This window comes from Anarhichas minor, unplaced genomic scaffold (genome assembly GCF_050575085.1).
Source record: "Anarhichas minor isolate MPS153535 unplaced genomic scaffold, ASM5057508v1 ptg000031l, whole genome shotgun sequence".
NCBI classification, from domain to species: domain Eukaryota; kingdom Metazoa; phylum Chordata; class Actinopteri; order Perciformes; family Anarhichadidae; genus Anarhichas; species Anarhichas minor.
The window spans coordinates 1770637-1841577 of record NW_027466477.1 but is presented as its reverse complement, the minus strand read 5'-3'; the positions used below and the strand labels follow the sequence as shown (position 1 = coordinate 1841577).

General features: G+C 43.2%; 4 protein-coding genes across 4 annotated transcripts in view; 1 reads left to right on the top strand and 3 right to left on the bottom strand.

Moving 5' to 3' along the window:
- The window catches only part of arhgef37 (Rho guanine nucleotide exchange factor (GEF) 37), a 12880-nt gene extending 7065 nt beyond the window's left edge, over nucleotides 1-5815 (bottom strand). Inside the window, exons 1-8 of the mRNA XM_076105341.1 lie at nucleotides 5297-5815; nucleotides 3906-4035; nucleotides 2740-2887; nucleotides 2434-2633; nucleotides 2155-2285; nucleotides 1013-1117; nucleotides 266-379; nucleotides 1-52 (exon numbers count right to left, since the gene is read on the bottom strand). The exon at nucleotides 1-52 is cut by the window's left edge and continues 118 nt beyond it. Coding sequence (XP_075961456.1) covers nucleotides 1-52; nucleotides 266-379; nucleotides 1013-1117; nucleotides 2155-2285; nucleotides 2434-2633; nucleotides 2740-2887; nucleotides 3906-4035; nucleotides 5297-5809 — 1393 coding nt within the window. The 5' untranslated portion in view covers nucleotides 5810-5815. The remainder of the gene's footprint in view (nucleotides 53-265; nucleotides 380-1012; nucleotides 1118-2154; nucleotides 2286-2433; nucleotides 2634-2739; nucleotides 2888-3905; nucleotides 4036-5296) is intronic.
- Nucleotides 5816-13156: 7341 nt separating this feature from the next.
- elp1 (elongator acetyltransferase complex subunit 1) lies at nucleotides 13157-24624 on the top strand. The gene is made up of 36 exons (XM_076105239.1): nucleotides 13157-13276; nucleotides 14083-14285; nucleotides 14463-14615; nucleotides 14778-14859; nucleotides 15265-15345; nucleotides 15700-15785; nucleotides 15866-16056; nucleotides 16222-16345; nucleotides 16436-16529; nucleotides 16644-16874; nucleotides 16960-17130; nucleotides 17391-17469; nucleotides 17562-17717; nucleotides 17833-17939; nucleotides 18087-18190; nucleotides 18276-18329; nucleotides 18427-18532; nucleotides 18858-18973; nucleotides 19086-19159; nucleotides 19781-19859; nucleotides 20009-20088; nucleotides 20190-20327; nucleotides 20496-20581; nucleotides 20803-20951; nucleotides 21513-21636; nucleotides 21789-21886; nucleotides 22239-22440; nucleotides 22532-22593; nucleotides 22680-22742; nucleotides 22830-22890; nucleotides 22990-23103; nucleotides 23327-23426; nucleotides 23531-23658; nucleotides 23930-24081; nucleotides 24302-24380; nucleotides 24483-24624. The coding sequence occupies exons 2-36, from the start codon at nucleotides 14136-14138 to the stop codon at nucleotides 24548-24550; spliced, it is 3942 nt and encodes a 1313-aa protein (XP_075961354.1). The 5' UTR covers nucleotides 13157-13276; nucleotides 14083-14135; the 3' UTR covers nucleotides 24551-24624.
- An 879-nt stretch (nucleotides 24625-25503) lies between these two features.
- LOC142964749 (putative carboxypeptidase X1) lies at nucleotides 25504-37463 on the bottom strand. The gene is made up of 14 exons (XM_076105251.1): nucleotides 37172-37463; nucleotides 32878-32987; nucleotides 32494-32633; nucleotides 32113-32197; nucleotides 31011-31170; nucleotides 30810-30901; nucleotides 29803-29926; nucleotides 28655-28851; nucleotides 28366-28545; nucleotides 27414-27611; nucleotides 27234-27330; nucleotides 26828-26967; nucleotides 26593-26695; nucleotides 25504-26312 (listed from the first exon to the last, which is right to left on the bottom strand). Exons 1-14 carry the CDS (start codon nucleotides 37461-37463, stop codon nucleotides 26005-26007), a joined length of 2226 nt encoding a protein of 741 aa, XP_075961366.1. The 3' UTR covers nucleotides 25504-26004.
- A 1096-nt stretch (nucleotides 37464-38559) lies between these two features.
- smu1a (SMU1 DNA replication regulator and spliceosomal factor a) lies at nucleotides 38560-43889 on the bottom strand. Its single transcript, XM_076105234.1, has 12 exons — nucleotides 43769-43889; nucleotides 43221-43431; nucleotides 42778-42930; nucleotides 42464-42574; nucleotides 42142-42270; nucleotides 41920-42039; nucleotides 41679-41795; nucleotides 41183-41310; nucleotides 40956-41082; nucleotides 40602-40769; nucleotides 40305-40457; nucleotides 38560-39523 (listed from the first exon to the last, which is right to left on the bottom strand). Exons 1-12 carry the CDS (start codon nucleotides 43792-43794, stop codon nucleotides 39425-39427), a joined length of 1542 nt encoding a protein of 513 aa, XP_075961349.1. The 5' UTR covers nucleotides 43795-43889; the 3' UTR covers nucleotides 38560-39424.
- Between the last annotated feature and the right edge of the window lie 27052 nt (nucleotides 43890-70941).

Sequence of the window (70941 nt, the reverse complement as noted above, 5' to 3'; positions counted from 1 at the left end):
GGTCACGGAGTGCACACAGCGGCTTGTGGATCAACGTCCTCATCCTCTTCTCCTGCAATGGAAATGTTGATGATGGTTATCGTCAGACAAATGCTGTGCTGGTTAACGCAACTATCGACTCAGACTAGCAGGGTGTTTTATTTAGATACTTTTATATGTTTAACTTTAGTGCAAGTAAATATGCAGCAAATGTGCTTGTAGTATTTGTTTTACTGAGGTATTTAAGTAAAAAAACGTAAGGTATGAGAATGGCGGGTGGACTCACAAATGTAGGCAGAATCCACTGTCTGAGAGCGGTCGAGATCTCCTTGTAACAAATAGGGTACTTCTCTCCGTCCATGTCCAGGTCAAACTCCTCTGTTTTGCAGGACAGGAACCGCTGCACACCAACAAAGAAGAAGGAGGAGGAGCTGTCAAACCCTGCTCAGGTCTCTGATGTCTGATAGGCTCATTTCTTGATAATAAATAGCGAGTTAACAGAATTTATAGTTTGCTTTTTGTTCTCTGGTTTCCAGGTCCAGAATAGAGGTCGCTAAGAGAAGTTGCTTTGAGGATTTACAAGAAAATTGTCAATAATTACAGCAAGAGGACAACAGAAGAACAGGCCTTATACGAGTAGGAAAATAAAAGAGGAGGATACAGTGCTGATCCTTGTTGGTTGGGAATAGAAAGAGGAAAAAGCAGCTTCAACCTGGGATCATTTTAGAGGGATACTCTACAGGTACACAGAAACTCATGTGTTTTGACCTCAGGGGCCTCTGAGTTTGCACAGTGTGACTCAGGAACACATGGCGACATGTTTAAGAATACATATCCAGTTATGTTCCACTTCTCCTCTGGTCTTAAGTGACCAGGAAGTGTCCTGGTCAAGTCTCAGGACGGGCTGGAGCACCCTTCTAAATTTAGCGTACATTAGAACTGTGGACAGACTCTGGATTGTACCTCATTGTGTATCAGTCTCAGATGAAGTACTATCCACTAGTTAGCGTCACTTGAAAGAAATGCAGCCTACCTGGAGGTGGTACAGGTACGTCTCCACGTTCTCAAGGAGCTCCAGGATCCCGTGCTCCAGAACATAGAAGAAACCTTCCAGAACGTCAAACTCCTCGTCCACCAGCTGGAGAACAACACGCAGGGAGACAAACGTTTGTCATGCAATGAGATAAAAAGGGCTTTATCACCCTGTATAGCAGCACTTTAAAAAGTCACATCTTCTCAGTCTTTATTTATAACACATTGAGGTCAGAATGGCTACGGCATCCCAATGCATACTATTGGTTACTTGTGATTTTAATGTTCAAAGAACATTTTATATGAATCATTTAAGTGTCAGTTAAACGCTTACATACAGTAAATAATAAAGACAGAAAATATTCTCTATATGCTTTATATTTACTTTGGTTGCAAGATGTCAGATTTCTGGATCAGAACGTAGTTTAGGAAGCTACCATTAGATTTTTTTAAATATAATCACTTTTACCAAAGTGCAGTTATGCAACATTGGTACATTTTGTCATGATGATTTCTAGACACATCGCTCGTTAACGTTCTCCTTCTGAGTTTTACAATGTTCATCATTGAAATGGGAACGGTGCTACGAATCCATTCTGTCCTCCGAGGCCGAGCAGCTCTAGTTTTATATCACAGAGTTAAAGCAAATAGCTTTCAATGACTGAATGAATGCACAGATTATGCACAGAAATTGTTTTCCTGCAGTGTGATTCCTTTATATTCTACATACAACGCACCTGCAACCTACATACTGTATGAGAAATGTGAAAAATAGATCAAACGGCAACGTAGGAAAATGTAATCCTGTGAGCAGCTATTAAGAGAAGGCCACAGGAGACATGCGAGGATGCTTGATCAGAGCTGAAAGTGGACTGACGGGTGTAGCAGGCCAGAGCAAACAGCAGCTTCAATAACAGGTCATATAATACACCGTCCCTGCAGGTAAATCACAGATTAATCTTTAACCACTGCACTGCAGCTGGAGGGAGCGTGTCTACTGGAAGATGATCTATTCCTCAGAGGCCTGGGTGAGTTACCGTCAGGCACAAGCACCATGAAACGTAACGTGTTCCTTGTGCTGCTCAAGGACACTTCAGCAGGGCGGTTGATATTTAAACCAGTGCCATCAAGCTTGTATCCTACCTTAGGTACTATCCCAGTCTCGTGTTTGATGTGCTGGCTGAGCCTCGCTGTCTTCTTGGCGATGCTGTGGGTGTTGAGGCGGTTGATCTTGTCCTTTATGGTCAGGGTTTCTGTCTTCTTGTATTTGTCAGCTACAATCACAGAAAGAGGGAAAGTTAATGTGGAAGAAAGAAATGTGCTTTAAAGAAGCACTCTGCTCTCTCTCTGTTCTGCCACATGGGGGATTGAATGCTTGACTTCAGATGTATAATAATCTAGAATACATGACAGTATTCTCACCAACTTCTCTGAAGCGTTTGTACTCATTGATGCGACAGTTCAGGGCGATGGAGGTGTGAGCGGTCTGCTCCAGAAGTGCGTAGGCTGGGTGGGTTCTGTCCGTGTGTTTCTGGATGGTCTGCAGGAGGAGCGGGTAGCGGGCGATGCGCTGCACCGGCATCACCAGGAAGAAACTCAGAGAGGTGGCGTTTATTTCGGGCCTGGAGATCGAAATCAACGACACGTTAGGTCTATTGTTTATCCAGGTGTAATTTCATCTTTGCAGCCGTATCAAATATATACGTGTGAAGCAAACAGAAAACCTACGCAGAGGTCTTGATGACTCCGACGATGTCGTTCCAGAGCGCCTCCTTCTGTTTGTAGCTGTTCTCCAGCACCGTCACCTGGGTGTAGTTGGCCAGGTATTCCCTGTAGGCCACCTCGATGTCTGAGGAGAGGCTGAGGAACGAGTCACCTGTCAGGGAGGCAAAACATACGCCTACTTATTTACACATAGAAATCATGCTCACAACACAAGTGTATTCAGTTTGGTTTTTAAGAGCACCAAAAAGAAGTACAAACTTTAAAATGCTAACGGATGCTTAAAATAAATAGCGATTCTATCTTAAGCAAATTAGTTGTACTCTTCATTTAATAAACTGATTATTGCAAATAAGAAAGATCGCTCATCATGTCAAACACAATCCATGCTGTCAGTGACTGAAGATGAAGAACCACACTGTGTGACGAACAACTCTCTTATTGTCCACTTCAGTGTCGTTATTGTCATCATGCAGACAAATTTAATCAACAGCCGAGAAACTATCGAATGCTGTTAAAGGACATAAAAAAACATCTTTCACTTTCTCTTCCTTCCTTCCAGATCACCACTTTCTACTTGCACCTGTATTTAAAAAGTGTGAAAATATTTATTTTTCAAATTTTCATATTTTTGGCTTCTGCACCGTCACATTGACAATACCGCCTACTTATTATGAACATGTGTGTCAGGTTTGATTGTGTCCAGGTTACCTCTGACATATTAGATGTGAATAAAGACTCAAATCAAACTGTATGGAAAATGATTTGTCACAAACGTCGGACTCAAGGGTGAACTGATTATAATTTGGTGGTGAAAGGTCACTGGGACCTCGTTACTCATTCATTTATATGACAATTTCACACAACTGTCTAACAGGATCAAACAAAATTTGGACAGACTACAACTCTGACTGCACCCACCACCACATGCAGAGACCTTTGGTGTGGATTTATCAGCGTGAACTTGTTTCACATGAATGTGAAAACCACCTCCGATAACAAAGACGTGTGAAGGTTTTGTGTGTTTCCTGTCAACACGTGTGATCAGAGCAAATTATCTAAGAAGAGAAAACCTCTGTGAAACCAGCAGCTATCTTGCCACCACTTCCTGCTGGAAGGCTGAACATGCTCATGTTATCAGGAAATAAAGAGTGAAAGAGTGATCCCCTTACAGAGTGTCTCCAGGAAGTGAGGGTCTCCAGGCTGAACCTGCTTCTGGTCCAGCAGGCTGAGGAGTCGACTGGACACGTCCATCACTTCCTCGATGTAGAGAAACATGCTGTCCAGGCTGGCTGGAGGAGGCTGTGGTGGACGGGCAGGCAGAAAGGAGGAGATGTGATTAAATATGAAGGTTTTCGACGAGACACATTAATTTGCCTCTGCAATAGTAGTACAACAAATATCCACATTTATTCAAATGAAATGTCTATCTTGTGCAACGTGTGATTGTGTGTGACGCGGAGCTGATGAAGGGCCGTTTTGTTTGTCTCTGTTCTATTCTGATGAGATGCTGGTGGTGGGCACGGCCGGAACGCTGAACAATCTGCACAGAAAACAAACCAGCATCTCTCCCGTCTCACAATGGCACCATTCACTCACATGTCTATTCTATTCCTCCGTCTCTCTCCGTCTGTCCTTCCTCCATCCGTCATGTTGTGTAACTTACATTCCTAACACACATTGGACAATGGCACACAACAAGGACAAACCTCCATCTTTAATGTCTATCTCATCAGCTGTTCCTCCATTCACCAGTTCATCTCCCTGAACACGTCATCAGCCCATAGTTTAGCTCTTCCCCTCCTCCTTTTTATTTCTGTTTCAGTCTCTTTCCCTTCATCTCCCGTTCCCTCGCTTCCTTTTATCATTTTCATGCTCATCCACAGCTCAGTCCTTCCGGCCCGTTTTACGAGGCCTCATTTCATTACCGCCGCGAAAATAAATGATTATTTAGCAGTAATAAGCAATACCTCAGACAAGTAATGAAAAGCTAACGCGACAATAAACCTCGAGGCTGCAGGACCAACTCAACATGTGGTGATTACATGTTAATTAAAAGGCCCCATCAAAAGTGTTACAAATTCAAAACACAGAGCTAAAATTGACTGAAGGATATTTTAATACAACTTGCAGCAGTAGGAACCAAACACACCTTTGTGGTCATGTGGTGGTAGATGATAGGACAGACTTCATGCTGCTGTACGATTATATGCTCTGAATCCCGTAAATAGAGCCTTTAATACTGTAACGGAGCACCACGGTAACATTTACACACTGTGAAGAACAAAGGCTTTCAAGTTGCTGCCACTTTGAGACGTACAACTTATTATTTAATGAAAGAAAGGTTTTTAAAATGGCCTCTTGGCTAAATAAATAAACCAATAAAATAAAGGTCCTGCACACGATAGATCACTTGTCGACAACTGAGAGCCCAATCAATGTGAAGACTTCCACTTCAGGCTCTCAAGACATTTCACAGGCGAAACGATAGAATACAACAGTTTCAGTCGTATTAACTTTTCCATACCGGTGCTACTATTCTCCACTGAGACTTGGTTCGTACCTGTAGCTTCTTCAGGTTGCTCCTGATGGTCACAGTGCTGAGCTGCAGCAGTCGGAGGTAATTCCTCTCGGACTGGACCAGCTCCTCGAGGGCCAGCATCTGTCTCTGGGCGGCCCTCTCTTTAGCCGCCGCTTCCTCCTCTTCACACTTCTTTCTGGCCTCTTCGGCCTCCGCTGCCATCCGCTCCTCTGACATTGAGCTCTCCTCTGAGAAACTATCCTGTGAGGAAAGTCTTACATTTATTTCCTGGGCGGAGGTATTTGTATTCACAGGTTCGGAGGTCTCGGCCGACGCCTCGGCGAACACATGGAGCTCCTCCTCGGTGCTGGACGTCTCCTCTCCGAACTGATCTCTCTCTGCGGCTCCATCGTCGTTCTTCTCCTGGAGCTTCTCCTTCCTCGGGTCTGTGTTGGCGACCTTCTCTGCGGCTCCGAGGGGCGACAGAGCGGATGAGGCCGGTTTAGGGAGAGCCAGTGTGAAGGAGGAGGGCTGAGGCCTCCTGGGGACCTCCATGTTGGAGATCGCTGTCAAAGAGAGAAACACTCTTTAGACAATCTGGGTTTTCATGTTCAAACTCTGTATCTTATTTATAGTCACTATTATACATCTTTTAAATACTACGGAAGCAGTTTTTGATACTTAGCAGCAGAGAGTATATCGTGTTCAGTGCGGTAAATGGAAGAAGAGGAACCCATTGTTTGTTCTTTCCCACTGTGAAGCACACCATTCTTAAGTTTCCCCCATTATTGACTCTCTGACTGTCCTGTGAAGGACACGCGCTGCATGGTGTCAAATGTCCTCATTCCAGATGGACCAGACGTCCAATAACACTGCATGACACCGAAAGGCAACTCAAAGATTTACAACTGGATCGTACATTTTCCTGCATTCCAAGAAATTAAGTAAACGTTACAGCATCTCAGTCACCGAACTGTGGAGACTTATCAGAATCAGCTTCATTGGCCATGTCTGCGTACAACGTACATAGAATATACAAATAAACAAGAAAGATATAAAAATAAAACAAGGACAACAAAAAAAGTAGAACAGATGTAAGTATAAACATTTAACGACTGTGTACAATATACATATAAACATGTATCCCAAAGTATATATATATGAACATAAAGTGATCTTTCCAGCCCGTTTCCTGACTCTGGAGGTGAACAAGTCCAGGATGGAGGGCAGGCTGGAACCAATGATTCTCTCTGCCTGACAGTCCGTTGCAGTCTGTTCCTGTCCTGTTTGGTGGCCGATCCGAACCACACAGTGATGGAGGAGCAGAGAACAGACTGGATGATGGTGGAGTAGAACAGGATCAGCAGCTCCTGAGGCAGGTTGAACTTCCTGAGCTGGCGCAGGAAGTACAACCTCTGCTGGATGTGATTTTTCCCAGCCTCACCTGTTGCGTCCTGTCTGTCAGGAAGTTAGTGATCCACTGACAGGTGGAGGCTGCACAGTGAGCTGGGAGAGTTTTGGGTTGGAGTATTGCCGGGATGATGGTGGAGCGTTTGAAGCAGGAGGGGACTTCACACAGCTCCAGGGATCGGTTGAAGATCTGTGTGAAGATGGGGGCCAGCTGGTCAGCATAGACTTTCAGGCAGGAGGGGGACACACCGTCTGGACCCGGAGCCTTTCTGATCTTCTGTCTGTGGAAGAGCCGACTTACATCCTCTTCACAGATCCTCAGTGCCGGTGTGTGGGGGGGGGGGGGTCGTTTGGGAGAGCTGAGGAGGAGGCAGGGGGTGTAGGTGGTTGTTTGAGAACACATTCAGGTCGTCAGCCAGTTGGTGGTTCTCCTCAGTGGGGGGGTGGTCTCCTGTAGTTTGCGAGTACCTGCAGGCCTCTCCACACTGACGGGGGGTCGTTGGCTGGAAACCTGTTCTCCAGCTTTCCAGTGTAGCTCCTCTTTGCTACCTTGATCTCCCTCGTCAGTGTGTTCCTGGCCTGGTTGTACAGGATCCTGTCCCCACCTCTGTAGGCCTCCTCGTTAGCCCCATGAAGCTGCCTGAGTCTTGCAGTAAACCAGGTTTATTGTTGTTGTATGTGCAGAAGGTTTTAGTCGGCACACACAAACTGATGTAAATGAGCCGCTTTGGCATCGAACATATCAAGAAAAACATACTTTTAAAAAGTCCATACAGATTACTGGGACTTAAAGAGACACCTCAGGTCAGTTGCTTTGTTTATGCTGTCGACTTCACACAAAGACAGAGGGGGGGGTATTGTCACGGACCCTCTGAGCTGGAACGCCACATGTTGTTGGCCCACCAGGAGGCTGGCAGGCTGCTTACAGAGCGACTAATGCTGCCACCGCTGGGACAATTAGCCATTACGTGGTTCAGCTGAGCAGCCTTCAGTGTGTGTGTGTGTGTGTGTGTGTGTGTGTGTGTGTGTGTGTGTGTGTGTGGCGTTGAAGGACGGACTCTAACGACGCTTTCATTTCTGACTGATGATTAAATGATTAAATGATGAAGAGGTTCAAAGTCCAGCCCTAATAAAAAAATCTGATACTGTACAACTATCTATGACCACGCTGCACCGCTGCTACTTTATTGAAGGCTGTACTTTGTAGCTTTGTTCATTTGGTGCTTCTTATAGAAATGCTCCGCACCTTAACATGTATTCTGTTTTATTATCTGTATGGCTTGACTGACTGGACTGCATTGTATTTATTTAGGTGTCCACCACTTTAATGTTATTAAAGTCCTTCATTCTGATCTAATCCACAGATTTATCTTCTCCCTCCAACAAAGGCTTGAGGGCTTTAGCAGCATATGGTGCCCCAGAGTTGGGGATAACCACGAGAGCCTCCGTGTCAAACGTCAGTACTGCATTAGTACTGACGGAAATCAATCTGCAGCAATAATCAAAACTGTACTAAAAGCTGGCATCAAACACCTGCTTGCTCAGATTGTTCCTCAATTAAATCTGAATTGTGCTCTAAACTTTTAGGCAAAGTTCTGGACATAATCTAACAATTTAGATCTTTGTTTAAATATTAAGTATAGCTTGTAGAAAAACATGTTTTAGAACTCTTAAAAAGTAAAGTATTCATAAGAGTATATACCTTTCTAAACCATGACGGTGCTAAAATGATGGCTCAAAACGACTCTGGAGTCACAGCCTGAGGGCAGAAACTTTCTTTACATCCCAAAAACAAGAGCTCCAGGCTGAGACCACAACCGCAGCAAACTCTCCCCCGTCCTGACGACGGCGTTGTGCATCACGGTCACAGAGTATCGTTAAAACATTTACATCAGCTCAGGCTATCGTTACCTTGTGCAGAATCCTGGATTCAGCTGTGGTGAACCTCGATCTCTCTCTCTCTCTCTCTCTCTCTCTCTGTGTCCGTGTTGTTGTGCTCTGTCCCAACTCAAGTAGAAATCTGCTGCAGAGGAGACGCTGCTGCATTAACACACACACACACACTGGTGTAACTTTCTCCACTGACTCACACACAGCAGGCTGCTGCTGAGCCTCATGTGGCACGAGTGTGTGAGTGTATATTCAGGGGAGTGTGTGCGTGTGAGAGAGGAAAACACAGTGTATAAGTGTGTGAGGACAGGGGGGGGATGGGAGTGGAAAGGAGGGTGGGCCGGTTATTTTGTAGAGGAAAAAGAGGGGAGGGGGGGGAAAGGGTGACCACACACACACACACACACACACACACTCATGCTGCTGAATAAGCTGATTGACTGCAGCAGCTGGTGGGAAGAGGAAGTGGCACTCACCCAGGCGCGTGCTGATTGGCTGACAGGTCTTCACAGTGGAGTGAGGAACCAATAGGACGACACCTCGAGAGGTTTCATGAAACGCTGCACGGACCAATGAAGACGGAGCGTTGAGGTGATTGAAGTTTTCCTCTCACAGGAAACAAAAGCACCGCGGGACGTCCCATCCTAATCCAGATTGCAAAGGGAATGTCTGGATTGCCTGGTGGAAGGTAACAAAAGGAGGTTTACAGCTCACTCCTTTGGATTTCTTCAGCCGGAAGTAAAAGATGTATGGGTGTAGTTTATCTGAAACAATTAAACAAAACAATGAAAGAAGGTGTGTGAATGCTTGTTAAATAGTCATAATACTTTGGAGGAGACTTTCACTTGGGTCGCCAAAAGCATTTAAAAAATGCATCCGAAGAAGACTTCAGAGTCTGCAGCTACGCCTCAGGCTGCGTGAGGCCGTGCTTCAGACACAACGGTGCTTTGTGCTAAATGCTAGCATCAACATGCTGCTCATAAAGACAATGAAACATCCTGATTAACAACGTTTGCATGTTAGCATTTGCAAATTACTGCTTGACAAACAATGTGACTGGGCTGATGGGAACGTCTTAAGTTTTGCAGGTTGATGATGTCGGTAGAAAATTAAGAGATCACCAAAGTAGTTAAAATTCATCACAAGGGGGGTCATCAATGATGTTAACAACTGTCTCGGCAAACCATCCAATAGATGCTGAGATATCCATCGGCCCACCGACGTTCTACATCAGAGATACAGTAGTCCTCATAAAAGTGTCTGATATCATAAGAAACGTATTAAGATCTGTGGATTATCCAGACCAGCTGGGACACAGTTGAAAGACATGATGCTGACCCACTGAGGGGACTGCAGTGGATGTGACAAAAACGTTCTGAGGAACGGAGACAGAAACCTGACACTGTGGCAGCCGCCTGGTAAAATGCTGCTTTTATGATACGTAAGTGTATTTACGTTACCTGAGATCATTCACAGTGTAACTCGGAGCTGCTAGATTCTCAGAGACTGCTTCAGCAGCTTCACTGGTTTTGGTTCCACATCGTGAGATCAATCTGTCATCTCTCACAATAAACCTTCCTTCAACTCAGGTCATGTTGTTTGATAGTCGTGCAGACAGGCGATGATGCTGCGGATCCAAACAGTAACCGGGTGGAGATGTAATACTGACGGAGCAGAGCAGGGTGCAACCATAACTTCTATTAATTCTATTTCGGTCTAACTACCTGGGTAAAGGCAAATATAGAAGACAGAAAATGGCCTCATGCAGCGTTTAAAGCGGCAAAAGACAACAGAAGGAAAAGACAACGCAAACTGCTGTAATGCAATCCCACTGAAACGATCTGTACTAGTGCTTCACCTTTAGATGATTCCACAGAACATTTGTTATAAAACCACGATGAGCCAAACACACGGACTCAGACGGCCGTCTCAGTGTGCTCCTATGAGCCCTGAGAGTCATGAGAATAAGATGCCAGCATGAAGCCTGAGACAATGACGGGATTCTTTGCAGTCAGACTCCGTGAGTCTGGAATGAAGGAGGCAGAAATGCAGCGGCTAATCATCATCGTATCGGTATGTCGGGGAGGAATGCAGCGGGACGGGATTCTGTTATCAGCTGACTTGTGTTGGCCTGAAGACAACTTAAGGTGTGCTGCAGAACAATGAGGCTTCAAGCTGAACACTTTGGGCTTTACTCCAGCTCTGTTGTTGTTGACAGTAGAGCCAGACGGATAAACCGGCCGTGCTGAAAATACCATCAGATGAATATCAATGTGTGGAAATCTTGCGCAACACATGATCTCCAGAGCTCCTTGGACTGGAGGAGCAATAGAGGGTGACGGACGGTGATTCATGAGGAGCAGAGAGAGAGAGGAGTCAGAGCTGGGTGGAGTGATGTCTCAGTGAGAAGGCTAAATGTAGATCCACGTTAGCTGGGATTGCAGGGTTGGTCTAGTTCCTGGCTGCTGCACATACGTGTCACAACATAGTTTAGGGTTAGCAGTGTGCTAAAAGAGAAACTATTATTTGACTGTCTTTGATATCGGACGTGTGAGGCCGGCTATCAGGGGGAAAATCAGGGATGCAAAATGGTCACAATCACGATAGCTTTCATGCTCATAATCAATACGATCTGGCAGAGATTGACTCAGATTACTGCTGTGACGTGCTTCAGTACACACAGAGAGAAGACTTTAAACTGGAAGTTGCAAAGTCTGATAATAACCCTGGTTCAGGAGTTCAGGTCTTCCTGCTGCAGGCCAAGTGACACACGGCAAAGACGGCCCGGCTGTAAATTAAAAACAGTGACGATCGCATCCTGTCTGCTCAGTCAGCAGAAAACATCTGTCAGATGCTGAAGTGGCTGCAGCGTTCGCCACAATGAGTGAAGGATGAGGCACCAGATTATTAAGAGTGCAATCACAACTTTACTTCGCTGTCTGTGGTCTGAACTACAGTGGTTTACATTATGTGGCTTGTTGTGGTGGTGAGCTGGCATCACACTGGGGAAGAGAGTGAGGACTTTATTCTAATGGGCGCTCGAGGATCAGCAACCTCTGCTGGTTAACCTGGACTTTTAGGAAGGTGAGCCTATCCTGAAATAAATATGTTGCAGAAGAAAGAAAATGAAGACATATGTCACTATGCATAAGTAGATTATACAATAAGTTATGCAAGATATACAAAACAAGAAGAAGAAGTTTCTTCTCCCGGTGTAGTTCCACTCCGGACACAAGAAGCAGCTCAAGGAGAAGGACCCACCACGGCTCCCTAGGCTTCCTAATCACTGGAGGACTGACATTAAACAAACGCATTCAGACTAAACATCGTTGTTCATATCAGAACACTGTGTGTCTGCTGTGTAATAGCACCAGCTACCTCTGAGGCTTCCTGTCTGTCACCATTTGATTCAAATCTGACAAAAACAACAACTGTATATTCATTATATCTATATTAAATACCAATAATAAATGTATAATTGTATATAACATGTGTGCACCATGAGCATTTACATCTGTATTGGTATTTCATTGATACCAATGGAAGCCTGAGGCTCATAACATATCTATGTCATGATGTCATGAGCCTCAGGCTTCCATTGGTATCAATGAAATCAATTAACACCACACTTATAGATTTGTTTATGGTTTGGAGCGTTTCCTTCGCTCGTGTGTTCATCTCTATGTGCAGGATAGAAACATAAACAGGCAAACCCTCGTGTGGGAATGATGCGGTGTGTCTGCAGCCTTGTGTTTGGGATAAAGACCGCAGAGAATAACGGAGGAATGTAATAATAACGTAATAATAACGTAATAAAAACGTAATAAAAACGTCTACCTGTCTGTCAGCGGCCTCTCATCATCACCGTGGTTAACGTTGATCCCGCCGTGATGTCTCGAGCTCTCTCTTAACGTTTCTAGCGCTGGACTCCAGCTCACCTGTTGTCAGTCAGCAGCCAGTCAAGCTCGCGGCAAGAGCAAACGAACACAACATCCGGTCAATAAAATAAAAGCCTTTTGAAAGTGGCAACATGTGTTTATTTCAGAGTAAAAGCTTGACAACAAATTGTTCTGCTGATCAATTTAACCAAAGCATACTGTGAAAAATGATATAATGATAGCGTTCGTGTGTGTGTGTGTGTGTGTGTGTGTGTGTGTGTGTGTGTGTGTGCGTGCGTGCGTGCGTGCGTGCGTGCGTGTAATAGTTTCCATTCACTACACGTTTTTGCCTTTATTAAAAGCACATGAACACAAATATAGTAACAGATAAAAATATATGAGAAATAAAAGAAAACTCATGAATGAAATCAAAATACACAATGTAACACAAGCAGCTGTTGACTTACAATAGAAATAAAAAGTTCGTTTTTAGGTCAGTTATGCATAATTACATTCAAGAAGTTTTAATCCCTAATCCTATAAATCCTAAAGATACTTCGGGTCTTAACTTTTCTCTCATTTTGAAATTTATACAAAGATAATACAGTAATGTAATGACTGTAATACAGTCAAATAAAAGAGAAAAAGTGGGTAATGTTAGGTTTTCCTGGATGCACGGTTACTCCACAGCGCCAGGGGGCGCCACCGCCGCAGCCTCGCGTCACTGCGTCAGAGGTGAAAGGTCATGCGGCTGACAGCGCTGCATGCGTGTTGTTGTGTTGTTGACTTGATGGTTGTTGATGCTGGACATTTAAAAGGTTGTATTACACCCGTCTGTTTCTCGGTGAGTTTTGCAGTTTTCTTGCAATTGTATTAAGTTCCAAAGCTTTCTCTGTCGGTCTGTTCGGTCGGATTACTGAAGCTAGTTAGCATTTCGCTCCTTTTAGCTAGTTTAAAGGTAAGCTAGCACACCCAGTTCCATCTTCGGACACCCTGTAGTCTTTACTTCTAAAACCATCAGTTTGCCCTGTAAAACTGGAACAAACTCAGGAAACTGGCTAACAGGTAACTTGTAAGAAGAAAGTACTCAATTGAATATTGTAGAATTAATGCCAAATATGATAACAAACCTGTCTTTATGCCGTTTACTATTTAAATAGGGGTTTTGTTATCCAATTAGTTAATTACATATACTTAAGAGTTTGTCAGGGCTGTGTCCGATAATGGAAACGTTAAAGTAGTGGCTGTGTTAGCAACAAACAAGAGAGAGAATATACAGTATGGCTCTCATTGTATTGATTCATTTGATTTCTCCCCATAACAGCAGAAAAATACAGGCTGTTTTAGTCCCCAAATCTGAAACTACTAACTTTAAATCAACAGGGCTGTGCTCAAGACCGGTGTCTGAATATCTCAATGTTGCTAATAATATATTTAGGAGTTATTCTTGGTGCTTATAGAATATATTCCATAAAAGCAAACACTGAAAAACACCCTTTATAGAAATGATTGTTCAAACATGTAGAGGCTCTGTTCATTAATACAGACCACACAATAGTAATGATATTGTACTGATGCATCACACAGATATATATCAATGGTTTCAGTACCGAACATATAACATCTTTTGCTGTTTCGTGTGTTTTGCAGCCTTTGGGTCCAGACTCCGGCTCCGTGTGTTCTTCAGTCGGTCCTGAGGTAAAATGCGGAACTTGAAGCTGCTGAAGAGCCTGCGGAGCTCCGAGCTGCAGGGTCCCGGCTCCCCTCAGTGTGTATCTGTGCGGGCCGACACCGGCTCGCTGCTGGTCGCTTCTCACTATTCCATCACAGAGTACGACCCACGGACTGGCCAGGTGAGCTGGGGAAGACATGCTGTGCGGAGGAGACAAACAGCATACTAGCTTTATTTACTCATTTATTTTAGCTTGTCTTGTTGAGGGTAGTAATGTGTTTGGAGATGCAATTTTAAACAAATGACAAAGGAAAAGTGCCGCATTTCAATCAGGAATCCACTTTACTCTGATCTGCAGGTGGTCAGCGAGGCCTCGTTGACGGCTGAGGGTTTCCTCCCGGAGGACGGCAGCGGGACGGTGGTCGGGCTGCAGGACCTGGCTGAACTGGAGTCGGCATGTTTGTCCACAGCTGGCGGCGACGTCGTCCTCTTCAACTTCAAGACCTGCCAGGTTAGCAGCACAGACAGGCTGGAAAGTTAGGACCGACTTTTTCAGCGGTTTGGCAGATAAGAGTTGGCTTTAGTGTTAAGGTTAGAGATCGTTTGTATAAGGGGTAAGGGGATGCGTTATGTCAATGAGGGTCCTTATAAAATGTGTGTGATGGTTCCACAGTTAGAGTGTGTTGGCAGTGTGGACAGCGGCCTGACCTCGATGAGTTGGAGTCCTGATGAAGAGCTTGTCGTTCTCACTACTGGTCAGTATTTATACAAATGTCAAAAATATGTTATCCATTAAGATAATTAATTCACTGTTTTAAATCTTCAATTTAATTATTTTAATCGTCCGTCTGAAAGCCCTCACTCTCGTAGATGAGTTGTCAGAACAAAGCACCCGATATTAAGTCTATTCATGAAGGCCGGTCGTCTAAACTTTTATAAAGTTGCTACCATTAAAGGTGGGCTGAGAAGCTGGTCTTCATGGCACCATTTTCTGTTTGGAAACCATCAAAAATGTATTTATTTTATGGTAAAGATACCCTGTTGCTGTAGATATACATATAAAGCCTGAGCTACAGATCAATGCTGAGTGAGTTCATTCTTAGTTAAACATATTAAGCAGTGTTACAAATGAATAAAGTGTGAATAATTTGTTCTCACAGGTCAGGAAACAATCATCATGATGACCAAAGAATTTGAGCCGATCACTGAGGTTGGAATCCACCAGGACGACTTTGGTGAAGGTACGGTGGCTCAGAGGTTCAAAACCAGAGAGTCAGGAGATGATCTGCACTTTCAAAACTGCACTTAAAACTCACCTATTCAAATCTGCTTTTAACCTCTAAAGTCAGTCATGTATGTTTTCTTTCTTTCTTTTCATGTTTATTTTATTTTATTTATTTTTTTCTTACTGTTATGTCGTATATTTTGTTCTTATTATAAATGCTTCTATTGTTTCTGTTTTTAACATGTAAAGTGTCTTTGAGTGCCTTTTAAAGCACTATATAAATAAAATGTATTATTATTATTTATTATTATTAATAACAATAACATTATGTAAAATGTATCATTCTTCTGTACGTTTGTGTGTTTTGCAGGGAAGTTCATCACGGTGGGTTGGGGAAAGAAGGAGACTCAGTTCCACGGCTCAGAGGGGAAACAGGCAGCACAGAGGAAGAGCCAGGTCAGTGTTCAACCACAGACGCATACAAACATTTAGTCTCGTATGACAATATTCTGAATGATGTAAACATGCACCGACAGGAGGTGCAGCCGGCTGCAGCCTGGGATGACCGCACGCCACGGGTGACGTGGCGAGGTGACGGTCAGCTGTTTGCCGTCAGTGCCGTCTGTCTCCAGACCGGAGCCAGGAAGGTCCGGGTCTGGAACAGAGAGGGGGTCCTGCAGGCCACCAGCGAGTCCATCAACGGCCTGGAGCAGGCGCTCTGCTGGAAGTCAGTCTTTTCTTTTAGTTCGTTAAACTTTTCCCATCTGGAGAACTGGATCAATGTGTGAACGATTCTGCTGTATTTCCGGGATAAATAATACATTTACATGAAGGAATAAAATAATGAATATAGAAGTGAGAGTTTACGGTCAATCTTCTCCGGCTGTTTCAGACCCTCGGGCAGCCTGATAGCGAGCACTCAGCGCCATCCCAACAAACACAGTGTGGTTTTCATGGAGAAGAACGGGCTGCTGCACGGAGACTTCACCCTCCCCTTCAGCAAAGACCAGGCCAGGGTACGATCAGCTAAACCTGACCCGCATACGCACTACAGTTAGTCACGTTTACTCTTTCAAAAGCATCATAAAACACTCTGTCTGTTTCAGGTGAAGGATCTGCTGTGGAACAGTGACTCCACTGTTTTAGCGGTGTGGCTGGAGGACTTGGCTGCTGGAGAGGACGAACAAGTCGACACGTACAGTGAGTTCAACTACAGTTGGTCAATTGGTGTCAATGTGACCCACCCATTCAACAATAAGTAAATGACTAAGTATATGAATGACCCACCTGGATCTGCACGTGCTCCCTCTGCAGTCCAGCTGTGGGTGGTGGGGAACTACCACTGGTACCTGAAGCAGAGCCTGGACTTCGGCAGAGACTCTCAGAAGGCTCCGGTCTGTGTCTGCTGGGACCCTGAGCGCCCCCTAAGACTCCACGTGGTGACGCGCAGCTGGACCAGCGTCACCTACGACTGGGGCTGGACGACGGAGAGGAGCCCCGGGATGGACGCCACCGACAACGCCAACGTGGCCGTGATTGATGGAGGTGAGGGGCAGTGAGACGAGGGGACATTGGTCTGATGGATGTTTCCAACAGGATGTTAATATTTATCCAAACCCTCTCCTCTCAGATAAAATCCTGGTGACAAACTTCAGGCAGTGTGTGGTTCCTCCTCCCATGTGTTCTTTTGAGCTCCAGCTGACCTCGCCAGTCAACCAGGTGAGCTTCCTCTGCCAACCTCAGAGGACCAATCAGCTGGCAGCGTTGACTTCCGACGGACAGATCTCAGTCTACGTCCAAGGTGAGCTATACTATGTTGTCCTTAAAGACAGCAATAATGAAGGGATATTGGTGACAAGGGGTGCCTGCGAATAGCTCAAAAGATATTAAAAGACAAAACCCACCCCAGTCAGAACCTGTTCACCTTCTTTCATCCTCCAACCTCCACATATAATATAGTAACATCTTATGTAAGAAAATGGGACGACAAACTGCAATTTGTTGCGTAACCCTGTTGTAAACACTAATGTGTCTCTGTTTTGTTCTGGGCTTAAATACTAGATTCAGGAGAACAAGTTGACAAAACATCAGATGGGTTCCGCACGATGTCTCGTCCTCTGGTCCTCCAGAAAACCTTCAGGTAAACAACCTGCAGTGCTGCTGTTTCCTGCAGCCTTCACACTGATCAATCTGTGTCATGTTGACTGTAGTCTGAAATCTCTTTTCCTGCAGAGTGACTGTTCTGCAGGAGGAGCCTCTGGCCCTGCGCCAGCTGCTGTGGCTGCAGGACGAGCTGTTTGTGGGTGTGAGCTCCAGCCTGCTGCCAACCTCCTCCACCCTGCTGATGCTCCGCCCCGCTCATGACGCTGAGGACACGCTCACTGTCAGGTCAGCGGGGCTGAACTTTGGGGTGGCAGCACCTTCAGCCCAGTTGTTGTCCTGTTAAACTTACTGATTGAATCCATTCAAATAAATGCCTCTTCCCGGGGTTTTTGTGTTGCAGGTCTGAGATAGAAGTGGACGGTGTGGTGGTCAGCATGGTTCACTGCTCCCAGACTGGCACTGTGGCTCTTCAGCTGGAGGATGGACAGATCAGGAAGCTGCACTGGGGTGAGTCACCATCACTCAAGTGATCCTTATTTGATCAAAACAAAAACACTCTGCACAGCATGGAGATTGTGCATGCCTACTTTCTTTTACAGTAGAAGCATTTAAAATGCATACATACAACTTGTATTTATTCGTATGTCTGTGTAGATGGTCCTGAGCTGTCAGTGGGGGGTTGGCGTGACTCCAGCAGATGTAGCATCAACTTCCCTGTTCCCTGCGTTCAGACGGCCCTCTGCAGCATCAGTGGGGAGGTAGAACCACAGATACTCAGAATAACATGCCTCAATATAAGTGAGCTTCTAGTGAACAGGCCTAAATGCACATGTTTGTCTTCAGGAATATCTACTCGGCCTGACGGACAGATCCCACCTGTACGCTGGAGACACGGAGGTACGCTGTCAACTTTATTTAACCAGCTCTCTCAATGTGTTTTTAGTGAGAAAGGGCTGATGGGAAATGTGTTCATTGATGTCTTCTTCTCTCTCAGTTGGCCTCCAATATTTCCTCCTTCGCCGTTTGCAACGACTTCCTCCTCATCACCACACACTCTCACACCTGCCGCTGCCTCCAGCTGACCATGCTCGATGTCAAAGGTAGAGTTCATTTTGTTTGATACTTCTTTATTATGCCTCCGTGCCAACGACAGCCTGTTGTTTACATTATTATTATTCAGGATTTAGTGACTAAACATCTGGGCATTTTAGTCAGTGAAAGCTGTTTAACATTTTACTCTTTTTTTTATTCATCTGATTATCATTTCAGTTCATCTATTCCAGACTAAATATCACCTGGTTTCTTTCTCTCACACCTTGTTGTTACTTTAACTTAAGTAATTTACTCCTCACTGTGTTACCGATGTAGTCCTGATATTACGCCAGCACAGGAAACAGCTGTGTTAAATGACCTCTGACCCCGCAGGGCTGCAGGCGGCCTTGGCCTCAGATGGAGGTCAGAACGACGAGTCGCTGCGGCGGGTGGAGAGGGGGTCCAGGATCGTCACTGTGGTACCGCAAGACACCAGAGTGGTTCTGCAGGTCCGTTTAACACACACACACACACACACACACACACACACACACACGTTACTACCTCCGGTGTAAACACCACGGCAGTGCTGCTGATTTATTTCGGTGCGTTTGTGGTCAGATGCCTCGTGGGAACCTGGAGACGGTGCATCATCGAGCGCTGGTGTTGGCTCAGCTCAGGAAGTGGTTGGACAGGTGAGTTTGATATTCTGCACTCATGTTAGCTGCTTGTTGTTTTTATGATCCTCTCAGACCAACACTGATCTTAACTGAACCAAACCCATCTGTCATCTTATATGGGGATTTTTTTACTTTGCTCAATGTCTTTTTATTGGTTCTTAACGACGTATAAAATGCAATAAATTCACATGTACAGTTGGACATTTTACATTCATTACATTTAACTGAACAAATGAATGTATACGTTAATTAAATATAATATGGGGTCAGTAATACAATACGATATCCGTGGCATTTCTTTCTATAGGTTAAACATAGTTTGCAGCATAACATTTCTGAGCTCAACTTCTTGTAGAATAGTGAATAATCTCCAACGTAAAATGATTCATAAAGTCTTTAATCCCAGTTTAAAGGTTCCATTTCAGCGGTACTACTGTCTATCTATAAGCTATCATATTTGTTTTGTGTTATATTATAATTTTAAACTAAATTTACTCTTTTAAATACTTAAACAATACTCTTGATGCTATGTAAATGTCACACTTTGCTGCCTGATACTTAAAGCCTGGAAGCACAGAGGGATCAAAGTGTTAAAAGTGTTCCATACTGCATCTGTAACGTGTTTTGTTTTTTCAGTTTCAGGTTCAGAGATTCCTTTGAGTGTATGAGGAAGCTGAGGATCAACCTGAACCTCCTTTATGATCACAACCCGAAGGTACAAACAACGAAGCAACAAGTAGTTCGGTTACTTCACAGCTTCTTCTTGTCTCCAGCGGGCAGTTCATTCATACGTTAGGATTAAAGTGTGAACCCAAACACTGACGCAGTGTGCGTTCATGACGGCTCATGTTTCACTTCCTGCAGGTTTTGCTGGAGAACATGCAGACCTTCATCACACAGCTCAGCTCCATCAGCCACATCAACCTCTTCCTCACTGAGCTCAAGTAAGACTCTTTACATGTTAGAGTTTTTCAGTTTCATGTAAAGGTAAAACAAGTATTTTTACTCGTGTATTGTGCATTGTTTTCCCCTCTTTGGTACCCAGGGAGGAGGATACAACCAGCACCATGTACCCCCGCCCCGAGAACAGCTCGGTCCAGACTCAGCCGGTCTCTGGGCAGAAGAAGGTGGATGTAGTCTGTGATGCTTTACGGAGCGCCATGGAGTCAATGGATCCAAACAAGTCAGTGATCCTGAAACTTATTGAGAAACATGTGTTTAGAATCTCAAGAGACTTTGACTCATTCACGCCCCCTGAAGGCTTGAGACGGGACTGCGGCCTGGTTCAGAAGTCTTAAAAACAGACAGAGCAGTAGTGAGATATAAACCCATCATGTTGTCAACCTTCCAGGTTCTTTCTGTCCGTACTGACGACTCACGTGAAGAAGACGGTTCCAGAGCTGGAGATCGCTCTGCAGAAAGTCCACGAGCTTCGAGGTGAGCACACTGGTGACCTGCAGGAACCCTAAACTGATACCATGAGCTCTGTTTCACTCAGCGGGGCTCAACACTAGCCACTGATGGCAACCAAAGGCCGAGAACTGGTTGACAATTGCAACCCTTTCTGTCGAGCCATGCTCAGCCACACGCACACACAGAGAGAGGAGCAGGTGATGTTGGAGTTGTTCATCGTGTGCTGTGTTCGTGTCTTCGTCCAGTGAACCCTCCTCATGCTCCCGGTGCTGTGAGTGCTGAAGAGGCGTTGAAGTACCTCCTCTTCCTCGTCAACGTCAACGACCTGTACGAACACTCTCTGGGAACGTACGACTTCGACCTCGTGCTCATGGTGGCCGAGAAATCCCAGAAGGTACGACGACGCACTGGTTATGTTAATGAGGTTGTTTATAAAGCTCTCATTTCTGTTCACCGACCACCTGTGATGTTCATGACCTCTGCTGCTTAAAGCACGAAGAAGTGTTCAAGGAGACATTCTGTCCTCATTAATATGCAGATGTATGCACCAAAACCGAGACGAGCTGCCAGATATCGCACAGATTCACTCGTTAATATGTTAAGTTGCGCCGCAAGGTGCTTCAGAATCTCATTAGACAATCAGCTCTGACGGGAGGAGAAGAGCTTCTTCCTGTTTGTTTGCTGTTGTTTTTATGTTGTGTGGAATGTGTTTGTGGAAAACACAAGTCATGAAGTAAACAGATGAAGTTTAATCCAGAAAGGAGGGTGTGTACAAAATAATAAAACAATACAGGATATGAAGAGAACAAGAGGTAACTAGTTCAAATTGTGAATAGATTACTTTTTTGATTTTCACAAATCAGATGGATTCCAACATTCCACAGCCAGAAACTGCAGCAGCAGGATAACATGAATAATGCTTTACACTCTTCATTGTTGTTTATAATCCCTGCAGGACCCCAAAGAGTACCTTCCCTTCTTAAACATGCTGAAGAGCCTGGAGACGAACTACCAGCGCTTCACCATCGACAAGCACCTGAAGCGCTACAGGAAGGCCCTGCATCACCTCAGCAAGTGTGGTCAGTGTGAATGCTTCTGTCTGCTCTTCCCCTTTCACTGACGTGACGAACCAACAGATGTTGATCTGTTAACCTAAAAGAAGTGGAACAGCAGGCTGTGTGTTTGTTCTTTTTGGTTCTGTGACCCAATCTGTGTTGTGCTTTGTGTTCAGGAGACGAACATTTCCATGAAGCTCTGCAGCTCGTGAAGGAGCAGAAGCTGTACAGTGAAGCTCTGCGACTGTACGCAGCAGACGGGGCTCAATACAAGGTACGGAAACACAAACACAGCTACTCAGGACTATTTCAGTGCTGTCTTGTTTAATCTTATCTAATGACATCAGTGTTGGCTTCACCAACGATGGGCAACTGTCATTATTTGGGGGGATAAGTCGACTAGAAGATTCCTTTATTCATTTTTTATGCTTTTTCATGCTGAATGACTTATTTCCAAGAACTTTTTGGGCTCATCTCTGGTAAACACAATATTTAAAATGGTGCTTTTGTGTGCGTGTTAGTCCACTAAGAATATCTTTAATTGAGGAAAGCCCTAATTTCTTATTAGTGTAATTATTTGACAATAATATTTCTAAGGAAAGCTTACTTTGACCTGTGACCTCTAGGCTCTGAGCTGCTGTTACGCTGAGCACCTGATGGAGCAGCAGCAGGCGGAGCAGGCCGGCCTGCTGCTCTGGCGATGCGGAGAGCCAGTCGGCGCCCTGCAGGCCTTCGCCAGCAGCTCCAGCTGGAGGAACGCCATCTGTGCGGCGCAGCAGATCCCACTACCGCCCGACCAGCTGGCTCTGCTGGCCAGGGACCTGGCAGGTAAGACAGGCAGGCAGGCAGGCAGACAGGCAGGCAGACAGGTAGCCGGTGAGCTGGTCAGACATGGTAATAGTTTCCCTTCCTTCTATAGAGAAGCTGACTGAGCAGCGACGATACTCTGAAGCTGCTCTGCTGTTGGACCAGTACGCCAAAGTAAGATCTTCTGCAGCAGAAAAAGTGTCTACTTATGAAGTTAAAGTTTAAATATTGTAAATAAAATCACTCTTTTTTTCCAATAGGACTGTGAGGAGGCCATCTTGGCTCTGATCACTGGCTCAGTCTGGGAGGAGGCGCTCCGATTGGTCAGTCATTGATTGTCTTTTTACTTTTGTTTCTTCATCTATTAGTCTTTTGACAAAACCATGAGGTGTTTTCTTTGTGTGCTTCAGATCTACATGCACAACCGACAGGACATCACTGAAACCAACCTCAAACCTGCTCTGTTGGAAGGTAAGGATCAGTCACACTGACTCGGCCATGTGACGGACAGTTCTTCTCCTCCTCCTGTTTATGAAACATTTGAACGGTGATAATATCTTTTCGTGTCAGCTGTCGGCACCCAGACGGCTTTCCTGGAGGCCCAAGTAGCGACGTTCACGCGGCACAAGACCCGGCTGGCTGTGGTTCGAGAGCAGAAAGAGAAGGCGAGGCTGGACATGCTGGGTGAGAAGAAGTCAGAAATGACGTGTTTGATTTGAACATATTTTTATGATTTTATGGAATGTAAGGAATCGGACCAGATGCACAGCAGCATCTGTATTCCCGATATGTTCCAGTCGTATTATCACCACAATATGTCTAAATACGGTCAAGAGGGAAGGAATTAAGATACTCTGCCGTTAGAATAATAAGTAATCTGTCAGTAACCGTCTGTGTTCTCCCTCAGATGAGGACGGTCCAGACTGCCCTGATGCTGAGCTCTACTCTGAAGCCAGCAGTGTGATGACCGGCTCCAAATACTCCCAGAGCAACTCCCGCGTCTCCTCGTAAGACCAACAAAAACACCTACAAATTGTCCGATTCTGGTGATTTTTTCCCCACATGATTAATTGTGATAAATCATTTTTAACGTCCACGCTCTCGCCTGCAGGAGATCGTCAAAGAACCGCCGTAAAGCAGAGAGGAAGAAGCTGAGTCTGAAGGAAGGAAGCCCGATGGAGGACAGAGCGCTGATGTACGCTCTGGGTGAGATCCTCACCACTGTGGACAAGATGAGAGGTACGAACGCTTCACGGCTCTTCTTCATTTATAGTCACTGACCGTGGATGAGTTAGTTTGAGTGTCTGCCCGTTGAACGATTACCACTAATCTGTCGTGTACAGGAAAGAAATGGCAGTAAAACGTTGTTCATTACATTATTGTGACGCTTGTTTTTGGCATACAACGCTGTGACTTTTTAATGACGTGCTCTGCTATGATATTTCATGGCACACCATTTAATCAGCATTGTCTGGACATATAGCAAACTGTTTCCTCCTCCTTCCTGCAGAGGAGGTGCACGGCCTGCTGAAGGCTCTGGTGCTGTTCCAGTTTGACAAACAGGCGGAGAAGCTGCAGCCGGCCTACGAGGAGGCTCTGCAGATGATGGAGGCGGCTGTTCCTGAGGTGTGGCTCGAGAGCCTGCAGAACAACCAAGCTCCGGTAAATATCATACAATATAACATCACAGTAATATGTTGTTCTTTCCCCACACACACTTGGTTTTAGTATAATTTTAGGTCTGTTGCTGTAACGAATGAGTGAAATCAGGATTACGCTCGTTCCATGGACTAATGAGGAATAACAATGCAGTGTTGTTCATATATTTTTTATACTTTTGTTGTATTTTTGACGTAACTGTGGTCTCATTGGTGCGTTTCAGCTCACCGGGCCAAACTCGACGGCAAACAGCATCATGGCCTCTTTCCAGCAGCAGCAGAGACCTGCAGCCTCTCAACCAGGTCAGCAGCATGTGTAGCGTTACAGGTCTCTTGATCTCTCAGGTCACAGCGATTCTCCTGTTTTGAACGTTGTTCCTCATTATATATTTCCTCCTCTTGTAGCTGCTGAGGTCCTGATGCCGCCGAAGATGAGAAACGGTGTCAAGTGGAAGCTCGCTATTCTAATGTGAAACTAGTTTTTATTGGTTTTTTTTTAAACTGTAAAGTCAAATGTTAATTATATAATAAAGAAAGTTTCCGTTAATGTTTCCTCTCCAAACGTCTTGATTCTCTGGAGTTCAGAAATGCAACGTTTTGGTCCCGTCTATGAAACGTGAATGTTTTTCAAGACCTTGACAGCTGAGAGTCATCACTTTTACTCCTCTAGTCCTTCATTCTTTTAGATCCAGTGAGTCACCACACTGCTGTAATGTAAATGTGGACAGAAGAAGAGTGACATGAATCCAGTTAAGATGGTTTCTGAACTCAAAGGGAACTTAGTTGTGATTCTCAGATTATTTTTGATTATCTTCAATATTTCTACAACTTCTTTATGGCATTTTTAATGGCCTGCTATGATATGACTTTCTGGTTTTTTATGAAATATTCATGACGTACTATACCATATTCAATATGAATGTTTTTAATGACATGCTATAATATGACTTACTTTTTTCATGACATTTTAAGGACAAACTTTACTATTGTTACGACTGAGGAAAAGCAGGACTGAATTGCAGGACGAGGTGGAGGTGAAATAGTCTTTACTCAACAGCAGAGATTCGATACACGGGTAGATAGTCAGAACAGACAAACAACGTGAACACGAGGAGAATCTCTAAACCACTCGACGACGAGGACAAAGTGGCCCAGAGAGACCGAGGAACACTGGGTTTAAATACACCGGACAGGTGCAGGTGATTAGACACAGGTGGGATCAATCAGGGGGCGGGGCAGACAATCAGTGGCGGGAAAACACACAAAGGCAGGAAGTGAAGTGACCTGAAACGAGAGGTGAGTAACAAATAAAGACAACTGATAAAATAATGGAAAACGTAACTTTTTATGACATCTTGTGACATTTTTATATGGAGTTCAGACATTTAACGAATGGTATCACATCCAGTGTGATGACAAATGTTTTTACTTTAATGATTTAAGTGACCAGGTTTTATTACCAATCCAAAGAGGTGAGGGCTTCTATCCAACAACCTCCACTCTGCACCTTCATTCAACAATACAGGTATTAAGACAATGACACATTCATAGATGTTCCCGCTCTGTATTCTGGCACAATGGATATGAATATAAACAGAGACTGAGTGTTTACACTGACGGTGTAGAAACTCTAGACCATTCTTTTCTGCTGCAGTGTATAAAAAGGGAACGACTCCCGCATGGGAACACGTTGACGGCCGAAAGTCAACACTTTAAATCCTCCCGGTCATTCATTTCTAACTGAGAGAGCCACCACAACACTGGCCTTAGCTGAGTAACGGTACCTTCAGCTGCTCTAAGCTGTGTTCTCTTTGATAACTGGACTTTTTGGTTATAAAAGAGACATGAATCCAGTGAAGATGGGTGTCTCTGAACCCAGAGTGAACTAAACCTAGTCCAGCTTTGTTCTCCTGTCTTCAGTCATCGATCACATCCTCTTCGCCCGCTTGGCAGCGGAGGCCGTCCGCCTCTGGTTGATGGCCTTGGTGGCGACACGGAGCTTACGCAGGCGTAGCTGTCTCAGCCGAAGCTGCAGGTCCTTGGGGAGTTTACCCCCCTTGGCCAAAATGTCTTCTAGCCTCTGTCGGGGCATCTTGGTGAGGCGGAAGTCGCAGATTGTGGGGTAGTGGTCGTACATGACTTGGCAGGTGCGTGAGGACGGGTAGTAGCCCTCTGCGCTTGCCGTCACCCGGTACTCACCGGGATTCAGCAGCCGCCAGTAGTCGCCATCAGTAACTGGAAAAGAAGAGACAGCAGACATTGTTCAGATGATGGCCGGTGACTTTTTATGACAAATTATACTATGATTGTTTATGACACTTTTTAAAATGACATACTTTACTTTGACTTTTTAATTCATGAGATAATAAACTGACTTTCTTATGTTTTTTGGTGAAAATCTTTATGGCAACAAAGGTATGACATTGTTGAGACTTTTTTATGTCATATTTTCTTATTCCTACGATACTTTTCCTCTGATGAGAACTAATCTCTGATGTGAGATGCGAGACTGTACCTGATCTAATATGATGATCAATGTCATCAACTTTAATGATGGCGTCTGTTATACCAGCCTCTGTGTCTTTGTCACGAACCACCCCCTTTATGCCACGGTGGACCTAAAACAACAACAACAACAACAAAGAGACGGTTTTGTTTTTATTGTTGCTGATATAAAATAGCAATGCACTGTCAAAAGAAAGAAGAGATCCGATCAACATCTCAGCAGAACTCCAACAAAGCAGACAGACCTGCTCCATGTAGACCAGCAGAGATTCTCTGTTGTTCTCCCACTCGACGGGAAGCTCGCTGACGTGAGGGAATTTATCACAGGACAACTCCACCGTCACCTCGAAGCAGTTGGTGTGCAGGTAGCTGAAATCATTCATACCTGCGAGGAGAGAAACACACACAGAAATGGATATTTTGAGCCTTCCTTGATGGAGTCCCACCACGGCGTTGTTTCACTTCATTGCTGTTGGTCCGTGGGGAAATATTAGCAGTTGACTCGATGATATAAAGAGATGAAATCGGGCACTGAGATTATCACCTGATTATGGACAGTAAACTATACTCTATACATAAATATAACAGTGTATAAAATACTTTATGTATGGTTGTTCACACATAAGTTTACTTTGACAAACACGTTCTTACTTCCTGGTACGGTGTGCCAATCGGCTCCATTGATAATGTTGTTGTATCTGAGGAAGTCCTTGTTGTGGCAGGGCCGCCGGTCTGGGTTGGACATCACCTGGTTTTATATTTAAGATACAGTGAGTACATAATAATGCACCTTTCCTGAAGACGGCAGCAGGAAGTGACACAGGGATTTACCTGATTGGTGCTGGCGTACACCGTGGCCAACCAGCGGAAGAAGCTCTCGTCAGCAGTTGGCGTGTGCTCGTGTGGCGCCCAGTCCCGGGTCATGTCATACGGGTAGGTGACCACCAGCTCTCCGCCGTGGAAGCTAGCACCAAGAACGAACGGGACGTCCTGCATCCAGTTGATGACGGCTCGGGTCTCTGGCGCCACCTGATGTCAGAGTTGGAGATTCAGTCAGAAGATGGACTCCAATATATTTAATATGTGCAAATGTTTGTTTTTTAAGTTTTTTTGACATTTATCTGATGTTTTCACCACATCAGACCGGTTTCATAGATAACCTCTGTTCTTCACGCAAGAGTTTCTTTTATTGGTCATCGATACACCGTCCTGTGTTGTTGTTTTTGTCCGTCTTTTACCATAAATGAGTATTTATTCAATTTCAGCATGTCATTATTTTATTCAAAAACCAACAGAAGTGCAGTCAAAGCCTCGTGGTCCAAATGGAATTTAAAGCGTAACACGTAATGTTCAGATCACCGTCGCGTCTGAAAGGCCTCACACAGGTGATTTCACTTTCCCTGATTAGACCTCTGCTTGTGACTGTGTGGGCGTGTTCAGGCTGTGTTTGATTGACATCTCCCTCACTCTGCTCCGACACGTGTCATCAGTCTACGGTCCAATCAGAAGTCTAATCAACCAGAGTAAGTGAAAACACCTGTGAGGGCCTTGAAAGGACGGAACTCCCTGAACTATAAACAATATCAAACATTTCTTTGTGTATTTTATTATTAATTGAATCTCAATGTTGCAGAGTTACTGTTGATGTGTTTGTTTTCCCAGCAGTAGCACTAATAGTGCTGCTGTTTCTCAAATGAACAGAAACAGGGTGAAGCGATAAGGAGGATAAAAGAGAATGAGAGTAGGATGAATGGTGGGAGTGACGTGTGCACATAACACTTACAAAGGCTTCCTCGGAGGTGTAGTGCTCAGGGATGGGGAAGTAGTGGTTGATGAGTTTGGACGGGTCCGTCTCCACCTCGATGGCGTTCCACATCTCCGAGTTGAGGTCGGCAAAATTGTGGTTCATGTCGAAGCCTTCGTAGCTGTAGCGACCCCAGGCCCACCCCGCTAGTTCTGAGCCCTGCACATTAGAGAGAGAGAGGTGGGGGGGCATAGAGCCTTTTGTGGTTACTCAGGTCCGGAGCCGTCACAGAGACCACCGCACACTCTGGGTCTGAATGCACAGGCACCTTTTTGAAGGCCTTCTCGTATCCGTCAGGGTTCATGGAGGGCAGAAGGTGGATGCGGGTCTCTTTGACGAGGCGGATGATGCGCTGGTCGCCCCGCTTGTACTCCTGGCACATGTACTGCATTAGGTTGAGCAGAAGCTCTCGGCCCAGCACCTCGTTCCCGTGCATCCCCGCAATGTACCGGAACTCTGGTTCTCCTGCAGGGGGGGGGGATTAAGAGCCAAGAGCACTGGTTCTAATATGCATTTACCTTTTGACATGTTTAAGGCTTTTTTATAGTCCAAACCAGTTCAAACAGATAGAAAAGTCTATTTACAATCAAAACCAAGCATCTCTTTTGAGGGTAGCAGCGTTCTTCAATCTATGTTTCGGTTGAGCCAGTGTGAGGGGAACAACTTATACAGCAACACCTCACAGAGATAAAAGACTCTTTAAGGTAAAGTGAGGTTTTGCCTGTTGTTTGATTTAAGTAACAAACTTTACCTTTAAGAATGTAACCCTTTGATGTGCAATTCATCTTTGCGATGTATTTATTTTGTTATCTAATCTCCAGTTAGACATACTGAGATATACAAAACAAGTATCAGTGGCACAGCCAATACAGCAGCATCAAAAACCTCTCCACTCTGCTGCCGTGTGGGCAGATCGAAGGAGGCCAAGGAAAACATTAGTAGGGTACGTCTCAGAGCCAGCGAAGGGGAGCCCTGGTCTGTGTAGGGTTATGTTCCACACAGTGCTGGACTGTGTAGTTTTGCAGGGTTTGGGATACAGTGGCAGTCCCCTCTGACCCCTTAGATCATGTGATCGCAAAGCATCTGTCCCTCATTCCAGTAAATGATGCCTCTCATGGAGCAGAAGCAATGTGGCAACTATGCAGTAAGTGGAAGACTGCAATTTAAGTTAAAGAAGAAAGTCTTTGAGGCTGAACTTCAATATGTCATTGAGCTTCTCCAACTCATAGCCTTTAATCCTGAACTGGTGCAAGAACGTACTATTTTGAAAATAGTATAACAATTTTAAGCTTTTGGTTGATGAAAATGATGAAAATGAACCAATTAGATCTTCTACATTTTAGATATGATGAACCTTAGACTGAGATTGTTCCTTTTAAACATGGTAGATGTCCTGTGGTAGAGTTTGTGTCTCACCCAGCTCGTGTTTCCCAGGGTTGTCGGAGATCTCCATGACGTAGAGCTTCAGACCGGTGTAACTCTTCCCGATGCTGTAGATGCGGGTGATGTCGGGACACGCCTCGTTCACCGACTTCATCAACTGGGAAACGACAACAAAGACCCACATTTTGTCTTTTACCAGTGTGAACACGTCTCAGACTCAAAACAGTGTTGAATATTAAGTCTATGAGAAACGCTACAGAAGAACTGAGTCATGGATTACTGAACGGGCCTAGAGGTCTTAGGTGTCAGGGGCCCCGGGGCCTTCAAAATGTCTCTCAAAGAGACACATACCCACAAGGAAGACACTCAAAATAACCACAAAGAAACACAAAACAACTGCAAAGCAACACAAAACCACAGAGAGATGCGTAATGACTACAAAGAGACACAAAAACAACAACAAAAAGAAGCTCATGATCTCATGATCTGCTCATTCATGAAGACGTGGCATCTATGGAAACTATACTGGTGTGAAGGCTTTATCTCCTGTACCAGAACATTTTCAATACATTTCAATGAGGTAACTGAAGGGGACGAATGATTTATATGAAATTATTGCGGGTGGCATCGTGTCTTCTCAGCCCCATCATAAACTCTCACTCATATGTCGGACCTGTCTACGTTGTGTTAAAAGGCTGGATGAGGATGTCCGTTTGTTTCTGTGGGCTGTTTTCTGACCATCAGATGCAGGACGGCGTCTCCAAAACAGACCGCAGCACCGTGAGGACGCTGCCATGAAGGAGGGAAGTCTCCCATAATCAGAGAGACCAGACCACACACACACACACACTGTGGGAGCTTCCTAGACTCACTGCAAAAACCAAAATCTGGTCGGTGTGTCAACACAGGACTGGAGTTTTATTTATAGAATATATCTCTTGATGGCAAAGCTTTTTTATGCGGGCCAAGAAATGTCCTCGTTAAATCTCAGTGAGCAGATTGAAGAACACGATCTTCTTGTTAAACTCCATCGCTCTTACCTTTCTCATCTCCTTGTAGTTGTGGTGTCTGAAGTCCAGTTTGTCTTCAGACTCCGTTGGCTCTGTCTGCCACGCGTAGATGTTGTTTGGATCTGTGATAACGGTAAAGGTGTGCGTGTTACAGCGACCAATAATAGAACAAAAGTAATCACATTAAATGTCTATTAAAAAACACTGTTCCCAGCAGTTGGCTCCCGGTACCTGGGAGTGTGCAGCCCAGCACCTCGGCTCTCAGACAGATGTGGCCCTGCGTCCCGTTCTGGTACCAGGTCTGAGGGTTGATCCGGATGTAGCGGGCCACCGTGGAAGTGTTGAAAAGGGCGAGGACGGGCGTCTCCAAGTCCTGGTTTCCCTCAAACACCTGCAGCACAAGGAGACGCGGTGAAACACAAGGAGCCTTCAGAGTGTTGTGGGAGACGACGTGGTTTTAGATGCAAAAACATGAAATCACAATGCCAGGGACTTTCAAGGACATTTAAACCAGTGTGATGCTCCATGAGAAAAAATCTTCTCACAACTGACACTTCATGGTCGGCTGTGGCACAAAGATCACTCCAATAAACACACCCTACCATGGCTGCAAAGTGTACAAACCTGTTTAGCATCTTGAACAAAAAAAACAGTGTAAATTACACTGTCAAGACTTTCCTTTTCTTATTTTCTTCCCTTAACTGACATCAAACATCAAGTGTAGGAGTGTCGACATGGAGCATTTACTTAAAAATGTACAACAGGTCATTTACAAATGACCAAAAAAGGATTAAAATGAAATGTGCCAAAAGCCAGTAAAACAGCAGCACGACTTTCTCCTCTCTGACAGAATATGATATATCAATTCATACATACGAGTATTGCCAACTTAGCAACGTCCCTTAGTGTCCAACCAATTTTGTTGAAAATGTTCCAATAACTTGCTGGTGTACTTTTTCATTTTTAGGACAATTCCTAGAAAGCATTAAGTGATTTAGTACAATAATTTAGTGAAAAATAGAATGTTCGGTTGGTATAGGTAAGTACTCACTCATCGTATTTATAGTTTTAAGACATAAGGCAATGAAATAGTATATGGAAAGCAGCTGTTTACATCCTGGAGAGTTTTCTTGGAGCTTAGTTAAGTTAAGTTAAGATTCACTCCTACGAGAGGATGGGGGGGGGGTTCATTCGGGGTTGCTGGGGTGAGGTTTAGGGTGGAATGGGGGAAGGATGGGGTTATGGGTGAAATCTTTAGTAATACATGTTAAAATGACATGTCTATTTTTTCTAGAGAGAGATAAGGGTTCAGAAGAACAATGCGTTGACTCACAGCCTCTTCGGTCCCGTTCATCGACGGCCTCCAGACCAGAGAGTCGTTACTGAACTGCACCTTGTAGGAATGCACCATGTTCCAACTGTGTGTGAACAAGACACATGTAGTTCATATCATTCCACGGGACACCGAAAAACAGTGCAAGAAAGTCCAAAATATGACGCACCATTAGAGAAAACTTCTTTCAGCAGGAAGAGAAGACAAGGACAGAGGGAAGCCTGGTATTTATGTCTTAAAACATACCAATAAAAAGTACACTGCTAACTTTTAGATTGAATTTAGAGGTCAGTGCTTGATTACAGAATATCCCCTGCTTTTTAAAGGAACCTCTCTACAAAACTACATTTCCCAGCATCCACTCTGACCGTCAGTACTGACCTCCAGATGGAGGCGCGGCCCTGCAGGATGACACCGGTGAAGCGAGTCAGCCGCCGAGCGTCCACCTCCAGCCACTGCTTCATGTCCCTGTGCTGAGCACACCAGCCTCCGTCGTAGATGTCTCCGTCCTCTATCCCCGACTGCAACACACACACACACACGCACACGCACACACACACACATTTACAGAGACATAATACACCAAACAGCTGGTAGAACAACTGCAGCTCTTTGGGCGTTGAAACAGAGACAGAAGCCAAACAGACTGCAAGACTCCACACACACACACACACACACACACACACACACACGGTGATATGTGTGCTCTGCAGGCAGCATGTCATAGACAGAGCTTCCAGGTTTGCTGTCGGTGTGTGTTGGTACCTGGATGTTGAGCCGGCCGCGGTGCGGGCCGAGGCCTCTGCGTTTGTAGGAAGACGCTCTCAGCTGATTGTTTTTGATCTTCAGCGACTCCAGACCCAGAGGAGGACATTCTGACAGTCAACAAGGATTTAATCACCTTTTAGGATAATGTTATAACATGACAGTAGAATAATGTTATAACATGACAGTAGAATAATGTTATAACATGACAGTAGAATATTATTAGAACATGACAGTAGAATAATGTTATAACATGACAGTAGAATATTATTAGAACATGACAGTAGAATAATGTTATAACATGACAGTAGAATATTATTATAACATGACAGTAGAATAATGTTAGAACATGACAGTAGAATATTATTATAACATGACAGTAGAATAATGTTATAACATGACAGTAGAATATTATTATAACATGACAGTAGAATAATGTTATAACATGACAGTAGAATATTATTAGAACATGACAGTAGAATAATGTTATAACATGACAGTAGAATATTATTATAACATGACAGTAGAATAATGTTAGAACATGACAGTAGAATATTATTATAACATGACAGTAGAATAATGTTATAACATGACAGTAGAATATTATTATAACATGACAGTAGAATATTATTATAACATGACAGTAGAATAATGTTATAACATGACAGTAGAATATTATTATAACATGACAGTAGAATAATGTTATAACATGACAGTAGAATATTATTATAACATGACAGTAGAATAATGTTATAACATGACAGTAGAATATTATTAGAACATGACAGTAGAATAATGTTATAACATGACAGTAGAATATTATTAGAACATGACAGTAGAATAATGTTATAACATGACAGGAGAATATTATTATAACATGACAGTAGAATAATGTTATAACATGACAGTAGAATATTATTAGAACATGACAGTAGAATAATGTTATAACATGACAGTAGAATATTATTAGAACATGACAGTAGAATAATGTTATAACATGACAGTAGAATATTATTATAACATGACAGTAGAATAATGTTATAACATGACAGTAGAATATTATTAGAACATGACAGTAGAATAATGTTATAACATGACAGTAGAATATTATTAGAACATGACAGTAGAATAATGTTATAACATGACAGTAGAATATTATTAGAACATGACAGTAGAATAATGTTATAACATGACAGTAGAATATTATTATAACATGACAGTAGAATAATGTTATAACATGACAGTAGAATATTATTATAACATGACAGTAGAATAATGTTATAACATGACAGTAGAATATTATTAGAACATGACAGTAGAATAATGTTATAACATGACAGTAGAATATTATTATAACATGACAGTAGAATAATGTTATAACATGACAGTAGAATATTATTATAACATGACAGTAGAATAATGTTATAACATGACAGTAGAATATTATTATAACATGACAGTAGAATAATGTTATAACATGACAGTAGAATATTATTAGAACATGACAGTAGAATAATGTTATAACATGACAGTAGAATATTATTATAACATGACAGTAGAATAATGTTATAACAGTAGAAGGCAGAGCGGCAAAGTAAGAAGAAGTCATTGTTCCAGAGGTTGAGGGAGGGCTCACTGGATGTGTGATGAGAATGATCATTATGGAAATCATAAGGCTATATTATAATAACCATATTTCCACCTGTGGGAGATTTCAGAGAGAGGCCAGACGATGCTCTCCACCACCATCATCAAAAACATCAAATGAGAAATGACTTCATGAAACAGAGAAATCTCTCCTCTCGTGGGTGAAATGTCTTTGTGAACTCGTCCAGCGTCCTCTGCTGCCGTATTAAAGACTCAGACAGACTCTCATTGTCTGGAGGGTTCAGCTCTTCCTGCCAGGAAGCTTTGCTGGCTGCTGAAAAGTTTCAGTCTACGGTATAGAAGCAGAATAAATGAATGCTAAGTGTAGGTGGCGTTTCCCCCCCCCCGGTTTGCCTTGTAGTCCAGCTGGATCTCTGTGACTCTTAAAAACGTGTCTTTGCTGCTGTTGACCGGTGACTTCCTGCCAAACCACACACTTCTGAAACCTACTGAAGCTGAGCCAGAGAGCAAACGGACAAAAGCATTTATTGTGAAGCATTCCACCAGCAGCTGATTATGTGGGTCAATAACTGAAGATTGTTTGTTGGTTTGGGGACTAAACCTTGAAGCACACGGTGGTCCTGAAATGCAACCAGAGAAACATGTTTTGAGGGGAGAAGAGCTTCATTCACTCTCCTGTGTATCTCACTTTTAACATCCCTAAACCCCCTTTGTCACTTCCTTGTTGCCTTCTTTCGTCTCTTTGAAGGAACCACAAGGGGAAGATGGAGCCCCAAGATGTTCCCCACCCTGAGTCTCTTCTCCCTGGATTCTTTTGACGTGACCTTCCGGCTAATTGATCCCGAATCCTGATTCAAAGAAGGCTGTCTGGCAATGTCTACGCTTTAGTTGTGCAAAGTGCATGCGAGTCAAACACATGATAACCACCAATCACATCTACATTTCCAATGTTGCTGTCTTTCTTTCATCAAAACAAAAGTATATACAGGACTTGGTACACACACACACACACACACACACACACACACACACACACACACACACACACACACACACACACACACACACACACACACACACACACACACACACACACACACACACACACACACACACACATTTACAGAGACATAATACACCAAACAGCTGGTGTGTGTTGGTACCTGGATGTTGAGCCGGCCGCGACTTAACAGACTTAAAGGAAACTCTAACTACACTAGTACACCACACCTCCACACCTTATGTGTGTGTGTGTGTGTGTGTGTGTGTGTGTGTGTGTATTACAGCATACTCTAACGTCAGAACTCGGTTTTAGGGTTATGGTTATAATGACTTTTCTTGAAGCACAGTAGATAAAGTTTGTTTATGTGTGAGAGAGAGAGAGAGAGAGAGAGAGAGTAGCTGGAGAGAAGCAACACGGAGAAGAAGACAAAGTTGGACAAATAGAACATCAAAGACAGGAAGAGGACAGGAGACGATGTCTGCAGTGAATAAAGATACGGGACATCTTCATCGCCAGCAGCTCCCTGATCACCTTTCTATTTGTGCATCAAGAAGACTGGCAGCTGTTTTCAGACAACAGTATGTGCTGACTCAGCATGGGACACAACATGAATCAGATCTGGGTCTGAACTTTGTGTTAAAACCAGCAAATAGTTTAATATTGTTTGATGCTTTCCTGGGTGGGTTTGTCTCAACCGACAGTTCAGTGTTCAGTGAGCTTCATGTTCATCATTCAACTTTTAGAAATACACAAGAGAGGCATCAATCTCCTGGTCTAAAGCTCAGCAAGAAAGTGAAAAAAGGGTATTTTAACATTGATTGGAAGGATTATAGCTACATTTAAGATGGAGGACTACATCAAGCAGCACAAACCAGGCTTTCAAACCTCAGACTGGATTAATGTAAATGCCTGAATGAGTTTTTGGCTCTTTGTCTATTTACATTACAGCCATTTGGCTGCAGCTCACAGCGTCAGTCAGTTGAAAGACCACGCGATTGGTTTTGAGGAGTGTGAGGGGTCTTGTTCTTTTTGTTTTTGAGGCATCACACAGCCCATCTGGTTTTCATCAGCAGAAAAGACACGCAGCTAAAATGTCTCACAGCGTTCAGGGTAGAATGTGGAACATCCTCCCCCAACCCCTCGGACACTGAGTCTCTGACTGCAGATATGCAGAGACAGCAGTCTGAACATCTCAGAGGCTTCTGGAAACCAGGAAAGATAATTGTACTGTCTGTTATTTTAATCCTGAAGTGTCACCATGAGCTGCAACTTCACCAATGAAGTCATTGACCTTTGGAAACTTTGACACATCGGGGTCTGGTCTGAGGGACCCGAGGAACATGTCTTATTCCCAGAGTTTGTAGATCCATGTTCTAAAGACGCAAACTAAACAACACATTCGCTCCTCAAAGTTCTGGTTACTTTGTTCTCAGGGGAGTTTGTGTTTGTTTGCATAGTAACACATTACTGTACACACTTTACCAGCATGGCTGTTTGTTTATGGGGAAAGTAGTGTGACACAAACCAGTCAACATTTAGTCAGCTTGTAAAACACAAACGGTAAAGTAAAAAAACTAATATTGCAAGAATGTTTTAGAGCTTAATTTAACCATTATTAAATGGTCACACTGAACATTTCCACAGGAGTTAAAACAAACATATTAAATAATATTATCCACTCACCCAATTCCAAAGGACCTTCTTCTTCTTCGCTTGTGTCTTTTCTGGACACTGCTGTCTCACCAGTGTCTCCAGTCACATGTTTAGTAGTTGTGGTGGTTCTGGGAGGTTTAGCTGTTGACTTGCTGTAACTGGTTGTGAACCCCGTGGTGGGGAGCTCAGTGGCGTTGGTTCCGTCTGCAGGAAAAGGGCTCCGAGTTGTATGTGAATCCACAGTGGAGCTCACTGAGATAACGAGGATGAACGACCCACAATGCAGAAATAAGAGCAGACTGAGGTGCAGAGCGACTCCCATAGTACCTCTTCCTTGCAGGAACCCCTCTGACACTAAACACTCATTCAACCTCCTGACCCGCCGCTCTGCAGAACCATCGAGTCAGCCGCAGTGCAAACGACTTCCTGTCACACATTGAAAGAATAAAAGCTGTGTCGATATATACAGTATGCTTTAAGGGCAATAAATAGTAGTGAGAGAAAGAGTGGGCTGATGTTGAAACAGACAATACATTTGCAACTATTTTAATTATCTATTAACATTTTAAGTCATTTTTGAAGCTTAAAATTCCTCAAATCATCCGATTCGAGCATCTCAATTTGCTGCTTTTGTTCGTCAGATATGATTCAAAACTAAATATATTTATAGTTATTCTGACAGACGGTTGGATTAATTCAGGAACTTGAAGATATCACCTTCAGCTGTGGACAGACATTTATCACAATTTACTAATATTTCATTGACAAAACTATTGTTCAAGACAATAATCAGATGAATCAATAATGACAATGAGCATTGCTTGTAGCTAATCAAAAAAATTGTTTGCAATGTCAGCTGGGTGGAGCATTCACCAACCCCAAAAAGGTTTTTTTCCTCTACTTTGCTATTATAAAAGGGGCAAAACATTTCCCATTAATAAGATTATAGGTTATTTCTTCTGCATTGCTTTTTATTATGAGATAATCCATCTTCTTTTTAAGAGCATGTTTGAAAAAGCTGACAACAGATGCAGCAGAGATGCAAAGTCAGCAGCTAAGACTTTCAGACTCTTCAACATGCTAAGTGAAAAAAAACTGCTTTTATTTTGAAGGCGCAGTCAACATCCTGCTGTGCGTCTTGCTGACTTTCCACTCCTCTGGACAGAGCTGCTGTACCAACAACCATCAGAGCAGTTTATTCAGGGATCAAGCGCTTCCTCTTCCTTTCACAGCAGCACGCACGGCTGGAAATTTAGGATTTTTTGAAAGTCTGAAGTCTCCAAACAACAAAGTTTAGTGAAGACTGTACAGTGACATCTGGTGTCCTCGTTTCTTCAAACCTTCTAAAAACTATTTTTTACATTTTCAGGTTCTCTTAACGTCAAGTAAACACATTTTAAAAAGGTGATTTCTCGTCATTGTTCTGGTTAAACAGCTTTAATGGCACAGACAAGATATATTAATGGGACATTTGTACATCGGCGTATTAAGTCTCATTCCAAATGTATTACAATGACTATTATTCATTTTATGTATTATTTGGTTCTCCGTGTTGAAAGAACTTAATAATTTCAGGATACAAAATATATATAAAAGAATTTGGAGTGATGCCATAACGTGTTGAAATTTAAAAAGAGGGAAGAAAACAAAGACACAAACAACAAAAGACTATTTAACCAGGTGTTCTTGGAGAAAAACTAAAATGCAAATAGAAAATATATTTACAAAAAAGTGGAATTTTCAAAACAAAACCGAGGAACTAGTATCTACACTCACCTCCGCTCCCGTCTCTGAACAGCAGAACCTTAATTTATTTTACCTGAAACATTATCACGGATGAATGAATGAAATGTGAGAACCTTCCTTAACAATGTGTAACGAACAGTTCAGAGTAATAATCACACGTCTGCTTCACATTTTGAGTTTCTTTACAAAAGCGAAAGAACTCGAACCTACGCTAACAAATTCATAAATGGCATAAAAGAAAATGACGTCGCATTAAAAAATAATAATGAGTCATTTCTGTGTTGGACAAACTGTCTCAGGTAAATAAGGATCTACTGCGCCGACGCTCCAACACCGCAAACTGTCATTGGTTGTATTCAGCTGCACGGCTTCAATCGTAGAAAAAAAGAAGATTCACCCGTACTAAGGTGAGCTGCTGAGATCGTCAACATGGATACAAGTTCACAGTCACCCCCCTCCAGTGTTGTAAAGAGAACAGAACGGGCAGAGCGGCGTCCAGAGCGAGAACGTCCAGTCTCAGTTTGGGCTGAAACACCTTCAAGGCTTCCAGAGCTTCAGCAGGCCGTCCTCGCTGTAGGTGCTGATCAGGTTCTGGTGGGGGTGGTGGGCGATTCCGATCACATCCTTCTCGTGGATCTGGAGGACGGAAGAACAGAGCGTTTGAAATAAATGAATAAAATGATTAGATTTGTTATGATTGTTTCTAAAGTCATTTAAAGCTACGACGAGGAACTTTCAGTTTGTGTGGATTTTGGCCGTCCTTGTGGGAAATGTGTTTCTGAGCACCAGAGTCTCTTTAGAAAACCTCTGATTCTACTGCAGCAGGGTCTGAGAGTCTGCCCCTCTCAGTTCTGGTTCTCCCGTGCCTCCCTTCCCTCCAGCGGGTCCAGCAATACGTTCTGGGTCTCCAGCAGCGTGGTGTTGGTGTTGGCACCTAGAGAAGAGAAGCTCTGCTCCTGGAGGAGGAGACGCTGCTGCTGCTGGGAGCTGAGCTCTCCTCCTCCCTCCGGAGCTCCGACTGCAGGTCCAAGGCTGCAGTGAAGCCGGATCTGGGTCTGTCCACGGTGGACCGGTCTCTACTGGAGGATCTGCTTGAGTCTTTGGTGAACCTGCATGAGTTCGTCCGATTGCCCCGGAATCGTACACGGTATCACCGCATTCAGAATAACTTTATAGAAACAGCCGATCTTCTTGCTGACGGCCTCGTTTACTGACGTAGGTCTTATGAGGCGTCAGTGTCACAGTGACGCTGTTTCATAACCAGTTGAAAGTTCCTCACAGTAACTTTAATAAGCAAGACAAAAGAGCTTCAAGACTTGAATCAAAACTTTAACGTCAGACCGTTAAGCAGAAGCAGAGGAGGGAATGCACTGAGATATTTCTGGCTCCGGCTTTGATCTGGGATCAGTGAACGTACCGTCAGCGTTCTCTCCAGCTTGCCGGTGACGGTGCTGAAGCAGTAGAGCACAAAGTCTTCGCCCACGCAGTAGATCCACTCGCCGCGGGGAGACAGGGTGCAGCACACAAAGTCACCGCCTTCCCTCTTACCGGAGCTGAAACTCCTCACGATCTACACAAGAGCATCCAAACACACAGAGCAGGTAGGCAGGGGCAGTTTTAGAAGAAACACTATTCCAGGTTTATTGCTCAGTATTTAAGAGAGAACACACGACAACACCGGGCTCTGACTTCCTGCTCCAGGTTGTGGACTCACCTGTCCCTGCATGTTCATGATGACCACCGTGTTGGAGCGGTTGCACACCACAAAGTGCTCCGGGTTCTTGGGCAGCTGGATGACGTTGTTGACCGTGATGTCGGTGCCGGCCGACGTGCCCAGAGGCTTGAAGGTGTTGGTGCACTCGCTGGTCTTCATGTTCCACATCTGGAGAAGGGTCGACAAACACAGCGGGGTGAGACACTGAGTCAGACACGCGTGGCTTAAGATACACAGCGCGCACGCGCTTTTTAAATTTTCCATTAAAAAAAGTTACAAAAATATAGTTTGCTGTCAATTATAGTTCTTAGAAATCTCTAATAAGACATTCACTGTAGAGACTTCTTCTCTCACCTTGACCGTCCCGTCCGATGAGGCGCTGATGATGTGGTGTCCGTCTGGAGTGAACGTGGCCTCGTTCACAAAGGAGGTGTGGCCGCGGAAGTCCTTCAGAGTTTTACCCGACTTCAGTCCGTGGATTCTGAAGCAAAAACCACAAGAATTTAAAAGCATGTTCACAAAGTTATCCTAAAAAAAGATGTGGAGTGAAGAGGAGCATAAACAGGCGACGGTGTGTTTACCTGATGATCTGGTCGAAGGAGGCGCTGAGGAGCTGACTGCTGTCTTTACAGAAACTCACGCACGTTACTCCTTTACTGTGAGCGCGCTCAAACCTCCTCAGACACTGACCGCTCTGGATCTTCCACACCTACACACACACACACAGCAAATAAGTGGATTTCATACTATTGGAGGAAAACAGCTGTTTTTCTGGATTTCATTATACCGTTATCATTGGTGATAATCTGGGTTTTATTTTGAAGGTTTACCAGCACAGAGAAAGTTGCATTTATCTCTGACTTTACAGCCTTTCACACCTCATCGAAAAGGATGTTTATATGATTTTTTACCAACCATAAACCAGCTGCTAGTCTGATTTGTGTACAAGAGACAGCAGCTATAACCCCCGTGTGCTGAAGGAAGAAGCTGCTCATCAAACTCGCCATAACTTTAGCTGTGAAGCAACAAAAGGACGTAGAAGCAATGAGAGAAACGGAAGCATCGTTTCTCGTCTACCTTGATCTTTCCATCCTGGGCTCCCGTGGCCAACATCTCCGTGTCCCGACTGAAGCCCATACACAACACCGCATCGTCCATCATCATGAAGTTATCCTGAGCCTGGTACTTCAGATCCTGTACGGCACAATGCACGCAATGATTACAACTCAGCACAAGTCATTAAGGAATGATAACAGTAAACGTGGTGTCATATTAAACAGCACATCTGGTTTATGTGTCGTCGTTTTGCAGAAGCTACCTTTCGGATTTTGCCGGTGGTGAAGTTCCAGACCTCGATGAAGCCGTCCACAGAGCCGGTGACCAGGTACTGACCATCGGGGGAGAACCGGGAGCACTCCACGTGAGACTTCTGTCCAAACTGAGCAGGGAAGAGGAACGAGTCACGTCAGAGAAAGTCATGAAATGTATCATAACTCCTGGAAGTGCAAAATCAAAACCAAATGCTTGGCTGTGTGGGTACCTTGATGTGTCTGTTGAGCTGAGTGGGGAAGCGCTCCTCCTCCACATCTTTAACGGCAGCTTTGCCCCTGAACAAATCGATAGTCATACCAGGAGGCAGGAGGCCCTGATGCTGCTGCCACTTCAGAGACTGGAGGAGGAGAATGTTGAAAAATCATCATCAGCACTGTATTTGGATGTTAGCATAACTAGCAAGTATGGGGAACGTGAATAAAGAGGGAGGACTATGCAAATATGTTGCCAATATGTCACAAATTAGTTATTTTATGGTGAGTATTGAGGATTGTCACTCATCACCAGCTGCAGGTTTCTGGATCACGTACCTGTCCCAGCAGAGCCATGAGACGAGAGGGCGGCACCACGCTGACCTCCCCGGCCAGCGCCTGGGCGATGGCCGACCGGCGCTTCTCCTTACTGCTGCCGTCTGGGTACGCCTGGACATCAACAAACACAAATGTTAAAAAACAAAAATACTAATTTATGTAGTAGAGTCTCTCTTAAATAATGCTCTCTGGATCTGAATAACAAACGTAGGTATAAAACATGTGTCCCTGATGAAGAACCAGCTGAAGCGTCGGGTTCTAACTGATCCTGGACAAAGACTGCATCTTGTTTTACGCGTCTGGTTGGGACTCACCTCTCTGGGATCGAAGTAGGAGCGAGCCAGCAGGTTCTCCAGGTGGATGTATCTCTCCGGCTGGGTCTGTTTCAGCATGATCATGGGGTCGGTCTGCCTGAGGAGGGAACGGGCTGCACCCAACTCTCTCAGCTCGATCAGCTCCAACACCACCTGGGCGGGAAACAACACACACGTTCAGATTTAGAGGACCATGACAAGGGACCACAGTCATGCTTAAACCAACAGCACTGCAGACCAAGGAGGAGGTGAGAGGAGAACAACAACAACAACACAATATTAAGCAATCAAACACCTGGTGATTTAAGTGCATAAAGTGGAAGAAAACTAAATAAAAGAAGGCAATAACATGTCACTATAGATGCACTGGGACTGTAGAAGGATATCAAAATGTAAAATTGACAATGAGTTTATCTGTAGACCACCATTCCTCCAACCCTCACCTGTTCATAGAGGTCTATCAGGGTCTTGTCCGGCAGCTTGAGGGACTGGATGGCCTGCAGGACGGTGTCCCAGTGGCCGCTGTTTATGTCGGCCACAAAGCTCTCTATGCTGTCCACGGTGTTCAGAGACACGGTGGTCTCCTCCTGCAGGGTGACCAGAGTCCGCTGCAGGTTGTTCTCCTTCAAGTACTGCATGATCAGACGGATCACGCTGTGGGAAACACACGGTGACAGACATATGGATACACGTTTAATGTAAGATAGCTAAGTTTAAGCATTTTGTATGCAATGATTGAGGCGACTTTGTTGGATGCTGGTGCATAATTTTGAGTAATATTAATATAGAGCAAACTGTATTCATGGGGGAGACTGTAAGTTAGCTTAAGTTAGCTTGTTAGCTTAAGTTAGCTCAGGGCGCTAACGCTAGCGGTGCAGCGAAGGATGAGGCAGGCCTCAATAGCTAAACATCTATTAAAATGCAGAGTTTTTGGCAATATAACTACTATATGAATAACTTGGCTTTATCTGTAACTATCTGGACTACTTACTCTGCGGATTCCACCTCCAGAGACATGATTATTTATCCCAAAACAGAAGCCACAAGACACTCTTTACTGAGTCTGCAGGAGCAGCAAAGACGAGGCACGCAAGACAGACGCAAACACGGAAGTACTGGGAGGAGCCAGGGACCTTCAAAATAAAACACTCATCGTGTGGAGGTGATAAAATTAAATGAAATGAAATTAAATGAAATGAAATGAAATTAAATGAAATGAAATGAAATAATCCTTTATTAGTCCCGCAGCAGGGAAATTTACAGGATTACAGCAGCATAGTGGATAGTGCAAACAAGAGACATAATAAAAAAACGATCAAATAAATAAGTAAATAAGTAATAAAACAGTAAATAATATTAAATAAGTAAAAAAGTAAAACAATCCACAATAACTAAAATATTATATATACAGACAGAATAATTGTTGTATTGCACAGTGTATTTATATTGCACAGATTTGTTGTGTTGTGTGGTCTACTGAATTTGGGGTAGTAACAAAACTGAAAATGTTATTAAATGTATATTCAATAATAATATCATCATTATGATTTATATAATGTGCCTACATATGCACGTTATGTGTACATTTGTTTGACTGTAGGTCAGTTGTATTCAATTTAATTAAACTCCATTTATCCCCCTAAAATAATAAGCCTTCATGGTGGTAATAGAGTAGATTAAATATTACACCTGGGATCAGTTAATCTGGAAATGGAGTCCAGGGACCAACAAGGGTCTTTGAAGAGCCCCGAATGGACACCAGCAGGATTACTGCTAGAAATGAATTGAACATGAGAATAAATCAGAATGACTAGTTTGTCGATTGGTGGTTTCACTGGTTTCCTCCAACCTCCTTCTATGTAAATTAAAGCATAGATAGGTTTGTGTCCTCTGGGACTATCAATAAAAAGACCTACGCTGTGATTATTATGAGCCTCTTCTCCGCATTAGTGTGCACAACCATCCCCGTCTGCTTGGATTCCTGGTTGGTTTCCAGGAGGATCAACAGGGGGCGCTATCCGCCCATCTATGACTCAGAGGCCCTCTTCACTCTCTTCTCTCTGCCAGTGAAGGTCTTTCAAGGTTATGATGATGATGATGATGATGATGCTCAGTGCAGCGCCACTTCAGTCTGCAGCCCCACAGCCTGGGTTTGGATTGTTTTGGGCAATCATGACATAATCCCACAGTGAGCCCTATCCACATTGGAAATGAATCTGGCACCAGGAACACACCAGACCTCCTTTGGTTTCATTTGCCTTCGCAGATGGACAAATATATTGCAAAGCAATGAGGACGGGGAGGAGAGGAGTGGTGTTTTCACACACACACACACACACACACACACACACACACACACACACACACACACACACACACACACACACACACACACACAATACCATACCACCGCAGTCATTCTGAATATATTAACATAAGAGCAGGACAAAAGACGTCAATATAATTTTTGCCATCTCCTGGCATGACAAAGCAGAGGCTGTTTGGGGAATGCTTCCCAATGAGGGAGACGCCGCCGCGCTGGAAGAATGACAGCGACACAAAAGGCTGTAATGTAATCACTTCATCCTTTCTGAGAAAAACAAAGACAAGTCTTAAATTATGTGAGGTGACGTTCTCGCCGTGCAATACAGTCACCCTCTTCCTTCATAATTAGAACACATTACCAACACAAAGACATGTCTTCTTCTCTTTGGTCTGTCAGAAAAGGAAACTTACATTTTTGGTGAGAACACACATATGTTCCACCTGCTCAGTGGGCGGTGGACGGTGCAATGAATTAACTGTCTGGCATCAAAACACTTCCCAGCTATGATTCCCTCAGTGTCTTTGAGGGGAAAAAAGCAAAAGAGAAAGTATTTTAAAAGTGTGTCATTTGTTTACACTTTAGACAAAATGACCAAATCATGATATTCATGAACTAAACCCTTCTGTGAAAATACAAGCATGTATTTGCGATTCAATGCTTCTGAATCGACTTCTCTTACAAAACAAATCAGACAATTCTGCATTTCTGGCACGATCCTCCCAATCCCAATCTCTTGTGTTCTCATGGAAACCATTTAAAATGCTGAAGTGAGATGACCACACTGAACGCTCACAGCTCTGACAATAACAACAAAGCACGGCGTAGAGCCACGGCAACTTGTTTAAGAGATGAATGAATCGATCTGGTGTCAACACGGCAGAGGAGAGGATGATGAGCGGGGTGAGGAAGAAGTGAGGGGAGGCGGGGGATCCGTGCAGGGCTGGATCTGTCAAGACAGTAATGGAGACTGTGATCTGGATTGAATCCTATGACAGATTACAATTTTAATTGTGACACCAGGCAGCTGCCCTACTTCCTAGCATGATGCTCCATCCTGGATTTGTAGTATGCCCCAACATAACGAACTGTCAATTGTTGCATCACTATATTTGGGTTTGATTTGGCTGATAAAGAAACAGGACGCACTTTAGGAAATGCTGAATGGGAGGAGATGATGGTTTGAAGGTTTCACTTAAATACAAAATTCTGTAGTGACATGACATTAAAAAAAAGATTTAAATGAAATGATGACTTAGTGTTGTTCTATTAACATACACAAATGTATTTATACAAATGTTCCCTTTGTTCTGTGTTTTAAAAAAAGGAACTACTTTCTCTCTGAGCTCACCTGAACTAAGAACACCTGCTGTATGTCGTAGCTGAGATTCCGTCACAATACTTTTTAATCTGGATAAAACAGATAAGAATAAGTTACACGTAATATAGTAAATCTTTGCGATGTCTTGGCAGCTACAGAGGGGATTACAGGTGTGTTGTTGGAGTAGAATGCTCGGGTTGTTATGAGATTTGAACAGCAAAGATGCTTTTCAGCTCAGCACTGCACATTACCAAACACTGAGATGCAGATGACAAAAACAAGGTTTTATATTGATGGTTTAACTCAGGATTAGATGTAAAATTCAGGATCCACGTCAGAGTAGAAAAATGATAATATATGCAAGTTAAAATATGCATTCTCATAAAGCGCTCCGATCCCAACATTTCCCTCACTGCTTTGTTTGGTTTCGTTTATGTCTCTTTAAGAGCTCCGCCCTTCAGTGTACCCCTTTGGCCAAACAAAATGAACAAAGGTCCATTAATTTGCTGCCGAGGAGCTACTCACAACTCCTTGCTAATTGCTGATTTATCCGACAGTCAGTCAGCCCTCCAGTCACAAGTGGAAGTGGGTGGGAGGTGTGTGTCTGAGAGGTATTGGTGATGGTGATGGTGGTAAATCTTGATGGATCTGTCCCTGTAGGTTGTTTGCAGCTCGGGTCTGACTATTGGCATGTCCATTATTCTCCATGGACGCACTTGAAAAGCCAAAGGGGACTCATTGAGAAACCCCAATTGAAATTCTCAATCTTCCTGACACACAATCAGAAATAAGGAGCAAAACTGCAGCTGCAGAACTGTGTTCAGTTTGCCGGAGAGGAGGCGCACAAAGCCATACAGAGACGAAGAATTGGGTGTCGTTCATGCCGCGGCAGCTTGCATTGGAGCGCGATACATTTCGGGTCATCAAGGTGATAAAGCACTGAGCTGGAAATGGGATTGTGCCTGTACGGCAGTGTACCAGGCTGCAAACATGTGAACTGATATATGTTAGCCTCCGAGCGGTCTGGATGGGAGAGATACGCAGCAGGGCGCCTCTCTACCCGTGACAATGTAAATAGAAGCTATCCACTTACCGGGTGAATGCGTCTGCTTCTCCTCAGCTGAAAGGCTCCCGAGGCCGTCGTATTTACCAAAAAAACACCCACAAAGTGCTGACACAAGTGGATGGTTTTGAGCGCAGTATAGCGCTGTCTTTTCAATTACTGGTCTATCTCTGCTTCTTCCAGTAGCTCTATTCATGTAAGTCTGACATCTACAACTTGAGGAGCCTTCTTTTGTCAGGTTGGGAATTCACCCGAGGGGGTTTTATGCACATTCATGCAACATACCAGCATCTTTTCAGCTAGAGTGGGGGTGAAAGGCGTGATTTTGGAGGGTCAAAATGATAACACCTGCATAATACCAGTGTACATGCATCGCCCTGAGCCTTTAAGGTTAAGCATCTGTGTAACAACAGCAGCTGGTTGAAACTAACGGTTCAAAACAGAAGCTGAAAGATCAATTCATGCTAAAGTAGCAAAAATAGTTCAGAAATATGACATCATGTGATATTTATGTAGAATTTAAACAAGAGTTTAAATTGCTCTGCAGCCTTTGTAGTGACAATGGTTTGGGAGACGGGTATCATAGTTTGTTTGAATGTATAATGTAAGCACTGCAAACTACGCGCCCGACTCCCATGACACTTGGTGGAAAGGTGTAGCATCGGTCAAGGAAGAACTCGTAACATTTTTGAAACGTCCTTGGTCCATTTACCGTAGACTTCCACCAATGCTGTGAAATAAAATGTGTGTATCAAAACTTTATGGGTTCTTTGTTGGCCAATGCTACACCCTCGTGTCGGTAGCGTTTCCTCCGTAATCCTGCAGACAAACAAACCAAAAACATAACTCCATGGCGAAGGTAATGAAGACGTTTATCTGTTAATTGTTGTGCTCTACTTCATGCAAACTATGTGCACTTGCTTTGTTTGAAGACAGGTGAGGATTCCTCACAGCTTATGAATAAATACTAAGCTGCTCTGTTGAAGGAAAGACTGACGTGTTGGCCTTTCTTGCTCTAATCTTACGAACCAGTCTCAAGAGTTAAAGTGACAACCTTCTCTATCCTCAGGAGAAGCACATCTCTTGTATCGTACCGTAACAATCCTCTGAGATGCAGAGTCACAAAAGGCTCTGATCATTCTATCGAGGCTCACAATTAAAACCTAATTGTGTTCGGAACAACACATTCAACAGAGCTCACAGTGGGGAGATTCAGCAGGTTGAAATAAGGTTATTATGCAAAACACAGAAGACAAAGGGAGGCTATTTGCAGTTAATTAATGTGGTAATTTTCTTAGGATCTGTCTTATAATTTATACAGCAGAAGCAATGCGTATGCATGGAGCGTCTCTGCGCACTCTCACTGGAGCGATTGTCTCGTTTGTTGGCTTGTCCGAGTATTTGTATGGCCCTCACACTCCTCCCAAGGAGTTATTGATTCCCCGTGCCTCGCTCATTAGCATGCACAGGCACGATAATAAGTGAATCCATCGTCCGTCAGCCTCTGCTGAAGGGAGTGCAGTCCTAAGGGGAAGAGGGCAACATGTTCACGTCCAATTTCCCTGTCTTTTTCTCAGGATTACCATCGCATTGTTTTCTCCCGTACAGTCCCAAGACGCCGCGCTGAGCTGCACCAACGCATGAAGTGCAAGGGGACTTGGGCACATTTGGGATACTCACCGGCAGAGAGAATCCAATAATAGAATAAATTCATCCGTGGTGGCTTAATTAACGTGTGCTGTTGGAGTGGAACAAAGCTAGTGGATGGGATACAAACACTCGAACAAAGACAGGAGTGCACTTCATGAGAAAGACACACCCAAGCTAATGTACAGGGGAGATCATTTTGTATTCTGTCCCTCTTAAACCAAGCCATGAAAGAGACCAAAATCTAGACACATTGAAGTATTTAACGAATGGCTTTCAGAACAGATTTTGCCTTTTTCCTCAAAACCCTTCCAAAATGACATACTTGGCTTTTTTTTCGATAGCATGCAAGCATACATGTCAAAAGTCCACTTGGCCTCCGAGACCCCGTTGGTTTTAAAAGGAAGTCCTTGACATTTCGTTCTCTGCCAGTTGAGGCGATTTTCACTGTTCCACAGTAGCAGATCCCAGCAGGGAGCCCGTTTCAAGCTGAAATAATGGGCCGTGGATTGTCACCGTGCCCCATGGCAGCTGTCATCTATAGAGACAGGACTGGCGTGCATGGGCCCTTGTCAAATATTGGATCGGGCTGAAAATCACTAGTGGGTTCTTCAGGGGGGCGACTGCAGAAATGGAACAAGAAATCTGAAATGTCACTGCCTCTCCTCATCTGTCCTATAGCACCATTCTGTGTTATATTACTGTTTCAATGGCATTTTGTCTCTATAGGAACCGGCCTGGCTGTCACAAATGAATGGAAGTAAGGGAATAACCCATCTGGAAAGGTCACAGTATTATAATGGCCTTTTGTTCATATCTGCGTTTTGAATATCTGATTTATGATGCATGATATGGAAATGATTTGAAGGAGACTAAAATGACAATGCCTAAAATAAAATATCATAAAATTAAAATAAAGTCCCTTCGAGACTGGAACTGTGCTTATGTGCTACATACATTAAATCAGTGGCTCCTAAAGTTTTTGGTTTGTGTCCCCTAATGAAAAGCAGAACTCAGGACCCTCTGTCACAGGTTATACTGTTGTACTGTATGAATGTAGCAGGTCTGCCAAAGAGTGACTTTTCTTGATTTATCACAACCGGACAAAGTAAAAACATCCAGTATTCCACAAGAGAAAAGCCAGACTATTCTCCATGACTTCATTTGTAGGCACAACACACACATGTAGAGAAAGAAATGTGCTGCTGACTGAAGGAGCCTGTTGCTGTATCTTTGAGGATGAATGCTCAGTGATGCAGAGAAAAACACCTGCGAACAAAAACATGGACACTTTCACACGCACGCACGCACACACACACTCGCACACACACACACACACACACACACACACACACACACACACACACTCTCTCTCAGGTGGACTGGAGTGTGAGCATCCGTCAGTCTCTCCCTACACCTTCTGTGAGCTTCAAAGAGGGAGCCGGTCGTGCTCAGAAAGAGAACGCGACGGTTTTATCCTCCACAGCTGTCTGAGGCAGACATCGCTCGGTTTGATGTGATCTCACACAATAACATCACATTACACTAAATCTAATAGCTTTCTAGCTGACTGGAAACTGATTTTTTACTCTGGGTTGTAGCAGATTTGTAGTAGAGATCGTGCTGGACCAAATGTGCATCGTGCATGGTGGTTTTATTTCTATTAACTGAAGTCATTCTTATTTATTCCTCCCTATCAAGTATAAAAACATAGCATTTGCTGCCTATCAAGTGAAACTCACAGGGAGATGGTGTGTTCACTTTGCACCGTGTGTCTGATGCAGAAACATTCGGCTCCTGGGTTATTTGAACGGGTGGAACAGACTGCTCACTGTTGTTTCAAGCTTCTGCAGCATGTTGATTACTGATTGAGAGACAGAATTGGCTCGAGGCCTCAGAAAGTACGTAGAATGGTTTTGTTGCAGAAAGTCATTAAGTGGATGCTTTTCATCTGATGTGCCTTTCAGTTTGATTCATCCATAAACAAATCAACCTTTATTCACAGATCAAGGACACTGAGGTTTTCTATGTATTTCATTTTATGTAACATGTTCTGTTCTGAAGGCCACAGTCACACCACCATTTATTACAGCAGGGTGTATCATGGAATGGACACTCTCAGGGGATTTGTTCACATCAGTAAAGTAAATCCTTGTGGAGGGTAAAGTAAAGTAAATTAAAGTCCAGCTTCAGAGACCTTTGACAAAGTAATTTCATCGACCGTGTTCCACTGTTGACCTCTGAGGGGCAGTCAGGTGGTCCACGGGGGAGGTGGCTAAACCTTTAGTCTTTATTTGAGAAACAGAACCAGTCCTAGAAGTACAAGTAGTGTTATCTAGTTCCTGGAACATATATTAACATTGCAATAAAGGAATTTTATTCTACCATTTCTGGTGAGACAAAGCTCCTCTATGGAAGCCCACAACGCCCTCTGTGATGAAAAATATATCCTGTAAGTCATCATAATGAGAAACTATCTCAAAATACTGAGATGTACATGTGCTATTTCAAATTTCTGACTTATATCTCAAAATAGTGACTTAGTATCTCAACATAACGAGTATGTTTTCATCACAGTGGCGGAATGAGCTTCCATATATTTCAGACTGAAAACACATTTTCATCCCAATTTTATTTGTGCTAATTCCACCGATCAAATGTTTTTGCACTGTGTGTGTTTATGTGTGTGTGTGTGTGTTTATGTGTGTGTGTGTTTATGTGTGTGTGTGTGTGTGTGAGAGAGACAGCTCCGGTTTCAAAACTCACCAGGGACTCAAGTTGTTTTCCCTTATTTTACTCCAGACCCGCTGTCTCTGTACATTCATGGAGTCATGCAGCTCACTTCTTGCTTTCTGCAGCAAACACACATCCGGTTGTACCTCCTTCCTGTACATGCAATCATGCAGCCTCCAACATGTTCTTCACAATGTTAACACGTCTTTAGAAGTATAGGATTTGTATCCCATCCATTAAAGTGATAATCCTGTCCATCATGTTTTATGTTTGTCACTATATTTCTCATTCATTTCACTCACTTTGTGACGTCGTTCTGCCTTTCTACAGTCAAAGAGTGTGGTTGGTTTATTCCTTTGTTTGGAAGAAGTCATCATTTCTGAAGATGGCGATAACATGTTATAACACTTTATGCTCATCCTGCCCAGTTCTTCTATTTACATCAGAACGAATTGGAAACGAGAAAATCATTTCAACATGCAACAACAAGAGAATCTTTACTACAGAAAATAAACCACTGCATAGAAATAAAGGGTGTTTTGGATGCACATTCAATCACTACTCTACGTTTCAGACATTTGTTGATGTTAAGATGTTGCATATCATTACTTTTGGACACACAGTGAATCAAACCTTTGTCCTCGGCAGTGTCTGCCCTTTGCACTGAGCTACACAGACGTTAGCCTGCCACTGATAACAGAGAGCTCTGCATGCACAAGCTGCTGCTCCAGGCGACTCGCTACGTTCCTTTTAGTCAATATTTATTCTGAAAATCATTACCAATCCCATTTTTATGATTTATTTCTGTAAAGAGTCGTAAGAAAGAAAAACATCCTCAGGCGTCTTCTGTTGAAGGGAGAGATTATGTAACACTAAATGTCTTTTGTGGCCGAGGAGAATGGAAGGAATGAATGATGTCAGAGAGCAGAGGTGTTTCCAAACCTCCATTCAGTGGAGTAAAAAGCGTACACAACACTAAAGCCCACGCAAGCCAACACTGGAGAGCTGATAAGACTCAAAAGCATATCCAGTGCAGTGTTGGTTTCTCCCTGCAGAGAGGAACACCCAGTGTTATTACAGCCCCAGAGCCCATCATCTATCCATTTCATCTAAGATAAGCAGATAATGGATGACGGATATCCACGCCAAGACTTCCTTTTCTGTGCACTGGTCAATGTTTACAGTCCGATTAGCAACTTGAGATGTGAGGATGTAGTTTTAGTTAAGAGACGACGCAACGTCTGCGACCGGATCGTACGTATTTGCATTCGCAGATATTTTTTTATGATGAGATGAATAAAAAGCTAAATCATCATCAGCCGATAGTCCAGCGGCGTAAACATTGATAGAGCAGGAAATGAGAGGTCGGGGCGAAGTTGAAAGCAAACTCTTTTGAATAAATCATAATATCATTTAAATATACTGTCATTCAAAGAAGAATGAATGTCTAATAAATGATTGTTAATGGTGCCGTTAGCTATTTATCCTGTTGAAAAGGCAGAGCCATCTTCATTCTTTGGGTAGAATAGTCAGTAGTAGTCAAATAAGTCATTAGAGGCAAGTTTGTGACTTTAAAACCTAACTAAAAATATTACAATAAGTTATTCCTTTTTATACTCAAACATAAAGTGAACATGTTCTTTAATTATGAATGAACTGTTTAACTGGTGGCAGCTTAAATACATTTAAACAAACTGCTGTTGTGACCTTCATGGCATGGGCACACAGTGTGGTGTTAGAGGTATTGAAGAGTCGGGACCACACCAGCATCTCACCGGACACAAGTCACATTTGCATGTACATTTACAGCTGTTACAGCTGTTTCATTGACTATCTAGCCTGCAAGCTGACGTGGGTTCTGTCTTGTGTTGTGCAGCAGGCCTTAAATCCGGGAGCTGGTAAACCCACGTTTCATGAAATTAGTCTCCAAAGCACACCAGCGTGGTGTGCTTTCAAGTATCTTATTATAAAAGAACTTGCAGGTTCTCAAGGGGGCCGCCTGCAGAAACCGCAAGAAGAAAGTAGAAATGTCACTGCTTCCTCTCTCTGTCCCGTGGCTCTGCTGTCACAGCGCTCCTTCTGAATGAACATGACATTCAGTGAACATGAAGGAGCTGTGATGAGCTAGTGATTGAAGTTGGATAATTAATTATGTCTTTTAATTTTTTTGACAAAATAGTCGCACTTGCATTTGCTGGGGCTTGTCAAGCGTATAACACCTGTGGTCTTCACCTGTGGATGGAGTTTGCTCAGTTGTCACTTTTACGACTTCTTGGCCGTGTTGTCTTAGGAAGCAGAGCGGCTCATTCAGGCCCGTGAACATGTTTCCACTCAGGGTCCACTTACTGAGCTTTCAAACAGTATCACATGGTCCTCATCAGTGGAAATATCTTATACTTTGATATTTTATACAATACTAGATTTGAGATACTTTAGATTTTTATTCATGCTGCACTATATGAATATATTTGTTCATGCATAACCCATATGGCACAAAACTGTAATATTTAAACATGAAATATTTCATTTCTTTGTGTAATAATAATACTTTACGGTAATTTCATTATTTCCATCCTTGTGAAATGTTCTAGTCCAGTTCATGCGGCAAAGGAAAGAATAAATACATATTAGTTTTTAATAAGGTCAGAAAAATAGGGAAAACATATTCAAAGGGGAATAAGGTACATTTTGCAATATTATTATCACACGAATCACCCCAAAAAACATATTCAAGAGACTTGTGTTCATAAAGAACCGTCAAAATTGTTGCAGCAGAACTCATCCGTAGCATGCAGTGGAAACACGGCTTTATTCCACCATTGCTTTAGATCTCTTCCCACGTTGCACTGATCCCTCACATCTCAGCTTCAACTGAACATTCTCTGTGTGAAACTACAGAGGGAAGATCCACTCTTTAAAACATAGTCACGGTGACTTTTTGGAGACACGTAAACAGCGGTGAAAACACCTTTTATTCTCTTTCATCTGCATTTCATCTGCATCCTTTATGAGTCCTGATTAAGTACTGTGTACTGAGCCTGGTGGTACTTACAGAAGATACTGCAGATATCTTTAGCTCGATGTGAAACCCTGTTCTCCGGGCTCTGCAGAGGGACTATAAGCAGAAGCCAGTGGCCTCGGGGCTAAATGATGTGTCCTGCTGACCAGCGTCAGTGAAATCATGACTCAGAGTAGAGTTTAGGTCGGTTTCCTCCTCTCTGTCCTCTGTCTCCTCATATGAACCCACTCTGTTTGTATTCATAGTCAGGGTAACATTACATCATGCCATTATTAAACATCAGGACGATCTTTAATATATTTTCTGTTTTATCGCTTTATTTATATCCCTCATTGCCTTTTCAGTCTTATTTCTCCGTATCTTTAGATCTCTTCTTCGTGGATCTCTCTTCCTCGCTGCTGCTGCCGCTCTCCCCTCAGGGATCAATAAAGTTTTTTTTTTAATCTTATCTTGTTTCTCGGGGGAAAGTTGACGGAGCATGAGTCCTCTTTATCACTAATGTGATCAGACTCAGTCACAGTTAAATGAAATCACGCCAGGATGCAGCCTAATACAACCACAGTCTGCTGAGCAGTGACGGAGCAGAGGGCTTGGTGTTTCTCTGACTTGCTCAAGGGCACTCTGACAGTGTAGTCCCTGAGGGTGGACTGTTTCTCATCCAAATTTTAGTTTAGTCGTTTCTAATTTTTGATTCAAATGTTCTTTCGGTGCAGTTCCAGTGAGGGGAGGTTCTCTGCAGCGTAGCTGGTTGTTCTTAAGCCATGCTGCCACGATCTCAGCTTTTAATCTCAAATATAGACAACCCACAACACAACCCATAGCTTTAGTCTTTAAGCTACATTCATATAGATTGTTGCACACTATGGCCCTTTTAGCTGGACCTCACTACTTAAAACGCCTTTTTCTTAATTTGTATCAACATTGTTATCCTGGTTTTGTTTATCTTTGCTTTTCATTGTTGTACTTTTATTCTGTGTGTACATTTTCCAGTTATTTTTGCATATTTACTAGTTGTTGGTTTCTGCCAAAAATGTCCATTTTAGCTTTTTGGGAAAAACTTGGACGTCCCATCACATACTGAACATTTGGACAGTGATTCACGTGACGAAGAAAAAAGACATGATCTGGTGGAATTATGAGATTAAGTGCCACCATGTGCTGTATTCTAGAGAATACTAAAGAGCAACTGAATACACGGCTGAAAATCAGTGTTTCTGTTTAGAAGCTTTGACCCAGAGGTGATGTCACGGTGGACTGATCACACCCAGGAGTACATTTCTACATCACTGCAGGAAGGTGATGAGTTAAACCAGAGGACAGAAAAACAAGATTCCCAGCTGCTGATTTGCTCTTTAAGGTGTTTCAAATAAAGCTTCACTTACTGCTCCTTTTTCCCTTCTCCACCAAATAGTATATGCGGTATTTCAGAGTTCAAACCCTCTCAGTGTTGATAATTTGTGAGCAGATGTGCTTTTTAAACTTGCTCGGGGTTCTCAGTGCAGTTCAGTCTTGCTGTGTTAATCGCTGTCTGAGCGCCGAAACTCTAGGAGATATTAAGAGACGGATCCAGAATACACACAGCCGGGTCTCCCTGGTGGTTAAGTGCACTTATAAGAGAATCCAGTCGTATGGTATTGCAGCTAGAAGTCCTTCTATGAGAAACATCTTTTTGCCAGCCTTCTTAACAACCAGAACTCTTATTATCCAGTTATCAGATGGTGGGAATGCACTTTTTCTTTGCCCAATAACTTATTTTAAAATGCATTTATTCAGATAAGATTAACGCACGGTATTGTCCAAGCATTGTCCTTTTCATATTTTGACGTCCACAGTTAAATTGTGGTACAGAAAGAAACACAATGAAATGGCACACACACACACACACACACACACACACACACACACACACACAAATGAGATCAAGCCCTCATGCGCTCTACTTGGCTTCAATCTGACCTCCACAGCATGACATTTCTCCAGACACTCCAAAGTGAATTTCTCATTAACACCCATGACATTTAGACTTTTTGGGCTCGGCTGTATCAATAATTTATAAGTGGAGATGCGAATAACATCTGGGGCGAGTTTCAGATAAATGAACCTGGTCCTCAACTCAGGATGCTGCAGCATGTGAACCTGAAGTCAGACGAACCTCTTTAATAATGTAGAGTTTACTTGAGGGTTTCCTTTGTAGTTTATCATTTATCTGTGGAATTGTTAAACCGTTCACAGCCACTTTAATTTGTTCAGTGCAAAGGTTTCCAACAGCTCCTCCTTTCATCCAATTCCAAAGTGGTAATTAAGCTCAGAATCTGACTTTCCTATATGATCTTATATATTTAGTTTCTCTTTTCAGGTATTGTGTCATCTAGCTGGCAAAACAAAAAATGAAATAGTTCGGCATTTGGGGAGGTACGCCTGTTTGCTTTCTGTCAGATGAAAAGACCAACAATGGTCCCATGTCTGTGCGTTTACTATGGAGCTGAGGCTATCACCTGTTGTGCTGTGAATGGCTCAGGTCCGTCCGACATCCAGGACATCAAACAATACACCTCATCCAATCACTACGCTCTGCTACTGCCAATAGAATGGAGCCAGGATGATGTATTTTTGCAGGCCAGCCAGTGAAGTTAGCGTCGCAAAAAGGCCGATGGGATTGTTCCATTGAATTGTGGTTTATTGCAGAAAATAATCTCTGTGGGAAACACAAGTTAATGGTAATTACAGGTTTTGTTCAGCAAAATAATCTTCACAAATGAACACCACTTGAAGTGTGATTACAATCTGAAACGTCTGAAATGTTTTTGAAACCACTCACACCGGATCCAATCCTGGATAAAGTCGAGCTGTCAAATGACGAGTATAACACGGTCTTCTCTTCTTTCATTGGTTAGCAACAAAAGGCAACCTACACCTACAGAGGTTCAGAAAAGCTTTCCGATTTGATCCTTGTGGACAGCTTCACTAGACCACACCATGTCACTCAAAACCCGCTGAGAGTGAAACATACAATATTCATGAGAAAAAGAAACCAGAACATTAGATGACACTTTGAACCAGAAAAGGCAAAAACAAAAGCTGCAGACACAAATGGTCTCCTTCAGCTTCAGCAGATCGTATCTGAAAGGATGAGATCTCATCTTCTCGCCTCTTTTTATCGACTATCAAACTCGTTCTCTTGAAGTCGGCCTCTCCGCCGCCGGGCTGCAAAAACAGGACAAACACAATCAGAGCGACTCAGGGGAATTTTGGGGCAGATTCGACAAGATATTAAAGGTCATCTCATTTTGCTCTGATTAACTTACCCCCTCGTCTTTTATACTCTCAAAAGGCAATACATCTTTTCATTCTACTCTCCTGCGAGCTCTGCCTCACACACTCACGCGTACACTTTTAATCAATCTCCCGCCTTGTGACTCTAATGGTCGGATGTGTCGGGTTTGCTCCCCCCGCCCCTTTTAAAGCGTTACAGTGATATCCCTCCTCTCATTCCCCAAAGTGAAATAGAATTAGTTTAAGTCCAAATAATGAGCATTTGTGTCGAGGAAATCCCTCTCAAAGCTCCAGCGCAATCAGTCCAGGCTGTGAGTTCACTGCACGTCTACTCCATTACGCTCCTACATAGACTCCTAATATCCATCTCAATTTATACGAAGGAGTCAATCTTCGGACAAAAATCAATAACATTTTGAAGGCTTTGTTTTAGTTTGTGGTATATAACATGCATTTAATATGGTTTATCTTCAGTACTGGGCAGGAACATTTCTGCAGGTAATTGACATAATTAAAACAAAGTAGTGATAGAAGGGGGCGTCCTGACAGTCAAGTTGTTAAGGCCCATTTCACGTTAATGCAATGTCCCTGGTTTCTCTCCACATCTTTAAAGAAAAATCCTAAAAAACTAAAATAACGAATCCATAGTATTTGAACATATTTTCTAAGAGGTTATGGTCACTACCTTATCATGTTCCTTCAGCCAAATATGATGTGATGGCCATTAGAAAGAATGCTCAATATCTTGTGTACACAATTGGTTTTATGAGTGTTTTGTGAGAGTACAGAGGAATGTTTTTGGGATTGGTAAGCACTGATGGTAAGCCTGTTGCTGACAATACGATGTATTAGTTCTCTATTGCACACTGTGTTTCCTTGGGGTCCTGTGCAATACACCTTTCCATGACATAGTTTCATCGCCTGGCAATGCTGGAATGTGCACGTCGTTTGCTAACAGCAGGTTATTTCCAAGTGTAACATGCAACGTGGATCTCAAGAGCTCACACTCGACACTCAACGAAACATCGTCCATGTGTGAAGTTGATCAGATGAACGGTTGTTGAGAACAAACCAAAGACATGACAGCTCCTTCCATTTTAGTCAGATGACATACCAACAAGTCTGTTCTGCAAGCGCAGATATGGATTACTGTCAAGACCGTTTCACAAATACTGTAGCTTATTTATCTTCTGTATTTGTTTCTTGACATATCTTAATAAACCACGGTTGAAAAGCAATATCATTTTAAATCTTGTACGTCATCGTGTCCCTTGGGGAGACCTCCATGACAATCCACCTTCAGACACACTTAATGGGAGTGTTTTTCTGCCGCTCTGGCATATCCATTAGGCTAGTACCAGTGTGTGTGTGTGTGTGTGTGTGACTGTGCATTAGGTCGTCTGTCTCTTCCTGGTGCAGGTAAACAGACCTTGTTAGAGACAGAATGTTGTGATGCTTCTTCAGCCGACAGCCTCCCCCACCCCCCCCGAGGCGGGTCCCTCCCCAAGGATCGCCAGTCAGCCTCGGCTTCCCCTGGCTTCCCCCGCGCCCCCTGTCGAGACTCTCACCCTGTATGACAATAAAATAATGGCTGTTGAATAGCTAGTTGATAGCGTAATCACATGTTGCCTCGGGATGTTGCACACACGGCTGGTCTCTGGTGGCCACGTCAGAGAGGCAGATAAGCGAATGTGTTCCTCTCAGACTAGTTGCCGGGATGCAGATTGTGCTCGCTGTTGAGGTTCCACTTTATCTTGCAGCGGGGCGAAGAGTCATGCCATGAAATTTCACTTGGCTTTTACTGAGATTTGATGAATTTAGTTTTCATGGCAATATAAAAAGAATCGCTGATCTCGCGCTGCGATCTTGCGATTTCACAGTGAAAAATGAGTTTGAAGGGAGTCACAAGTTCACAGCTGTCGTGTGGGGGGGGGGAGGGGGGACTTTTATGTACTGATTCGCCCACAGAGGAATAAAAAGTGTCGTCTCAATATCTGCTGTCAGAGATACAAGGCATAAAGAATTTCACAGTGAAATGTGGTTCCGTTCAGACTCCGTTAGCCTCAAGGCCGAGCAAATGCTGCCTCTGTTGGGTCCACCTCAGTCTTGATTAAGGCCAGTGCTCTATTGTCAGGTGCTCGCTTCTTACTGCACGATGTAACAGAAGTGAATAGTAACGGATTCAACGTGGACAGAGAGCGTCCAATGTTGTAGTCAGGACATAATGTAGGAAGATGGTTTTTTTGGGGTCCTGAAGCAGCTGCACCATTAATATTTATGGCATATTCCGGTTCCCTTGTCTCGAAGTCAGTTTTTGTTTTGTAGCACTAGTCGAAGAAGGCCGGTGGTTAAACACAAGCTTAAGAGATTTTATCATTTTGTTCTACGATATAAAATACGTCAGTAAATACCCTTCACTTCAAGAGAAGGCATGAATGTACACTGCACTTTGTTTACAAGGGAAACATTTGTAGCTGAAATATTCATGTCCTCTTTTTATTCATAGCAGGAGATTGTGGGGTCACTGCTTTGCCGCTATCAGACAGCAGCACTCTAAGGGAACGTCCAGTGAGAGACAAGGAGTCCAGATGCCCCCGTCCTCTCTCTACTGAAGCTTGTGAGTGCACTTTCATGTTCAAACTACAGAGCTGCTGAAGTGTTGCTGGGGAGGTCTTTGTCTGGAGGGGAGCTGACCATGTGCAGCAGTAAGAAATCAAGTTACGCGTCCCAAATTACGGATGAATTAAACATGAACACCTCTCCTCAGCTAGCGGTCCACAGAGACCAACACTTCCTCCTCTCAACGAGCCAGTTATCACGCACTCATGTTACTGCTGTTGTAAGCAGGCTGCAGGGACTGTGATGCTTTGATAATATCTTTAGTCCACAGTCAGGGAGGGGAAGCAAAGTCATCATCTACAAGACTCTTTGGTATTGAATATACTTGAAAGCCACCAGGAGTCGTATCAGGATCGTGCGCGCATGTATGTTATGTGCACCTGAAAAGGAAGCCAGAGAATCATTAACTCCACATTTCTTCCTCTGTTTAGTCCGAATAAACTGGAAACATAAAAACACGCATCACTTCCTTACAGCTATGGTGGATTTGCCCGGAAAGACCCAGAAGACGTCGGGGTTTTGTCCCGGGGCTCAGAGCTGTCCTGCTCTAAAAGCAGCAAGTGTCCTGAGGGCTCTCTCTCTCTCTCTCTCTGTCACTCTGTTATACACACTCACACGTGTATACACACTGACTGGAGGTTTGCAATCCTGCTGACGTTGCTTGAAGGGAAAAACCAAATTCATTGTGTTAAAGGGACAGGTCACCCCTAAATCAAAAATGCACATTTTCCTGTAGTGCCATTTATTAATCTAGATGGTTTTTGGTGTGAGTTGTCTAGTTTAGGAGATATCAGCCGTAGAGATGTCTGTCTTTTAATGGGACCAGAGGACACTCAAAGCACCAAAACAATGGATTTAAAAAACTTAACATTCATTTCTCAAGTGTTTTCCAGAAATCATGACCCGGTTAAGATAATCCACAGACCTTACAGACCTGCAATTTACACAGATACGTTTATGTGTTAATAAATGAAAGAAGAAATGACCACTATTTACATTAACCATCATTGTGGCATGCCTTGATAAATCTTACACTGAAGGTGTTAATAAATAAACCAGGTCTAATGATTCTTTAGTTTGGAACAGATGTGACTCTAAGGTGCTTTCACACCTAACCTGTTTGTTTCCGTTTTAACCAGACCCCAGAGAGTTCTTCTGTGTATAGTCGGCTTTGTTTGTGCTGGTGAGAAAGCTGTTAATCGCGGTGTGGACCAACAACAGAACCGCTGGGAAAGGTGGGTCACTGTCCGCTTCCAAGTGGATTCCAACCCCAATATTTTATGACAGCAGACATGTGAACAGACCTGAAACAGAGTGATTTCAGCATGATTTCAAAAGCGAAACTACGAACAAATCCATCGATTGATCGTGAAATCTGTTCAGGAGGAGATCTTATAATTGATCTGTAGGATTATTATATTTACGCACCTGGGTCCTGATGATCCAGAATGACAATCTCCTAAACTGTCCAATCACCCTTAAATGTCAGTAGCTATTTACAAATGTTGTGGATTAAAACCCAGAAGAAGCCTGATTCACGTTTAATGATAATATAAGAACACATTTATTTTTACTGCGCTTCAAAAAGGTATTTTACATGAGAAAAACATAAACAGTAAAAGCAAAACAATAAAAACAAAGCATTTAAATGACATTTTAACAGTTAATAAAACAATAACATTACATAACTAGCACCACAGCAGAAGCAGATTTATATAGGTGAGTTGTGAGTGCAGTCTTGAGAGAGAGGGGAGTGAAGGAGAATGTCTGAGGTGTTGGGGGAGAGAGTTCCAGAGGGAGGGGGCAGCAATGGAGAAGGTCCTGTTTCCCCCCAGTTCCAGAGCTTAAATAGGGTAAGGAGGTTTACAATAAGATAGGCAAACTCGGAGGGCTTCCGACAGCAAATAAAAGCTTTTAATTAACTGGATATGAGTGAGTCGTGTGTCGCTTTGAACACAATGGTCTTTAATTCCATGCAGTCAGCAATCAAAGCCTTGCTGTTTTTCCATGTAATCATACTGATAAGCACCTGGCTTGTATGTTCACTCACTTACATACAAAACCAGCAGTATTTCAGATCATCAAAAGGACTTTCATACAAAAGGTTTAACAATACCAGTGAATGGCTTTTTATTCACTATAGCCAGCGAAGACTATAGCGAGACTGTTCAAATCGCCGACGAATTTTGGAACTCATCATCCGCGGTGCTCTGTGGATGAAAAGGTTGGCTTCTCGCCTCCGTGACAAAGACCTCAGTTCATCATGTGGAACGACAGCCGCAGCTCCATTGAGACGGTTGGAGGTGTGACCTTTACATCGAGGTGGAGCAGAATGACGACCGAGAGCGCGAGGAAGATGGAGGGATCAACGTTATCAGTGTTGTCAGTCCAATCTCCCTCCACCAATGAGCTGGGGAGGCAGTCAGGTGCCATTAGTTTGCACTTTCCACTCCGGACGGTGGGACTGCTGAGCAATTATCTAGCCCCAAGGCCACTCGAGAGGACTGGGATTTGTTCTTTGCAATATGAGCCGAAAAACTGTGATTATTTTTATATTGTGTCGAGGATTTGTTCTCTCTGTCCGATTTACCCGACTATCTCCTCTTCTTGAGTCTACTTTTCCATAAAACAAAGGAAGACTTTTTTTTCGGTGCACTTTTCGCCTGTTTTTTGAGTTTCTTACTCAAACAAATGACAGCTTGAAATAAGGTGAGTCACTCCGCATGTTAGTTTAATAAAACACATAAAATAACTTGTTCTTCTTTTGTGCAACAAAAGTTTCTCCGTCTCACCCACAGTTGTTGTCTCTTATCCTCTGCCTTATCCTTTTCTTTTTCATTTAACTTTGTTTTTATTCTTCATGTGCAAATAAACATGAAAAAAACCTTCTTCGCGTACTTTGTTTTTCTGACTTTCATGGTAATATACTCTGAATTTGTGAAAACCAGAACATTTCTGGACTAATATCAATTATTAGACTGAAATAACATCATATATATGTGTGTATGTATATATTTGTGGAATATATAAATGTCACAATGTGATAAACGTTTTATTTTGTTACTTATTAAATTAGCTGGAGACCGTTCACGTTAACACCTTTTGATGCTAATAATGTAATGATGCTAGTAGCAAAACGTTCAATGAAACTTTGAACTGTCAAATTAATAATTTTTGTTTTCTCAATATCCCAAAAATGTGTACTTGAACTACCATCATGAACGTCCACATGTCCTCACTCAGCCTACACACAAACTATTGACCATGTTTACTGTTGTCCGCATTCATTTTTTGTCTTTACACTAACATACGTACAGCAACGGTATTAATTAACAGCCAAAACCAGCTGTGCATTGACAAAACAGAAGAAGAAAAAGTGCGTGTTCTTGTATTCAAAGGGAAAAAACAAAGCACAGGAACGCCAGCTGCAGCTACGATCAGACCCGTCTCAGGTTGTTTCCAACACTACATCTCTACTAATTGGTAGGTTCGTACGATATCCTACGATAACTTACTACTCGTTTTTTGTGCGTTTGTCCTACAAAAGCCTGCAAGACTTTCAAAATAAACCTCCGTGTTCACAGAAATCCTTCGTTAGGTTTAGGTAACAAAACGTTGTTTGTGTTAAAATAAATACAGAAGTGGTGTTACTGAAGTACGCAATTTATGTGAAAAAAAACATCAACGTTGACTTCACATGGGGAACTGAACTGCGGTCTCCAGGCTGAAAGATCGAAGTTTGATGGACCCAATCACCATTAATCACCAGTGCACTCTGTCAACTTCCATGTCACATGAGAGAGATAGACATATAAATATGCAAACATAAAGGAACAGAACTCCTGATGGTAAATAGATTCATGATCAAACACTGTCTGCTTCTGCTGCCCGTGTTTTGGACGGACTGGCATCTCGGATTGGATGCGAGCTTTTGACGAAACAAGTCACGGCAGTAACAGCTGACTGCATCGCTCTCATCTCTCAGAGACATCTAATTAGTGATGAGACATGCGACCGCTCACCAAGATGAATGGCTTGTTTCCACTTAAGCCTGAACGCCAATGGAGCTGCATATAACATGAAGAGAGAGCATAAAGGAGGTTTGTTGTCGGCTACACTGTGAAAATCTACAGAGAGGGAGATGGCGTGAATGCAAACACAATGTGTCAATAGTAGAAGTTTAAATAATTCAGGGTCTTTACCTCAGTGTTGACATTTCCACTAATGGCGGCAGAGAGCGGTCCCGCCCAACTGAAATGACTCAGGCTGTTGACTGACTGACTCTCATTACCAACACACACACATTCTCACTATAAATAGGCCAATCGCAGGTCCTGCCTGTTCTCTCCACCCCAGCTTGCTATGAGGGAGAAATTACAGGCTGTTGGTGAAATCACAGGCTGTTGTACCAATAACAGGAATGAGCCATTTGTGACATGCTGTGTCATTCATTTCATGTCATTTCTCATCATTAGTGAAGTCTTTATACAGCAGACAATCGCTGAGTCATTATGTGAACAGGAAAGTATCCATGAAAAGTGAGGAAAGCACTCAGTGTGTCTTGAGTTAAATGGTGAAAAAAAGGGTAGTTTTGAATACGACTTGTGTCATAACTGGAATCGCCTAGAGATGTGATTTGATGGTATTAGAGGTTATTATGGTAACAAGACGTTCATGTGAGAGAACCCATGAACCCTGATGTCAAAGACATTTGCATGAAATGTGCGACAGGCCCTGGATTACATGGACGAGACAGGAGTCAGGTGGTGGGGGTGGTTGGGAGTTTTCTTTCTTTCTTAAATGTTAATTTTCTTTAACCGAAGCTAAGCCTAAATTTAGGGCCACTAAGTGTAATATTATGTGATTATTTCACATTATTGTCGTAGCATAAAATTAGACAATCCCAGGAACAGTTGGCTGCTTTTAGTCCAATTATGTTTGTGTCATTGGGTCAAACCATAGTGAATAAGAAGAGGATGTAATCCCCCTGACGCCCCACATTGGTTTGTGGACTACGGGTTTGAGGCCTTGAGGTCGGTATTTTGACTGTCACCCTCTTGTTTTTTGTTCGTCGCACAACCGTAGTTCGGAGTACAACCGAACGTTGGATAATACATTTTTAGCCATTCAAAATGTTACAATTGACTTTCGGGAACTGAAAAAACACAGCGAAGGGGTTAAAGTTGTAGGATTAAAACACAGACATCTCCCAGACCGGACATCCAGACATCCCCTGCTTTATGGTCTGTTTGACTCTAAATGGACCATAATGTACTAAATGAACATCATACTGTATTGAAGACGACTTGAAATTAGAGATTGAGACCATAAACTCATGTTTACAATGTTTACTGAGGTAATAAATCAAGAGAGAAGTAGAGTCATTTTCTCATAGACTTCTATACAACCAGAGGAGTCGCCCCCTGGTGGACACTAGAGAGAATGCAGCAATTCAACAATTCTTATTTTCAGGTGTTTATACACTAAAAAATAACACTAAAACGTACTTGATGATATTATATTCTACCAAAAGATCCCTCTAAAGAGGCGGCCGTGGCTCATTGGGTAGAGAGGGTCGTCCGGTTCGATCCTTGGCTGCTACGAGTCCTGTGCCGAAGTGTCCCTGAGCGTCGACACTGAACCCCTAACCGCTCCCCGGGCGCTTCTCAGCAGCCCACTGCTCCCAATAAGCTAGGGATGGGTTAAATGCAGAAGTTACATTTCATATATATATGTACCAAATGTATATGACGACTAAAATAAAAAAATCGTTTTTAAATGCTACACACCGTTTCCTTAATTAAGGGTTCAAATCCTGAATTGAAAAGTTATTCCGAAACACTTCCCAACTACTTTTGCACTGCTTTTTTTCTTTACCAATTCACAAAACCTGTGTTGTTCCAGAGACTGCAGTTACACCTCAACGGTGTGAATGTGAAGCATGTTATTGGAGACGAACCACCATTCCCAGACTAAATAAAGGTTAGAAAAACCTGACATTTGTTCACCACACCCGACGCCGCGGTAGCTGGCATGTGGTGACACTGAGAAATGTCACAGCGGACGGCACAAGTGTGTGCGCTCTTTGACACGAGATGGGAGCTCACACTGCTGTTGTGCGTGACAGGTTTTTTCTTCTTCATAAAAGCTCAACTTGTGGCAGTGCTGGAACATGACAGTCCATACGTTGGCTGCTCTCAACTCTCTATGAGGCAAACATAAATCCTCAAACAGCAAGAGAGACGACGTCGGTGTCGTTGTCACATGGAGACTCTGAACACCGAGTGGATTCAGGCTGGCAAAGTGAAAGTGGGTTGGTTTTCTGGCTGTCCGTCTCAACAGGGAGAAGAGATGGAGCTGTGGTGACAGACTGACAGGATGTGTGTGTGTCACTTGTGAGGACACTGTATTACATTAATTTTCCAGAGGCTCACTCTGATCTTTAGAAGGTCAGAGTGAAGATAGAAGGTCCCAACAATGCAGGAAATAATTGTGGTCCCCACAATGTGATGAATGAACGTATACAAACACACCAACACAAACCCATTGCAGACACACATGCATGCAACCCATGAATACAAATGACATTCATATAAAACTAATTTGCATTGGTTAATACGTTTTTGGAGGAAATATGATGCTGCCCAGATTGTGTTCATTGGCAACAATTTGTTCCAGTTCAAAAAGTGTGACGGTCTTATAGAGAACAGTGTCGGAGGAACGTGAGAAACACAAGATCTTGACGTTTGTCTGTTTTTCAGTATCACTCGTTTATGAAATGTGAAATCCTGACAGCAGTATTAGTAGTAGTCAATGACACAGTCAGTGTTAGTCAAGTGTGTGAAACAAGTCTAATACATTGCTGACAGGTGTTTCTATTATTTTTCCACCGTATTTATCAATGAGAATAGGCTAAATAATGCGTATATATAAGTCTGCATTCATGCATGCAGACAAGCACAGGAAAACATGCATACATATTTGTACTGCATGTAACAATATTAGTTTTTCTATATTCTTTTGTCTGTTTTGGCCACTTGGAAGCCCAGACTGGTTCTCAGGATCACCGGTAGTATTCCTCGGCCAGCTGAGTAGTCCAGAGTGTCAGGTCCGTGTTAAAAATGTTAAATGAAACCGGTCAATCAAAACAAAAACAACTGAACAACTTTAGAGTGCCTGCTTTTAACCTAATGGCATGACCTTCTCTTAACCTAACATTAACTTAAACCCAATTCTAAACTTAAGCCCAAAACAGTCTTTTGAAAAAAGTCAGAATCACACAAAATATCCTCACTCTTATGATCTGAAATAGTTCTCCACATAGAAATATGGCCACACACACACTCTTTCTCTCATCCTCGTGTCTATTTTTGCCTTCTGTTCTGTCTCTGAGACACAAACACAATAACATACACATGGGGAGAGAATGTGCAGTTCGCAGCAGAGCCACAGCGAGCGCGTGTGTTTGTGGGCGACTGCATCAGTCTTGACAACAGCAAATGAGGCTTTTAAAAGCACTTTGTCCATACCAGCATCCAATCGTCTAATGCATCACCCGACGGAAAACAAAGAAGAGAAAGGCCAGGAACGCGGCGTGGAGGCTAAAGTCTCATTAGTGGGCGACTAGTATACGTGGCTGCGATGATGAGCGCTGACATGAAAGCTTTCTGGATAAGTTTTAAAGCTTGTTAGAGCTCTCCGACTTGGAGCCGAGTTTCTGTGGAGGGGCTTTGAATTAAACAAGACTGGGTGTTTGCCTTGAGAGCGGATGTCTGTCAGCAGCTGCCAAAAGCTCGGGTCTTCCCATCATCACGATTTTGCTGCTGACAACGCCACGGTGTCTGTCACACACACAGGGAGCGACAGACTGCGGCGATACGTGGGATCCACCGAGGCACGGAGGCCTGCGGGCTGCTGTGGCTTTATAACAACAAGGCTTCCTTCAAAGACAGTTTTCTCCAGCAGGACCTCAAACAGTGTGTTGTTCCAAAAAAGCTAAGTAGAAGAACACGCTGTGCGGCTGCAGTTTGTTTGAAACCACAGCGTCCACTGGGGTAGGGTGCCTCCAGGCTGCAGGGCTACTGTGACAGCGGAGCGGCCTTCACAAATAGTTTTTTTTTCCAGCCAAGTCTCACAGAAAAAATGATGCGTGAGACTGTGGAGCCTTGTGGAGCCGACAAATTGGCTGTTTGTTTCAAAGCTTCACACTTTTTCTTTAACGACTTATTATTACCTTATGAGAACAAAATAACTGGCTCTCAATGCTCCACTGTGTTCACCTTTTACTCTGAAAACAACTGCCTGCTGCTGGAAATTACACAGATGCAAGTATACTTAAAAGTATAACAGTTGTTATAACCAGATATTAAAAATGCAAACCAAAATAATCTCTTTTTTACTCAGAATATCCAGGCCTACACCATGAGCTCTCTCCTGATGTGTGTGTCTGCTTGCATTAGAAAATAAACAAGATTAAACTCGAGCGGGGGATGTTAGATGAGTTGGAGGTCCAGGTTGTGATGGGACTTCACGGCAGACTGGAGCACAGATGTTTGATTCTCAGGAGGATCAGAGTTTTACGTCAGAGTGCAGGAGAAGAACAGACTCTCCGCAGAGGGATGTTTAATGAGAACTGGGAAAAAAGAGAAACTACTCACCGATAGAAGACAACAGAGTATTCACACCTCACACACTCTGCGTTTAACAGCTTTAACCCATATTTAACCAGGTAAACTAACTCAGAGCATCATGTTACTCAAAGCTTAAGGTCACACACAGTAGTGGTGAAATATGGAATTATTTCACGATTAAATAGCAACATATTTTTGGAAAAATGTTTTTTTTACTGCATGCAGGAATGAAATGACCTCAAATCTCAATCTAAATTCAGCCACCGTGTCCTACTTCTCTCTCCAAGGGTACTTCAAGAAGCCAGCAACATTTTTTGATCACTGATGAATGAAAATCTTGCACCTTTAAAATATCAACTCACCAGGAGCGTCAAAAGAGACAAGCTTTTGACAAACACACCAATGACTTTTGGGGTATTTGTGCACACAAATTGCTGCTTTTCCCTTTTTCATGTTTGAAAAAACAGTCGTATTGAAAGCCTGATGGAAATTGATTTATTGCTTTAATCCTCCAGTAGAAATTAAGACAGACATCACGTCAAGTGAAATTTTGCGGTTCATTAGAATCAATCCTTGTGGGACATACAACCTCTACCATATGCTACACAACATGATTCCGTGATGGGCTGTCAGAGAACCTGACAGGGGTGAGTTAAAGAAAGATCTTGCCGTGATGAACAGAAGGTACGTGCTCTACTTTAAATTCAGGCTATTTCCTCAACTGCCAAGGTTCATTATACCATTTCCAGTCATTTTCTATACACCTCAATTGCAAAGAGAACCACACATTAATTTAAAAAGCCATTTTACAGAGAGGCTTTGATTCCTAATTGTATGTGTTTAATTTCTTATATCTTAGTAAGATATCTCAACATGTTCTCATCCCAACTCATCACATACTGACGCTCGGTCGGACCTTTGGCGACGCTTTCTAACACACTCGGTAACTCAGCGAGTCAAACTATGACTACGGTTCCAGTAAACACGTGGTTAACGTAAGTTCAAACAAAAAGACTTTGCTTAGGTTGAGGCAACAAAACCACGTTAGGTTTAGAAAAAACACCATGGTTGGGTTGAAATAAGTAAAGAAAAATACGTCACAAACATTAACGACCTCGGAGCTTTGCACGTGTAAACATCATGTCACAATTAAAGCGGTTGAATTGGACGTAGCCTACATTCAATATTAAAACATAAGTAATATCAAGGGGAAATGTCATTCAGGAATGTTACAAACTGAAGGGCAGACTGTTTAATCATCTTAAATAACTACAACTTTAGAATACAAAAAGGAACAGATGTGTGGTTTCAGATGACTCCAGCTGTGTGTAACGCCTCTTTCATACGTTACGGCTGCCAAAAAAAGACTTCCGCACTCCTCAATGGAATTTGTTACATTCTTCAAGATGGAGCGTTGAGATCGATTTCCGGGCCACAAACCGGAGGATCGAGGAGACGAAGAGGCACACAATCAAGAAATGAGAAAGATCCACTTTAATGAATTGGGGGAAATTTGTATATTTTTAAATAGAAACT

Excerpts from the sequence above, each read along its gene's own strand:
- elp1 (XM_076105239.1), top strand. The coding sequence starts at position 14,136 with ATGCGGAACTTGAAGCTGCTGAAGAGCCTGCGGAGCTCCGAGCTGCAG. Across the intron at positions 17,718-17,832 it reads GAGGACACGCTCACTGTCAG|GTCTGAGATAGAAGTGGACG; the intron begins GTCAGCGGGGCT and ends TTTGTGTTGCAG. Across the intron at positions 18,330-18,426 it reads TGTACGCTGGAGACACGGAG|TTGGCCTCCAATATTTCCTC; the intron begins GTACGCTGTCAA and ends CTTCTCTCTCAG.
- LOC142964749 (XM_076105251.1), bottom strand. The coding sequence starts at position 37,463 with ATGGGAGTCGCTCTGCACCTCAGTCTGCTCTTATTTCTGCATTGTGGG. Across the intron at positions 32,198-32,493 it reads GGCCGCGCCTCCATCTGGAG|TTGGAACATGGTGCATTCCT; the intron begins GTCAGTACTGAC and ends GTTCACACACAG. Across the intron at positions 30,902-31,010 it reads GCTGGGCTGCACACTCCCAG|ATCCAAACAACATCTACGCG; the intron begins GTACCGGGAGCC and ends CCGTTATCACAG.
- smu1a (XM_076105234.1), bottom strand. The coding sequence starts at position 43,794 with ATGTCTCTGGAGGTGGAATCCGCAGA. Across the intron at positions 42,575-42,777 it reads CCTACTTCGATCCCAGAGAG|GCGTACCCAGACGGCAGCAG; the intron begins GTGAGTCCCAAC and ends GTTGATGTCCAG. Across the intron at positions 41,311-41,678 it reads CCCAGGATGGAAAGATCAAG|GTGTGGAAGATCCAGAGCGG; the intron begins GTAGACGAGAAA and ends GTGTGTGTGTAG.